The 72,089-nt window shown below is 36.3% G+C and overlaps 1 protein-coding gene and 2 long non-coding RNA genes across 8 annotated transcripts; 1 reads left to right on the forward strand and 2 right to left on the reverse strand.

The window, feature by feature from the left end:
• Positions 1-11,387: 11,387 nt before the first annotated feature.
• Positions 11,388-23,000, reverse strand: LOC114304211 (uncharacterized). Of its 5 annotated transcripts, XM_082880282.1 has the most exons (6): positions 20,907-23,000; positions 19,150-19,203; positions 18,896-19,066; positions 12,995-13,171; positions 12,434-12,535; positions 11,388-12,179 (listed from the first exon to the last, which is right to left on the reverse strand). In XM_082880282.1, the coding sequence occupies exon 1, from the start codon at positions 22,839-22,841 to the stop codon at positions 20,961-20,963; it is 1,881 nt and encodes a 626-aa protein (XP_082736408.1). In that variant the 5' UTR covers positions 22,842-23,000; the 3' UTR covers positions 11,388-12,179; positions 12,434-12,535; positions 12,995-13,171; positions 18,896-19,066; positions 19,150-19,203; positions 20,907-20,960. The 5 variants fall into 5 exon arrangements, 4 of the variants coding, with proteins under 4 accessions (XP_082736408.1, XP_082736406.1, XP_082736407.1 ...); XR_014336651.1 differs by lacking the exon at positions 11,388-12,179 and having other exon boundaries at positions 12,245-12,535; positions 19,150-19,437; positions 22,763-22,973; XM_082880280.1 differs by lacking the exon at positions 11,388-12,179 and having other exon boundaries at positions 12,245-12,535.
• Positions 23,001-30,886: 7,886 nt separating this feature from the next.
• On the forward strand, positions 30,887-32,082 carry LOC145794886 (uncharacterized). The gene is made up of 2 exons (XR_014334852.1): positions 30,887-31,526; positions 31,678-32,082. It is a non-coding gene; the product is annotated as an uncharacterized LOC145794886 (long non-coding RNA).
• Positions 32,083-49,067: 16,985 nt separating this feature from the next.
• On the reverse strand, positions 49,068-52,990 carry LOC114304212 (uncharacterized). Of its 2 annotated transcripts, XR_014336652.1 has the most exons (3): positions 52,774-52,990; positions 50,405-50,566; positions 49,068-49,775 (listed from the first exon to the last, which is right to left on the reverse strand). It is a non-coding gene; the product is annotated as an uncharacterized LOC114304212 (long non-coding RNA). The 2 variants fall into 2 exon arrangements; XR_003643989.2 differs by lacking the exon at positions 52,774-52,990 and having other exon boundaries at positions 50,405-51,035.
• Positions 52,991-72,089: the final 19,099 nt, after the last annotated feature.

Genomic DNA, 72,089 nt, shown 5'->3' on the forward strand with positions numbered 1-72,089 from the left:
TATATTACTCTTACTCTGCCACGCGTCGAACTGTAACTAGTCTTTTACAAAATATGTAGCCAACAGATCTACTCTCTTGGAAGCATCTTATTGCCTTACTCCTTTGAGAAAGATTGTAGATCTCATCAAGAACTTCCTTTTGATCCAAGTAGAAGTTGGTTTCGACAACTTTGGGGTTTCAACCTTTTTGCTCATCTTCTCTTCCAAGCCTGAGGTAGGAACATTCTTGAGTTATATATACAAGTTTTGCTACCTTTATGTTGGTTTTAAGAGTTTGTATATAGTTCCTTGTTGATTTTAATCTTGTGTTTTGAAAATGTAGAGATGTTTTAAATGTGGGTTGTATCCCAACACTTTTATAAATCCCAGAAGGTTTTCCTTTGAGTTTTATATATATATATATATATATGAAGTTTTTAGTTGATCTTGTAACTCTCCTTGAGAAATTTCGAAAATGGGTTTGGTGGCTCAAAGGATTGATTGTTTTTGTAAAACAAACTCTACCTTGTGTACATTTAGAGATTTTCTTGAAATTTTAGACAACTTGAGTCGAGATTGAAGTGTGTGGTGAGATTTTATAAAAGAGATGAACAATGTTAGGTTTTTGTAACAATCTAGAAATTGGGGGTTTTTTTTGAAAATATGAGGAAAACTATGAAATTCTCTTTTCTTGCGTTAAACAAGTAAATGAATGAGGACTTCACATTTTGATATAAAGAAATGATAATTTTCATGATATAACAGAATGGAGGACTTATTGTTAAACTACTGTTGAATGTATGGAAATATTTAAGTGGAAGATGATAATTGTTGTGCATTATGGATTGTGAAAATTAATGCTTGAAAAACATTACATGTTGTATTGATGAGACTATATTGCTAAGAATTGTGAAAGGTGAAATTGTGGCTAAGTGTAGATAACATGTGGTTACCTTGAGAAAGAGTAATGAAAAGAGGTAATGGAAAAATGTGATTGTTGATGTTATTGTGGAGACTTGGAAAATGAGAAGTATTTATGAAGTTATTATATAATACATGAGTATGCATGATTGAGGAATGAGAAATTGGTATGTACCATTGTTGGCTTTTTGGCTTTTCGAAGGGTATTTTTGTGAATGTGAGCGTGCCAGCAAGGATCAATCAGTCCTTACAGAAATTGTGATTGCCAACCAATTATCAGACGATTGTGCTTTAGTTCTTTTCAGCCTCAATGAAGAGGACTTTTACTGGTGGCTTGACTTAGGAGAAGTTAATAGAAATAACAGTAATATGAAGAACAATTGAAGTATTTCATAAAAATGAACACTTACAATGGTCCGAACTCAGCCTCGGAGAGGTTTACAACAGCAATCTACTAAAGCTACTCCTATAAATCGAAGTGCAGTGCGGGTATTTAAAGTGCAGGTATTTAAAGAACAGGTATTTAAAGACTGGAAATGTAAAAGACTGGAAAAGAAAATATATGAAGTAAATGACTGATTTGTATGATCTGAGTCCGTCTTCTTTTTCTGGGGGCTGCCCTGCTATTTATACTCGTCAGTGATGACCTTCGAACTGCACTTCGAACCGTCGAACTGCTCCTCCATGATCGCTGATCATGCTTCCTTACAAGTAGCTCCATTACGCCATTACTGGCAGTTGAGCTTCCCTCTTGTACTTGAATTTGAATATGAGTAACCGTTGAAAATATGTCATCTTGCATCCCGTTATTGATCTAGTGTTACTCAGATCATGTGAGGACCAATACTTATTGCCACGTGTACGATCAGGATTAAAGGCTTGAATAACCTTCCTTTATTACCCTTACTCTGCCACGTGTCGAACTGTAACTGGCTTTTACAAAATATGTAGCCCAACCATGGATTGCGGGAATCGCTATGAGTTGCAGGTATATATATTATTTTGTGAAATAATATTGAAGAAAGAAAATGAGAAATGTATTTATTCAATATTGTTGTCATGTACTTGAATGGAGAAATGTTTTGAGTTGTGGGAAAATCATTGCATTGCATATGCATTAAATTATTATTTTTGTATTGTAAATTTTGATTGAAGATATCTATTTCATGAAAGAAAATAAAGTTGTGATATGAATTATGGAAATGTTAAAAGGGGTAAATACGGTGGTAAGTCCGGTTAGGGGGTGTAGATGAATTTTGTTAAGTTGGCCTGAGTGTCCTTGGTGAAAGACCAGAAAGCCGCGTAGATAGGTGTCGAGCCTTCCGGTGAATCCCGGTAAAAATGACAGTTTGGTAGTACTCACAAAGTCTACTTGCAAACATCAGCCTAGGGATTACCAGTGTCGTATTTACCACCCCTCTGTTGATTAAAATTAGAAGTTTGACATGTGTTGAGATTGCAAAATTTTATTTGAAAAACTGAAATCTTCAAAGAACATGAAATGATATTTCCTTAAAAGAGCATGGCATGGCATTGACATTTGCATTTTTATTGAGAATTTCATAACTGTATATACTTTGTTAGAATTCTCTACTGGGCTTTATACTCACCCCTATGGGATTTTGGTGCAGGCAAAGACGTGGTGATCCCACTAAATTGAGGACACGGATAATTGTAAAGAGTACATAGCTCTTACTTTGTTGTGATCTTTTTGTAAAGCCAAGGGCTAATGTGTATGGGTCCGAACGACCATTTTGTGTAACCGGGCTATCACCTTGGAAGATGTAAGCCCATAAGGGCATTTTAATTGTTTTTGAGATTAGATGCTTCACATGTTATAGATTTATGTATTCGTTATGTTGTGAATGTGAATTGCAAGCGAACCTTTTGTATTTAATCCTTTTATTATATATGTGATGTTGGAGGGATTATTGTCATTGATTAGTGAATGTTCATTAGTGTGGGTAGTTCATGTTGAAATATTTCAGGGCGTTACATTATTAATGAACCTTTTTCAAATTTTAAAATCACAAAACCCAGGTAAGATAAGAAACAAGAATTGAAACTGACAAAGAATTCAAAGAAACTCACCTGCACAAATCTAAACTCGTGGAGATCGCAAAACCCACAAAAGCGAAATTTTGAATAAACAACAAAAAAACCTATATTTATTTTCTCAGGTCATGAACAAATATATGGAGATGAAGTAGTAATCGCTTTCATGAGTTTTGGTAGGGTTTTCAGGAGAGAGACTTTTTGGGGTGTGGGGTGTGTATTCAATTGAATTGATGAAATATTTTCACAAGGATAATTTTAATATTATTTGGGGGGAGAATAAATTTTAAAGATTTTAGAATTTATAAATGGAAGTCCAAAGAAATGAGGGTCCAAAATAATTAATGCCAATAGTAGCACTCATAGTTAAAATGCTAGTAAAAGTTACAGAGGTAAATTACACTAACACGCCCTGAGGTTTCTCTTTAATACAAATCCTCCCTTAAAGTTTGAAAAATTACATTCTCATTCCTAAAGTTTGTAATCTCATTACAATTGCCCCTTGAATTGCTAATGTCATGCCCTAAAATTTTCTAAATGACCATTTTGCAATTTTTCCGACCATTTCTTCTTCCTATCAGCATGACTACATTCTACAACTTTTCATCATTAAATTCTACCTGAACATATTTTTAGTGAGTGATGATATATAAACATAAATTTTATATAAAATTTTCAAACACAATGATATAACTTAACGGTGACTTTTCACTTTAAAACAAAACAATCATAAGTATGATTTACAACATCACTATCACAACATTTTTATGATATTTTTTTGTAAAAAATTTTATTTATGAATAGAATTTTTCATTTTTATTTTCACAATTATTTTTCTTTCTCATCTATTCACCGATATTTATTACAATATTACCAAATACCGTCATTCATATTTATTAGAGTATTGCTGAATTTTTGTGTTTAGTGAATTTTTAAAAAAAATATACAAAATATTATACTTCTTAAGGATATCTAAATTAGGTGTATCTAAAAAATAAAAATGTGTTTAAAATATTAAAACAATTCAATAAAAATAAAAATAAAAAACACAACAAATAAAAAAAATTCATTTTTTTTTGTGTGAATTAAACCAAAGAAGATGATTGCTATTTCTCTTGAAATAACATGAACAAAATATCAATATTATTTTATTATTTTATATGTACAAAGACTAAAGGATAAATATGTCATTTTAATCTGATAAGGAAGTAAGTGTAATTTTTTTAACGTGAAGAAAAAATTGTATTAAGTAAAAACTTCAGGGGGTGTCAATATAATTTACCCAAGTTACAATTAAAACTTTTTTTTTTATATGTATTTAAGACTTTTAGTTATGAGTCCAGATTCTCTAAAGTAATTTTAAAAAAAATTTATATGACTAGTATTTAATTGTATAAAAATTGAAGATATAGTAGTCAAAATTTGGAAGTGTAACAAGTATACAAATAATCACTCTAACATCATTTTCAAAAAATGAATAAACTCAAAACAATCTCCCGTTTTGAACTACTAGGCTAATGACAATGAACCAAAATTTCTTGCATAATTTCCAAAAGCTCACCACCCCAATTATTTCACCAACCAAGCTAAAGGGCAATATAGAAAATTTAAAAACAAGCTAAGGGCAAAATAGGCAATCCAAGACAAGCCTTCTCAACCAAAGCAACCAAAATTTCTTACATAATTTCCAAAAGGCAAGTTGTTTCACCAACCAAGCTAAAGGGCAAAATAACAAATTTCAAAACAAGATAAGGGCATTAATTGGAAGAAAAAAAAATAAACCACAAGCAGGAAAGAGATTCTCATAGATATACTAGTTGCGAGGTGTCGTGCTATGCACGATAGCCTATGTATGCCCATGGTTCAAGCAACATCAAATTGCTTCATTTGAAATTTACATACATTCAAATCCTTAATCTTTGATCACTAATTACTAATGTTACCTTATTGTGCATTACTTGTAGTTTGTTGTTTTGTACATTCCGCAATAACTGTGAGCACTATGGATGGAACTTTAGGGTCCCTACACAACAAATAGAAAGAAAATAAACAAGCAAAAGAATAAAAATAATTCAACTACAAAGACAGGTTAAAAGAGAGAGAACAAGGTATAGAAGTATTTTTGGGGTCTTAGATTAACATAAAATAATTGATTAGATGAACTATAGAACTGGTTCTGAAAAGTTCATCTCCAGATATTCAGCCATACTTAAACTTTGGCTTTTACAAATTTCATCCAAAGCTGTAAGTAAAAACATAATTGTTAAAACTATTTTATCATTCATTTTCCTCCCAAAATATGAATTTTTTGAATCATCTAAATCATTTTATCTCATTGAATTATTATTAGAAATCTATCCACAATACCAAAGAAGCAACAATGTTAATGTCCAACAAATAGAACAATAAAATATATAATCAAAGTTTTGAAGGCTATTAATAGTGTTATGTATCTATCATGTGTTACCTACCATTCTACAAGCATTGAAAATGCAAGCAACCGGCAATTTTTATTTTTTATTTTTATTATAAAAAATAAATAAATAAATAAATAAAAAGAAGTGTATTCGTGTGATAGTTATCTTTTTATTAATTTCTTTACAAACACAACTAAGATGCTACCATATGATTGTAGCTATTATGTCCCAGAATTCAGAAACACTTATATGGTTCTAGTATTCCAACAGAAAAGTACCGATCACTCAATAGAAAAAGGTTAGCCTATCCCAATATCGCACTCTAGTCCAAACCATTTTATCTTCAAAACAACTTATGAAAGAAATGGCTTTAAAACTTGTTCAACTGCCTTATTTTTCTCATGTTCCTCCCACACTAATAGATCTCCACAATAGTAAGTACTAGTTATATCATTTAGATTTTAAATTTCAAAGGTTTAACATCAATCCAGGAATCCGGTTACGAAATTGAGCTGATATTGAAATTTGAGATGAATAGGCTTTAAAAGACATTCAAAAAATAGTGTATAATTAAAGCAAAAAGAAGCTTATCTTTGGTATCATTTTAATATAATTAATTTGTATAATTTTCCACACTTATAAATCAAGTCTTAGGTCATAACAAATTAAGAATAAAGAAATAAACAAAGATTTATATGTTGCTGTAGAAGCAAACAATCAATAGTTGTATTACTCTACACAGAACAATGTGCCTGAATATATACTGGGAAATAGATAACACCACAAGTAGATCTATGTTTAGCTTTAACTAGGTAAGGCACATAGCAGGCCAAATAAGCAAGAAGGAAGACAAACATGAAAGTGCCAAATTATCAACTGCAAACAAAATCAATGAAGAAGAATGGCACCATTGCCTGTGAAATTTGTTGAAGACAAACCAACTGCTATGAAATGCCAATAATTTCATTCACAAATAGATGTATACATACGTACAAATAGATAGGCAGAAATCTATAAAATCAATGAAAAAACTATAAATATATTTCTTTTTCATACAATTATAATTATTTTCAATAACTACCATATCTATAAATTATATTTTCTTTGAATATGTTTTTCATTCACAAAATTTTATCACTGGGGTTATAGACAAACCTCACTATTACAAAGAAAACAATGCATACCATAAAAAATTTAACAAGGAGGAAATATTAAAAGACACAAGACCACGCATAACAACAATAAATATTAAAACCTAAAGCAAGAGAGCCAAATAAGACGGAAACAAGGAGGTGAAGAAGACAAGATATAGAGAGCAAGAAGTTTCATACCTTATAAAGTGGCAAATAACACCCTATAACTGAGATCTATCTTTGCTCCTCTCGTGTAAATCTCCTCATGCTCTATAATTTTCATTTTCCAAGTGAGACAAATGAATCAAAGCAATGATAAAAAGAAAGCATGAAAATGGACATAAAAAGGTAAGTAAGTACCCTAAAAATTAGCAAATACAAAAAGAGTTTGCGCTATCAATGCAAAAATTAATAAGATCAACATTTACAAACATAAGCATGTCAAAGTGTTGTCCAAGAGTAGAGTGAAGCAAGAAAAAGCTAGGCATCTGCAATGGAGGGTGATGTTTGGGTCAAGGAGAAGAGGAGAAGGAAGGAGGTTCAGAGAGGTGAAGAGGTTCAGAGGCTCAGAGGAGAAGGAAGCAAAGGGGTTTAATTTTAGAGTGTTAACAAAATGTTCAGAGGCTGTCGATGTTCAGAGATGAAGCAAAGGAGGTTCGGTCACGGGTGGTCCTCGACGGCAATGGAGGAGTCTGTGTGTCCGGCAAGTATGGAGGTTGAGTATTTCAAGTGTGTATCAGTGCATCAAGTGTGTACCAGGCGTGGGGCTCAAGAGTGTATCAAGAGTTTGAGTCAGGTGTGGGTGTTCCAAGAGTGAGTAGCTGTGGTTTAGGTGGGTTGTTTTAGTGTGTAGCTGTGGTTTAGAGGGCTAAGTGTATGTTTTTTTTTTATTATTATTATTTAAAATCGTAAGGTTAAAGGGTTGGTTGTAAGAACGCAAGTAACAGTAGTAGGAGTGTGAGTATTTACTCTTCAAATATCTCTCAATACGGTTTTTTTTCTTTGTACCTGTAAATTTTATTTTTTTAATGAAATTTTTCTTTATCGATAAAAAAAAAAAAAAAAAATGCAAGCTTTAATATTCTGATATGATCTTGAGCAGACTTTCAAAGGCTAGAACTTAGAAAATACCAATCACTAAGATGCATAGACAGCGTAAATGTTTATGAGCACAAGGGGCAACCAAATACTATCAATCAACTAGCATACAGAAGTTCTATTGTTTCAGATGAATGCACTATAAATTATAAAAAAAAGAACACCTCTTAGCCTCCGTTTGGGAAGTGGGTTGGCTTTTTGGCTTTTTAGTTTTTTTGGCTATTTTAGCCTGGGCTTAAAAGCTGGTTTGGGAAGGACTTTTTGACTTTTTTGAGTTTTTTTGTAAGAGAAGAATGTAATGATTATGGGTTGGATGTGATGTTTTGTTTGTTATGGCTAAAATAGCCTATTTTGTTTTTTGTGGCTAAAATAGCCAAAAAAGCCTGTAAACCCACTTGCCAAACACAGGCTTAATATAGTCTAAAAAAATAGATTTAGAATTTTAAACAAATAGATGAAATACAAACCAAATCAAATCAAATCAAATCTTAAGTCCTATCAAATGGGATCAGCTAAACAAATAGATGAAATATATATATATACTAGTTAAAAAAGGCCCGTATTATTCGGTATATTTAAGTTTTATATTTTGATAATTTAAAAAAAATATATATTATTCTATAAAATTAAATAGAATAAATCATTAGATATATGATATATAAATTGTATTATAAATAATAGAAATTAGAAAAAAAATATAATAACTCTTACAATTTTGACATAATTATACTTTTTTCCTTTTTTAGTAAGACTAAAATGACTGAAATTATTGCAGATTATGTGAAGACATAAATATAAACAAAATAAAATATACATGTTAGTATAAAATAGATAATAAAAAAATTATTTTACATCTATATGACTAACGAAATACCGATGAAAATTGAGTTAAGTGTTATGTAAATTAAAATTTTAGGATAGTCCAATATAATTATATCAAATTTATATAAGTTAATACATTTTTAAAACTCAAGTGTTTGTTCATGACCACCTGTGCTATTGTCTAAATACATATCAACTTCAAATAGTCACCAAACTAATTATTCAATAATTTTATATTTTATATAAGTGTCTTTTGGGTTACTTCATTTTGTTATTCAATACTTATTCAATGTGGTGAGTTTCATCAGTAGTGTTCAGTTCACTGAAATAAAAGTGAAATGGAATGATCTATTAAAATGTTAATTCTCACATATGATGAAAATGTATTGAAAATGGATTCTTATTCACTATTATAAGAAAATTGTCATTCTATTGGTAGACTATTGAATGATCATTCGACTTTCATTAATTGCGACTTATGATTTTGAAACTTATATATCACCCTTTGAAATTTTTAATTGTATAACAAATGACCTATTTCATTAATTAACTAATGAGGTCATAAATATATTTTTAATTAATAGGTCCGGTTATTTTATTGTTATATAGGAGAGTAATTAGGATTTTTTTTTTTTTGGGTTAAGTTCGGTAATTTGTTACACACCTAATGATATAGAACCAACTCCCTTGTCACATTGTTGGAAAATGTTTGAGACTTTCAAAAGCTCACACAATTTGATCTACAATTATGTGGTATGATATATATAATTTTTTGATTTGTTATACACCCAATAATGTATACCCCAATTCTATTACCATATCATTGTGGGTGACTTTAGGAGTCTTTAGCATTTATTCCGAATTTTGTAAAAAAAAAAAAGAAAAAATTGAAAAATACTTAATCCACCCCTAATAATGTGGAATAGGCCTCACTCCTCACTTCTCATCCTTCCTCACTTTATCTCTCTATATTCTGTCTCTCTTCTACCTCATTAGAGGTCAAAATATGGATGATATATTAACACCACTAAAAAAAATTCATGGTATGTAACTTTTCTTAATAGATAAATATAAAACAAATACAAGATAATTCACTGAGCTAATAAAGAAACAAAAGCAATGTGAACAAAAGTCAAATATGAAACAAATAGAAACAAATAAAACATTCAAAGCAAAAGGATTTTAGTATGACCAAAAAATAAGACTTCGCTAGTTTAAAATTTTTAAATGACAATTTGAAAATAAAAAATTTTAAATTTGAACTTATATTCAATGCGTAATTTTTTAACAACAAACTTTTCAATTTAATAAATGTATCATTTAGTTTTTAGTCTTTAATTTTAAGCATTCTGCATTCAATTTTCAATTTTATATAACATTTAATCATGTTTGTGTGTTTTTTTTATTTTGTCAAAAATTCAACCATACTAAAGTTAAAAAAGAAATTATTTGAAATATAATAAAATCAATTTTAAAAATAAAATGTCACATTCAACAATTAAAACAAGTTAAATGAACAAAATTTGAATAAATTTTGAAATGCGTAAAAGTTTTCAAACTAAACTTGAATAGTTAAATAAACAAAGTTTGAATAAATTTTGAAATTCACAAAAGTTTTCAAACCAAATTTGAATAGTTAAAATGCTAGTAAATGTTACAAGGGTAAATTACACTGACGCCCCTGAGGTTTCTATTTAATACAGATTCTCCCTTCATGTTTGAAAAATTACATTCCCCTCCCTGAGGTTTGTAATCTCATTACAAATTGCCCTTGGATTGCTAATGTCATACTCTGAAATTTTCTAAATGACCATTTTGCCATTTTTCCGACCATTTCTTCTTCCTATCATCATGACTACATTCTATAACTTTCCATCATTAAATTCTACCTGAACATATTCTTATTGAGTGATGATATATAAACATAAATTTTATATAAAATTTTAAAACACAATGATATAACTTAATGGTAACCTTTTACTTTAAAACAAAACACTCATAAACATTATTTATATTTACAACATTACTATCACAACATTTTTATGATATTTTTTTTTGTATAAATTTTTATATATGAATAGAATTTTTCATTTTTATATCCACAATTAATTTTCTTTCTTGTCTATTCACCCATATTTATTACAGTATTACCAAATACCATCATTCATACCATAAAAAATTTAACAAGGAGGAAATATTATAAGACACAAACAAGGAGGTGAAGAAGAGAAGATATAGAGAGCAAGAAGTTTCATACCTTATAAAGTGGCAATTAACACCCTACAACCAAGGTTGTTAAGATCGCAATTCGGATCGTAAGATCGTACGATCTTATGACCCAATATACAGCATTCGATCCAACTCACACTTTGGATCGACTCCATGTCAGGATCGTGGTGGGATCGTAATAGGGTCGTTGGGATCGGTGGGATCGTTTCTGGATCGCGACTCTGTGCGATCCAAATTTGAAGCTATTTTTCGCAACTTAAAAGCAAAATCGGGAGTAAATAGACAGCGAAACAGAGAAGCAAAGCAAGTAGAGAAGCATACCTTGCGATTAGGGCAAATTTCAACGGCAAATTTTTTAATTTGAAGCCACAATCAACCAGGTACGCTTCTTCCTTCTTCTTCGAATCTTCTCTCTCTCTTCGTTGCTTTCTTTGCTGTTTCTTCCTCTCTTCACTACTCTTTTTGCTGTTCTTCTGCCTCTCTCTTCGAATCTTCTCTTCCTCTCTTTCTTCGTTGCTCAGTTCTCTTTCTTTCTCTTCACTGAGCTGCTTCCCTTCTTTTTTTGAGCTGCTCTCATTTTGTGGTTCAAATCAAACTCTTTTTTTCTTTTTTTCTTTTTTTTCTGTAAAATATATATTAGTGTATATTATATATATTTATTGTTCCTTTTTCTTTTTTTTTCTCATTTTGTTCTCGTTATATATATGTTTATGTTTATGTTTATGTTTTTTGTTTTCTTTTTTTTTCTGTCTTTTTTTTTTTTGTTCTCTTTTTTCTGTAAAAATAATCGAACTCTTTGCTGTTTTTTGTTCTCTTTTTTTTTTTTTTTTTGTTCTCTATATATTAATTGTTCTCATTTTTTTCTGTAAAATATATATTTTGTTCTCTTTAAAATATATATCAGGACACCAACTTATACACTTGTGTATTCAACTCTCTTCCTTTATGCTCCTCCAGTCTCCTATTTATGCACTTGTGTATTCAACTCTCTTCCTTCATGCACTGCTGTTCTTCTTTATTTATTGTTCCTTAATCTTTTAATTTTCACAATTTGCATTGTTGCACACAATGGCAGCCTCTAGTTCAAAAAGATGAAGGAAGAGGAAAAATGCTGCTGGTCACAGATAATTTCGGCGACCATTATGACTTTATTTAGTCTTTTATTTGTTCTTCCTTTATTTAGTTTGACTTGTTTTCATTAAAAAACAATGACAATGGTGTGTAAGTGTTGGTATTTGTTTTTATTACGTTTTTCACTTCTTTTTTTGGAAAAATATGTTTGAATGGTACCTTGAATTGCTATATTTCTTTTTTTGGGACTTATTCTATATATATATATATATTGATAGTATTACTTAATCATATAAAAATTATTGCATTTTTTTATCATTTTAGTAGGATCTTACGATCCTACGATCCGATCCGACAGATCTCCAAAAACGATCCTATATAGGATCTCGATCTTAACAACCTTGCCTGTAACTGAGATCTCTCTTTGTTCCTCTCATGTAAATCTGCTCATGCTCTGTAATTTTCATTTTCCATGTGAGACAAATGAATCAAAGCAATGATAAAAAGAAAGCATGAAAATGGACATAAAAAGGTGAGTAAGTACCCTAAAAATTAGCAAATACAAAAAGTGTTTGAGCTATCAATACAAAAATTAATAAGATCAACATTTACAAACATAACATTTACAAACATAAGCATGTCAACGGGCAATAAAGATACACAATATGCGTGCACACAAACACATATGAGAATGAAACATAAACTGACTTCTTGGTAGGTTTGCAGATGGCTTTGGTGGCAATGGAGTTGTGGACTTTCTGGTCCTCTTCCTCTTCGATGGAGTCGACAGTTAATCTGACGCATCAATATCTGGAAGAAATAAAAGGAGAACAAAGTTTAAGATGTATGATAACAGAATGTATCTTAGAGAATTTCCACATGAATTGTCTGCAACTATAAGGGATTAATTTCAACATTTTTTACAATGTGCACTTTTGCATATTTATTGCACCGTTACAAAGCGAATAAAGCACATAAATACATTGCCTTGGGAATAAATTTTTTAAAATGGATTAGCCAAGCTTGATAAACTCAATTTAAATTTTGTCAAAATAATTTCAAATGTCAGCATGTATATAGCCTTACAGATTAAAAATTCAGTGAAAACTTTAAATTCATATGAATATTTGTCAATGAATAGGACAAAATAAAGATGATATAATAATCTTAATACTTCCACAAACTTAAATAAACTACTGTAAATGGCCTTAGCCAAAAAAAGACGGAAAGAAACGTAGTCATATAGCTCAAATCCTAGAACAGAACTACCTGAAAGAAAGAACACAAGTTGTCTTGCACTCGCTTCCACTTGACTGAGCTTCAGCAAAATAGAGTAACAAGAACACCAACACAAACAACTACCTTGAGGCTTTTTTAAAGTACCAAAAAAAAGCAGCCAGATGAATAAGCTATACTACAACCATAGCCATAGGCTCCAAACTCCACCTGCTTCCACCATATAACCAAAGAATCATAATAAGTTATACATCCAACTTTCTTAAATAGTCTAAGAGAATGTAAAAAAAGACCAACAAATTTCACTAATTGAATTCACATTTAAGGACATCTGACTACCAGTTTCGCAATCACACGTGGCTATAATTTTCTGATACATCTCATGATGCAACTTTGAAGGGTGGTAAAATTAAACACAAAGAAAATTACCATAACCTTAATAAACTAACTGTTGTGGTCCAAATTTGAACATTTCAAACCTTCAGATGGAAAGGATTATTGAAAATTATTAGTTGCATGTGCTGAATTCCAGCAATAGAAACGAAAATCATAAATAAATTAATTAATTAAAAAAAAAAACACACACACACACACACACACACAATTGAAAAATAAGACAGGGTACATGTTAAATCCACAAACTAAACCCTTAAAGCATAAAAAATAATTAATTAATTAATTACCTCAATGCAAAGAAAACTGGCTTTGGTGGTAACGAATTCTGGGACTTTCTTTTCCTCTCCCTCATAGTCGAGAAGCTCTTCATTTTTGTTTCGCGTAATAGACGGATCAAAAAAAGTAAATTTAAGTGTTTCATTAGGGTTTCAAATTCAAACAAAGCATGAAGCCCAAAGTTTTGAGAAAAAGGTTGTTCGCCTTTGAATTTGTAAGAAGATTGGGTGGAATTAGGGTTAAGCTTTGAAGGGTCTGGTTATCCCATTCCTTCTCGCTTCCATGCTTTGTTTGACAATACATCTACCTGTGATGTGAGATGGGAAGAGATAGATGAAATAGCTGAGAGATTTGGGATGAGCTCGCCTAGCAAGAAAGGCCCAGCGAGATTTGGGATTTGATCGATTAGCATGAGAAATGGAAGAGATTATGAGAGGAAGATGAGAACAAAGAATGGGTTTGAAAGAGAAGCATGGGAACAGAGTCAGCCGACATTGGAAGTTTCTTGGAAGTAGACGTGTGATAGACGTAGGATTTGTCAATGAATACATCCTAACCATCCAAATAAATTACTTGTATCTCATAGACAATTGTGATATTTGACTTTTAAATTCTTCCACAATTTACATGGACAACTCATGTCCACACAATAATCAAAGAACAATGCTTTCACTACGGATATGAATTTACCAAACAATCCAACACCTCATAAAACAAAGTGGAGTGTTATAGAGAAAACTCAGGGGGCAAAACCGGGAAAAAAAATGAGAGCCATGGTTTACTGTAGCACTATCAACTCCCTCTTATTATATAAGTGTATAGAGATATATTTTTTGAGTTTTATTATTGGTTAGATAAGAAAATAAATGGATAAAATATTGCACATCCAGTAAGAAGAATTGGTGTAAATTACAAGGATGCAGATGTATAAAAAACTCACAGGCACCAATCAGCTTCTTAACAGATAGATGGTTTCCCACTTCATTGAAATCAACCATGCAACAACTTAGTTGATGGGAATACTACATACATAGAATGTCAATAAATATCAACAGAATGATATGGAAATACTACAGTATATGAATTGTTTAGAAGAAAAGGAACATTCGTAAATTCATTAGATTATATGAATTGAAATTTATTCTCTGTTCTTACCTGCAGAGAGAGAAATCAAATTTCTAAATACATAGACTTGATTCTTATTATGTTACTTGTTTTCATTTTTCTTTATCTTTTTCTAATATTTTTCCTTGTAATGTTGAAGTTGTTCAAAGATGCAGTTTGTATAGCCTTGCAACTCCAGATCACCATAATGGCTATAGATAATCTACTTGGGTTAATTCAAAGCATTTTTCAAGCTCCAATATTTCGATCTGATCTTGAAGAGACTCCCAGGAATAGAACTTAGAAACTACCAATCATAAAGATGTATGAACAAATGCTAACAATAGACTAGCATACAAGAGTCTTATTGTTCCAGATGAATGCACAGTAAGGACAAGGAGAAAGCCAAAATGAACATAGAACAAATTCACAAGATATCCATTAAACAATAATAAAACAAGACTCGTACTATAGTTTTGTTAAAAAAACCTACCAAAACCAACCACTACACCTACTCCACCCACTTCACCTACTACCAAAACCTACCACTACACCTACTCCACCCACTTCACCTACTCCACCTACTACTCCACCTTCTACATACCTACCTCCTCTAATCTTCTATATATAGGACTCATTGTAAACATAAATATATAATCAATTAATAATACAATTCTCTATTTCTCTTTATACATTAAATTTCTTCATGGTATCAGAGCCATAAGATTTAGGCCCGTATTTTGTTTTCTCACCGGCGGGCAGCCGGCCGGCAACCTTGCCTTCGCTGCCCGCTGGAATTTTGTACACATACCTTCACTTTCCTGCATCTTCCAACTTTCTTACAACTGTTGTCCCATAGCTGGGCTTCATATCTACCAGTCCATCTATGCCTTGTGACACCTCTATACTGTGAAGTCCTCTGTCCAAATGTATCAATGGACTTCCTATGGCCAACCTACTTCTGATCAAGCTTCTCAGCCCTCTTTTCTTCCCCTCCTTGAATGGTGTTTGGTACACCTCATGGCCTCTAAATGCATAGTAATCTGAGTATTGCTGGGCTTGAATCTGCTGTTGTTGACTATTGTTGGTCTCATGATCTGGGTTGTGGTGGTAGTACATGCTCTCTTCTTACATGAGAAGGTGCGTCACTGTCGGAATACGGGCTGCCGCCTCTGGCCCCTTAAGCTTCCGCTGCTTCTGCCCTACTCTTGCTGGCGGCGCCGCACCTGCGCTGAAGGTTGCCCAATTTAGGCGGAAAGTTTGCTCGGTATTTGGCATTGTAGTACCATTGAAGCTCTGCAGAACTTTCTCAGCTGCTGCGTGAGAAAGGAACTCAATAAACCCATATCCCTCTGACTGACCAGTCTGCTTACTGCGAATAACCTTGACAGAGTTAACCTCGCCAGTGTGAGCAAAGCAGGTGTTGATGTAACCTTCGTCCATCCATTGTTGAAGATCCCCAATCCAGATCGTCCTATTCTCATCACTCGAACCTTGAATCTGCTGTTGTTGCTGTTGATGATGTATCTGTTGTTGCTGTTGAATCTGCTGCTGCTGCATCCACAGCTGCTGTTGCTGCTGTTGATTCAGATCAGCACCGTTGGTTGTCGATGGCATCATCTTCACAGCCTCAATCTCTCTCCTCGAAATCACAGTGAATTGAAATTCGGCAACAAATGGTAGAGAGAGAGTGTGGTTGGGGAGAGAGAGTGGTAGTGGTACTGTTTTTGTGCGAAGGGACAGAAATCATCACATTTCTCACTTTTTTCTTTTATTTTGTCCTCCACTTTACACCTCACATGCCTTCTCTCTGTCTAAACAATAATTTTCCACCACCCAACTTTCTTTTAATTTTATTTTCTTTTCTTTTATTTTATCACCCACTCACTTCTTATGATGAAAACACAATGGACCCAACTTCATGCCAGCCACATGGGCCTGTCCCTCCACCAATGCTCTCATCCTTTTCCTTTTTCATATATATATTTATTTCGCCAACCAATACCACTTTTTTTTTAATTCCTTAATTTATTTTAATAACATGAGTGGCCTTCCTTTTTCCACCCTCTCCCTCTACACAATATTTTTGTACCACCGCCCACTCCATGATACCCATATTAATATCATTATTATTATTATTATTATTTTCACAAAAAAAAAAATAATAATAATAATAATAAAAATAAAAATAAAAATAAAAATAAAAATTCATTCCAGTTGATTTTTCTGCATTACCACACCTACCATTCGAGTTTGCCAAACACACTTATTTTATTCATGTCAGGATCAACCCCGATCACAATTTTACACAAAACAAAAAAAAAAAAAAAAAACAAACCACCACAACACACCCAACACCCACAGTGGGATTTTTCTTCTCTACTCTGCTGCAGGTCTCTTCTTCTTACCTCCGTCCTGGACGGCCCTTACCGGTGTTGCCTCCGTGTTTCCCACGCCACCGAGCACATTCACTCCCCCCTGCTCCTCCACTGCAGCATATGGCGGACCTTCAAATCGAAACATAACGGTGGCCTTCCGCTTCAGCTCCTTATTTTCCGCCTTTAGCACACTTATCTCTGCTCGCACATCCTTATACATGCGTTGGAGCAGAGCCAGTTGGGCGTTTAACTGCTGCACCTCATTTGTCCTACTCTGAAGCCGGTGCGACAAGTTTGTGACCGCCGTCATGGTCTCCACGCATGACTTCAATGTATACTGATTGGCTTCAATATCCGTTTGCACTGCCATTTTTTGCTCCACAGACCGCATCGGAAAGTTCAACGAAGCAAAGCCCGAGGTGTTTGGTTGAGGTTCACTGGCCACCGCACCAGTTATCTCTCTTGTTGACTCGTTGAGGTCGGGAAAGAGAGTGAGCAGACCACGGGAAGACGAAGCCATTTTCTGGGCAACAAAGTGTTACAGAGTATCTCTCTCAGCAAAGGAAGAGTTTTTCAGAGGATTTTCAGAAGTTTTTTGTCTGCCTCAGCCTCAGCCTCCGTCTTGGTTAAATAGCCAAGGCAGACACGCGCATCATGCGCCGCTCGGCGTTCGACGACAACATGGGCGCGCCTTTTGATGGCACGCCTTTTTATGGATTGGGCACGCCTTTTGATGGCACGCCTTTTGAAAGATTGGGCACACCTTTTGAGGGTGCGACTTTTTAGGGGTCCGACAAGACTCTGTAAACTGTCCCGACATTGATTCCGATTAGCTTGTACATCGGTCCGGTGTGACCTCGTCACCTGTTCAGACTTTATCTGCTACAACGGTATGACACCACCATACAGTGTCCTCTACAACGTTATGACACCACCATACAGTGTCCTCTACCACGTTATGACACCACCATATAGTGTCTTCACCAACGGTCTGACACGACCATACAGTGTCTCCTATCCTCCTTTATTTTATGTATTTTCTTGTTTTGTTACTCTCTCCAAACTCAAGTTGGTTAGTTCCTATCCCCCTTGAGTTTGCGGGGGGCTGTTAAAAAAACCTACCAAAACCAACCACTACACCTACTCCACCCACTTCACCTACTACCAAAACCTACCACTACACCTACTCCACCCACTTCACCTACTCCAGCTACTACTCCACCTACTACATACCTACCTCCTCTAATCTTCTATATATAGGACTCATTGTAAACATAAATATATAATCAATTAATAATACAATTCTCTATTTCTCTTTATACATTAAACAATAATAAAACAAGACTCGTACTATAGTTTCAAATATATATCTATGTACACATGCATATAGATTTAGGAATTCAAACAAATAGATGAAACAAAGCTTTTCCGAGTTTGTGATGGATGGCTTCGGCTGATAAATTGAGTGAGACATTCAGGGCATATTTGTCTTCTCAAAATTTATTGAATTTGATGATAAAAATAAATTTTATATAACATTATGACTACAAGCAAAATAGTTATAAAAAAAAAAAAAAAAATGCTTTCTGTTAACACAGCAGTGTCTTAAGTCATTTCAAAAATCACAAGGGCTGAATTTGAAATTGTCAGAAACCTCAAGGGAGGTTAGTGTATGTGTAAATTTACTCAAATAAAAATAAGAATAATTTGATGCTTGTGGTGCTGAAAAAGGCTGCTACCCTTGGGATGTAATGATGAGGAATTAAGCTTAGACACTTGCCTTGTATGAGGAAACAAACAGCAAAGATTAAGCTCCTGCAGTTGCAGGGAATTCAAAAATTCTTTGATTGCACAACGAATTCTTCCCAGTCCAAGATGATACAGCCTTTAAAACTCCATCGAAGATTTGAATAATCTCCATAATCAGCACCTGGGTCCTTTAACAAAGTCTCTGCACCATTATTAGAATGAGGGTGCAAATTAAAACTAGATCGATGAGTCCAAACCTGATCCTTAAGGACCCGTTCACTTTACCTTTTTAGAGCATGCTGATACTCTAGTTGATGAAATCAATTACCGGTACATGACCTTCAATTGGAGCAAAAACATGAATGACCTTCTGATAGTCATCACAATCAACACAAGAATATATAGCGTGCTAATAAATACCAATAGAATAATATAAAAATAATATCGTATTCAAAATAGCTTAGAAGAAAAGGAACAATTGTCAATTCAACAGGAATTTTCAGGTGCCATTGAATTATGTCAGCACCGAGGTATGTAAGTGGGGTTGCTTAGCGCGGCAGCTGCGATATGAACCTTCAAAAGAGGGGAATCAAAAATTTTGACAAGGTGAGAGAATTATGAGGCATTATGCACAAGATACATAAACGAAAATTATAAATCAACAATAGGCATTCGAACAAGGGGAGAATTGCCTAACCCACTACGGGGAAGAGTATCAACTTCTGAATGGTTTATTCATTGATCTTTTTATTTTTATTTTTATTTTCTTCCATTTAACAATGACAATCTTATCTATGATGTAAAGCCTCTCAAGCTTTGTAGAAATATCATAGAGCACAAAGACCAACCATTATTGTAATTTGCAACCAATTTAGCATACAACAACAGTTATGCCTCTTCCAACACCACATTAAGAGATATTTAATCTTCTACACTACTAAGAAAGAAATCTCCAAAAAAACCACTGGCTGTCATTTGTCCTTGTAGACACAAATTTTAAAACATGAAGTGTTTCAACACATTTCAAAATTTTATGTTACAAATGTCCACTGTTTAGTTTTTTGACTAAACAGTGTTGATTATTTGAATAGCAGGTTCTTATTTCCGATCTGTATTTCAGATCGTTAATTACACATTTTATACAAATGAAACCTCCGATTAATGAAGAACAAAATAAACAACAAAAGACAATTTAAAAAAATATATATATATATTTTATTGAGATTGTTATGGGTTTTGAACCCTCGAATACAAAATACAGTTTGGGTTTGGAACCCTTTACCAATTCATCGCCATTAGCGTAGGCTCTTGGGTTCTCTAGGCTTTTCTTCTTCTTTTTTGTAACGATTTGTTCAGCTCTCAATTTTTTTCTCTCTCTGATCTTTTCACTTTTGATTTTCTTCATCCCCCGTCTTGTGTGATAGTCCTCATATTTATGGAGGGCCATCGAGTGACAAGAATGCTTCATCTTCAATTTGAATTTCAAATTGAATGATAGCGCCATTTGAATTTTGAATAATAGCGCTATCTGATTAATCGTTTATCTGATTAACCGGATTGATCTTTGGAGTTTCATCTTGTGTGGTGTCCTTGCTGTAGGCTCTACAGGTGTCATCTTTCGTAAGCTCCACGTGTCACTTGAGCATCTTGAATAACGTCGTTGAGATACAACGTCGTTTTATTTATGTACTTCAACGGATCATGTTGATCTTTTTCAGGACCTGATTACCTATAACCCTTCTATCATAGGCTCTATACGTGTCATAAATTTAGTCGAAATTTATGTGCCAACAGTCCTAAATTCCTAAAAAATGACCACTTGTACATAATTCAGTGGGGACTGAAAAAGAATCTACTTGAATCTGTAACATGTGAATTAAAATACTGCAAAGAGAGAGAGGTAACAATTAGTCTACAAGAATCTACAACATGTGAAAATAATGTTGCAAAGTCATGTAGCCACAAGTCCAAAATAGTTGATGGAGAAGTATAAGCCCATGTCAATATATAACAAAAAAAAGAAAAAAAAAAAGGAGCTTCACCTAATAATATATATTATAATATGTGTGTAGCTTTGTCTTCACAGCTTAAGCACTTTACTCAATCTCTTGCATTCCATGACTATCCTTGGGCATGAACTTCTTTATCACTTCTTGGAGAGCAGGATCTTGTCCTTTAGTTGAGAGTATATCTATGATCAAGGAAGAATTGGATGCATCTACCGAAAAACCCCTTTGAACCATTTCCTCAACGAGTATTAATGCCTCATAGCACTTGTGTTGTCCAATAAATCCTCGGATAATAGTGTTGTAAGTGACATCATCTGCCAAGCAACAATTTTTTTCCATTTTAACAAACAACTCTTTAGCTTCATGTAGTAGGCCTTCTTCACAAAGACCTTGTATCATCATATTGTATGTCTTAACATTAGGATCTAATCCCTTGGAAGAAAGGTTACTAAAAAGAGCCCTTGAAGTATCAAGCTTTTTATCCTTGAAAAATGCATCAATGAGAATACTGTACATAACAATATTAAGATCTAAACCATTCCTTTCCATCATGTGGAATAATGACAATGCTTCAAAAATATGCCCATTTTTGCACAACCCATCCAATAAGATACCATAAGTTTGAGAATCTGGAATTATGCCTACAACTTGCATATCATTAAAAAGTTTTTGAGCAGCTCCACATCTACCTGTTTGAAACAAACCCCGTAACACAACACTGAAAGTTCCATTGTCAGGTTTCAACCCCCTTCGATGCAATTCTCGAAAGAGATGCAAGGCCTCATCTATTTTCATTTTCTTGCAATATCCATTGATTAGAATGGTATAGCTAAAAACATTAGGGTGAAGGCCCCTCTCCACCATGGTATTCAACACTCTGATTGCTTCATCCATTTGGCATTGCAAACAATATCCATCCATTAGACTAGTATATGTGACTACATCAGGATCCACACCTCTATGTATCATGACTTCAAGTACCCCCTCTGCCTCTTTCATCTTCCCTTCCTTGGTACATGCATCTAGCAACACACTATACGTATGAACATCCGGAGCAATACCACTATCCAACATTTCTATAAACATTCCGGTAGCCTCCTTCCACCGGCCAAAATTACATAGGCCATGAATCAAAGAGGTATAAGTGACAACATCTTGATGAATGCCTTGTTCATTCATCTCAGAAAAGAGTTTCATAGCATCATCCACCATTCTATCCTTGCAAAGACTGTCAATGACCGTGTTATACACTACCGTGTTAGGTTTGCAACTTCCCTCTTCCATTATCCTAAGCAAACTAACAGCCCTGATAGTGTTCCCCGTTCTGCAGAGCCCATTAACAATGGTTCCATACATAACCACGTTGGGTTCAATTTCTCTCATTCTCATTAATTTCTTAAATAACTCTACAGCTTCAGGGGTTTTATCATCCAAAATAAGTCCATTTAACAGAGTCGTGAAGGTAACTACATTGGGTGTATGACCGCGTTTGAAGAGGGTACCCAAAAGAGAGAACCCAAAATGGACTAGCTTCAGGCGGCAACAACAGTTAATAGCAATGTTGAAGGTGAAGATATCGACCTGAATGCCTCGAAAATGCAATTTCCCAATAAGAGGAAGAGCGATGTCGTAATGACCCAATTTCAAAAGAGGACCTAAAGCTTTGTTGAAATGAGAAATGGGGGGCAAAGGTCGCATTTGGATCATGCGATTGAACGAATTTACAGCGTCTTGGAGATCATTGCATCGCAGTGTGGGTAAAGTTTTAGGTTGATTCGTTATTAAAGCAGCAGCAGGAGGAGAACTAGGGCTTGGGGTAGTAGAGAGAGAACGAAACAAAACAAACAGGAATGAAGAGGGATGATAAATTAGAGAGGGAAATATTCTACCTTTTTGACAATTATGATCAGCAATTCTTCTTCTTCTTCGTCCAATAATGGAAGAAACAGAAACTCTTCTTCTTGACATCTTCTTCAAGCTCTGTGCGTGAGTGGAGAGAAAGAGAGAAATACAATTACAGACTGGATTTGGGACTCACTGAAGAAGACTCCTCTGGAAATAGATTGGGTATCAATTGATGATCAATTTTAAAATAGCTTTACGATGAGTAGTAATTATTTTGTCATCTTAAGCCTCGCCAATCCTTCCATCAATTTTTTTTATTAAATTTGAATAAAAATTTAATAAAAAATTTAGATTAGTTTGTCAGAATTATGATTTGAAAAACAAAAATTTTCAAATTACTCTTCAAAATTAATAACCAAACACACAATTTAAAATTATTTAAAATTCAATTTAAAAATTAATTTTAAAATTTATAATTAAACACATAATTTAAAACTCTTTTAATGATATAATATTAAAAATAGTTAGGGGTAGGATTGTAAAATTATTGTTATAAAAAAATATTTAAAAAAATAAGGGTGAATTACACTAAGGTCAAAATTGGCATCCTTAAAATAATGAGCTGTGATTGGGAGCCCGAATGTGGGAGCCCCGAATGCCCCTAATATACAAAACGTCGTCGTTTTTGTATTTTTTTTTTTTTTTTTTCAACAGAAGAAGGAAGAAGGCGAAGAAGAGAAGGAGGGGAGAGAGGAAGAGAAGGAGGGGAGGGGGCCATCAAATTCTGGGCTGAGGCAGGGGGCGGAGGAGGAGGCGAGGGCGGCGAGGTAGAGGCGGAGCTGCGACGGCGGGGCTGCTGCGACGAGCTGGAGCTGTTGCGACGAGCGATGGCGGGCGACGTTCGAGCGGCTGCGACGGCGGGCAATAAGGCGACGAGCTGCGGTCCTCTCTTCTCTCTCTTTCTCTCCCTCTCTTTCTCTTTCTCTCCCTCTCCCTCTCCCTCTCCCTCTCCCTCAGTCTCAGCCTCACCTGTTTCAGACTGGAGGAAGAAAAAAAAAAGATTGAATTGGTGAAACGACGTCGTTTCACCAATTCGGGGCATTCGGGGGAGCCTCATTCGGGGCATAAATCTTTTCTCTAAAATAATCTATCTTTTTATCTTTTTTCCATCACATCACCTCTCTACTTTTTTGCACATCTTTTCGTAAAAAGATAAAAAGTGCACTTATTTAGCTCATCCCAAACAACCCCTAACAATCCCTATAGTTTGGAGCTTGTCTCATTTTGGTCCCTGACTTTTCAATTGTGACACATTTGACCCTAAATTTTGAATCTTGTTCCAAATAATGACAATTGAATATACTATTAGATTTTTCAAAGGCAAAATTATCGATTTGATAAAATATAAATTAATTTGACAAAAATAAATATTAAAAAATTATTTATGAATTTTTTTAAATTATTTTTACCTACTAAAGATAAAATTATATAAAATTGATAAATCTTTAGAAATTTTTTTTTTTTTACCAAATTAATTTTTATTATGTATTTGGATGATGATCATGTAAAATTAATTTTTAAAAATTAATCATGTAATTTTTATTAATTTTTATCAATTTTACATAATTTTATTTTTGGTGGCTAGAAATAATTTTTAAAAATTTTAAAATATTTTTTGGATATTTATTTTTGTCAAATTAGTTTATATTTTATCAAATTGGCGATTTTACCCTTAAAATTAAGCAATGTTACGTTAATTGTCCTTATTTGGAACAAGATTCAAAATTTATGGTCAAATGTGTCACAAATGAAAAGTCTGGGACTAAAGTGACACAAGCCCTAAAGTATAGGGACTATTAGTGTAATTTGTTCAAAAAATAATTTTTATATTAAAAAAGACAAATTACACTAACCATCTTTATAGTTTGGGACTTGTGTCATTTTGGTCCCTCACTTTTCAATTATAATACATTTGACCCTAAATTTTAAATCTTATTCTAAATAAGGATCATTGAAGATACCATTACTCAATTTTAAGAGTAAAGTCATCGATTTAATAAAATATAAACTAATTTGACAAAAATAAATGTCAAAAAAATATTTTTAGATTTTTTAAAATTATTTTTACTCACCAAAGATAAAAATATGTAAAATTGATAAATTTTTTACACATTTATTTATTTATTTATTTTACCAAATTAATTTTTATTATGTGTTTAGATGATGATCATATAATGGATGGTTGTTTTTATTATCATTAAATTAGTTTATATTTTTCTAAAATTCAAATATGACAACAATTTTGATATCATTATTAAGCCAATCTATTAAATCAAAAAATCTAAAACTAAAAATATTTTATATATTAAATATATCGATTACACATTAAGGCCATGTTTGGTGAAGGTATTAATAATCCAATCAAATTAGTGTGGTATTCACTATCCAATTGAATTAGTAGGACAAATTATCCCCTTATCCATTTTTTTATTTTCATTGAATAAGAAAGCAAATGAACATAGGATTATTAATAATCTTACAAATTTGTTGAATTAATTATCTATTGGATTAATAATCCTGAAACAAAATTTCAAAACAAACATAAGATTATTGGATCTACAGATTAATAATCTCAATCTCATCATATCAATCAAGCATGCCCTAAAAGCCTAGGAACCACCCATTACACGATCATTGTTCAAACACATAATAAAAATTAATTTGATAAAATAAATAAATGCGTAAGAGATTTATTAATTTTACATAATTTTTTCTTTTGTGGGTAAAAATAATTTTTAAAAATTTAAAAATATTTTTTTGACATTTATTTTTGTCAAATTAATTTATATTTTATCAAATTGACAACTCTGCCCTTTAAATTGAGCAATGGCATCTTCAATTGTCCTTATTTGAAATGAGATTCAAAATTCATGATCAAATGTGTCACAATTAAAAAGTCATAAACCAAAGTGACACGTGCCCCAAACGATAGGGATTGTTAGTGTAATTCATCCTTAAAAAAATATCTAAAACAAATATATATATATATATATATATATACACATATTTCAAATCATAGGTTGCAATTGCAAAAAAAAAATAAAAAATTTGCGTTGTTCCGGTCAACCGCCAGATGTCCGGGAGGACAACTGAGAGGATGTCCGTGTGAACGATCCAGTAGACCCAATCTGCTCTTTTCAAAATTTAAAATTTAAAAATTCCTTTCAAAACTCATAACCAAACAAATTTTCTCTTTTCAAAATTAAACTCGCAATTCTACACTCACATCACAATTTCAAAAAGAGAATCACAATTCCAAAACTAAACCAAATGCAACCTTAATTCAATATGATGTACGTTAATAGTAAATTTAAAATTTTTATCAAATCTTGTTATAAGGTTGGTTGTTTGGCAAGACGTTCAAGTGGACTTCTGGCTATGAGTAAAATTTGACGTTCAGATAAAAAAACCCAATTGTTCGGACGATGCCTAGGAGGACGTTTGGCCTAACAACCACCTACAAAATCTGATGAAGGTCTAAAGTTTCCTTAATTTGATGAAAAAATTAACTCTCCTTTCATTTGATATCGATTTGATGAAATGGTTAGAGTACTGTTTTAACTAATTGTTCATCAAATTTATGTTTGATAAAACATTTGATGAAGGATTGGAGATAACCTTATATCTTAAAATTGTGTGTGTTTAATTATAGTGGTTTTGATAATAGTGTTTCTTTTTTTTAGGATAAATTACATTCACTATCCGAAGATTTTTGATAATTACATTGATTTTTTTTAGAAAAAATTATTTTGATCTTCTTGTGACTAACGCCACTAATAGAAGGGTTAGGCCTCGTTTGGGAACAGGCTAATTTACTAATTTTTTGCTATTTAGCTAAAATATGAGCTAAAAAAAAATTAGTATGTTTGGGATGACTTTTTGATTTTTTACGAAAAGATGTGCAAAAAGTAGAGAGAACAGAGAATCTTTGACTTTTTAGTTTGGGTTGTTGGCTTTTTGGTTTTTTTAGTGACTTTTTAGCTTTTGGCTAAAAAAGTCACTTGCCAAACGAGGCCTTAGCTTAGTATTTTTAATATTAGAGATATTTTTGTTGTAAACCATTAAGTATGTGATTATTATTTTAATTATAACTTATGTGAAGTTTAGTTATGATTCACTTTTTTTAATTGTAACTAAAAAAATTTAGCAATAACATTTGTGGTTTAGTTATGACATTTCTAATATTTAAGACCACAAACGTTATAACTTATATATAGTACACATAAAATGGTATGTATTCTAAAATAACCTATTGTTGTGGCAAAAATGATGATGAAACAAATTAAAAAATTAATTACATAATAAAAGAAGTTATTTAGTAGTTTTTAAATTATACTTGACATCAGTTCAGTTATCCTTAAAAAAAGAAAAAAAAGAAAAAGAAAAAAAAAGGGAAAGAAGAACAAATTGATAAGTCTCAGTATCTAAATTAATAAAAATCAAATTGGGATACTACATATATTCATTACAATAGTATTAAATAATATTTTTAAATACTGTTAACACCATAAATCTGCAATTTTTATTATTATTTATTATTTATATAATTGCAGGACACGTGGCATCCTCTTATTCATTTGGAAGTTAAAGGAAGTTATAAAGATAATGGAGAATATGAAGGACAAAGTGGATGAGTGGGAGGACAAAGTGGATGAGTGGAATGACACATGGCAAGACAAGAATGAAGATGGAAGAAATGGTAGTTACTAAGTAGTTATTGCTGTATTTTTTCTTCTATAAATAGCCATTAATGGCTACATTGTAAAGGATCCAGAATTCAAAATCAAAGACACTTGATTTCAATATTTCTTGTCATTTTCCTTATCTTAGGAGTAGTTTAACATAGATTTATATTTCGAAGCATTTATTTTCAGCATTTCCATTTCGAAGCATTTTATGCACTTTCTTTTCGAAGCATAGGAGTAGAGGTAAGTAATTATTACTTCGATTGTTCACTCAATCATCTTTCTCCGTCCCTTTTTCTTCTTTTACTTTTTCTTTTCGCTACACTTGGCAAATTTGAAGTCCTCTTCGTTGAGGCAAAAGAACCGTCAACACAATCGCTTGATAATTGGCTTGAATTTAATCTGTAAGGATTTTTCAATCCTTGCTGGCACGCTCGCATTTATGATATTTTCCTTCGTAGGAAAAATAAGCCAACATTTTTTGGCACGCCCGGTGGGACGTCAAGTGTAATAAATGGAAAATGAATTGGATTTGTCCATTTCGAATAGTCTAGATGAAATTTATTGGCGTAAACAAGAAATTTTGGATCTTCAAGAAGAGATCCATTTTCTTGATGAAATAAATTTTCATCCCTTACAATATTATTTGGTGGAAGAAAAAAGACACCATTTAATTGGAGAAATTCATCAACTTGATATGGAAATTCGCCAATGGAATGATGAGTTATCAACTCTCACTACCAAGTCTTTAACTGAGGCCTTAATGGCCGGAATTGATGAATTTTTTCAGAATTTTTGCATGGTTAAAAATAGCAAAAGCAAAGAGTTGATTTCATCAATGGCTCGGGGGGTTCAAGAATCCGTTTTTAAAGAGCCAAATTATGAAATTAACACAACGAAAGAGCATGTTCTTGAGCCAAATTTGGCTAAGAATGATGTTCCATGTATGACTCGGGGGGTCCAAAAACCAAATTTTAGAGAGTCAAGTCATGAAAATAACATATCTATGGGTGATTTTCATAAGCCATTAATGGCTAACATGGAAAAGCAACCCACTTTGCCAAATAATTATGAAAACCTATTCGGCAAAAGTCATGTTTTTAAAACAAACATGGTCAAGAATAATGAACAAGCCACTGTTCATGAATTCAAAATTTTTGATATTTTTCAAAATGTCAAAAAGTATAAATTTTCATGGTCACACTATACCATGACTTTTGGTGTTCAAAATCCTTTTTGGATTTGTGGTTCACATCAAAATATAATTATGATGATGTGGCTAATAAAATTAACAAATTGTTCTTATGAGTTCGAAGCACTAAGAACAAGGGATGACCATTTAAAATGCATGAACTTGGCTAGAAAAAGCCTGTGCATTTAAATAAATGGTTGAGAATGGCTTATCTTTCCAAATTGATGGCCAGTTGTTTGTATGTACACAATCAAAGCATCGAAGATACATTTGAAGCATCAAGAGTTGTTTCGAAGGTTGATTACTTCACATTCGAAGCTGTATAAAGCTTTGAAGATACATTCGAAACATCAAGAGTTGTTTCGAAGGTTGATTACTTCACCTTCGAAACTGTATAAAACTTTAAAAACTTTCGAAATGTGTACATCTCTTCAAATATATGTAAAATGACAATTAATTAGTTGTCGAATAATGCCTGTTTTTGGCATGATATGTTGGTTCGAAGAACAACAGTTTTGGTATCTTCGAAGAGTTAATAATTGGTTCGAAGCACAAAATTAATATTTTCATTAATTATGTGTGAACCAGAACATATAAGTTTTGAATAACCACAATGTTGGCCAAAAACAGCTTCGAAAGCCGTTTTGCTATAAGTTGCTTCGAAAGCCGTTTTGCCATAATTTTGTAAGCTTCGAAGCACTCTATCTTGCATCAACAACAGCTTCGAAGAAATAATAATGGTGGTTGTGAACCTTCGAAGCTTTGCCGAGTATTTTTGAGGATGTAATTCGTCTTTTGTCGGCTCCATCGACCTTCGAAGAATGATTTTGGTCCTTTATATCACTTTCGAAGCTTGTTACTAGTCATAATTCGAGTCATCTAGTCATAATTTCATACTCATTCGAAGCACTTTATTGGTGTTGTTACATCATTCGAAGCACTTTACTGCTTAGGTTAGTCATGTGCTTGGTTCGGCCCTTCAAAAATTCAAGTAAACATCATTTTTAAGGGCCGCGGGGGGTAATGTTAACACCATAAATCTGCAATTTTTATTATTATTTATTATTTATATAATTGCAGGACACGTGGCATCCTTTTATTCATTTGGAAGTTAAAGGAAGTTATAGAGATAATGGAGAATATGAAGGACAAAGTGGATGAGTGGGAGGACAAAGTGGATGAGTGGAATGACACATGGCAAGACAAGAATGAAGATGGAAGAAATGGGTAGTTACTAAGTAGTTATTGCTGTATTTTTTCTTCTATAAATAGCCATTAATGGCTACATTGTAAAGGATCCAGAATTCAAAATCAAAGACACTTGATTTCAATATTTCTTGTCATTTTCCTTATCTTAGGAGTAGTTTAACATAGATTTATATTTCGAAGCATTTATTTTCAGCATTTCCATTTCGAAGCATTTTATGCACTTTCTTTTCGAAGCATAGGAGTAGAGGTAAGTAATTATTACTTCGATTGTTCACTCAATCATCTTTCTCCGTCCCTTTTTCTTCTTTTACTTTTTCTTTTTGCTACACTTGGCAAATTTGAAGTCCTCTTCGTTGAGGCAAAAGAACCGTCAACACAATCGCTTGATAATTGGCTTGAATTTAATCTGTAAGGATTTTTCAATCCTTGCTGGCACGCTCGCATTTATGATATTTTCCTTCGTAGGAAAAATAAGCCAACAAATACTCACATAGTTTAACTATATATGTAATTTATTACATTAAATACATACAAATTCTTATATTTCTCATTTAATTTCAATAATTCATACTAACTTGTTTGCCTAAAAAACGATTAATTAATTCTTTTTATTCTTAATTTACAAATAATCATCTCCAATTTTATGCAAATCAAATTAAAATCCCCTATGTGTAGATTGAACAACTAATTACTAACTTTTTTCAAAAAGAAAAAAAAAATAGAACTTTTAGTCAAACTAATGGTCAACTAACAAAAAGGGACAACAAGTGCAAATCAAAAGTAAAACTTAAAGGAGGTTAATGTAATTTCTAAAAAAAAATGGAAGATCGGTGTAATCGGCAGAAACTTTAAGGGCTATGAGTGTAATTTAACCCTTTTTTAATAATTAAAAAAAATTGATATATTTAATGGTTGTTTTTTTTTTTTTTTGTTTTATTGGATATTTGGGGACAAATCCAATTTAAATTTTTTTTCTTCTTAAGATTTAGACGTTAAAACTCGACCAAACAATTTATTTATATATGTAAGTTTCCAAACCAAACCATTCTCTCTCCAACATCTCTCTCTCCCTCTCCATCTCCGCAGCTCAGCTCACCCTCCGCCACTCCACCACTACCATCGTCGTCTCTGCCATCTCTTTCCACGGCCTCTGCTACGTTGTCAACAACAACCAAACTATCTAAACCCTAACCCAAACTGCCTCTCTCTCTTTTCTATTCTCTCTACCTTCATCGTCACTGACACCACCACTTTGGTCGCTATCGCTGACCTCGATCTAGTCATCGACCTCTCTCTTTCACACACACACACACACACACACACACACACACACACACATACACACACACACACATACCAAACCCTTTCTCTCTTTAAACCCTCTCTCTCTCTCTCTCTCTCTCTCTCTCTCTCTCTTGTAGTCGTCGGAGTCGCCATTGACCTCGCGCTGCTACTTAATACCTCGATACTATACATCGCCGGATCTGCAGATCTGAGCTTTTCCGCTTCAAATCCTGTAAATCTATACGATCCCTATTACGATCTAGACGTGAAGGAAGCTTTGAATCACCATCCTCGAGAGATCGTGGACGCGAGGAACCAATGTCTCAAGTAAGCCATGGACCTCTTCATGAAGCACGACTACCTCCCAATGGTTTGCAGGCATGTCTCTATTTGATTCCCTTGTTTTGATGCTCGAAAAATGTAGGAATTTATTGTAAGAAAATTTTCGATCTTATGTTTTATAATACTTTGGTCTCTGTATTGTTTTTTGTTTTATTATCTTTGCCATTGATGATAACATTTATTACAGTCCCTTCCCCAACCAATATTGACGACAAAGAGCCAAGATCGGCGACAGAGAGCCAAGATCATCTTCGATTTGAAGATCTATTTCCCAAGGATTTCTATTTGTTGATCTTCCTACATCGATCCAGATCTCAATGCTCATGATCATCCTCGATGCTTTTCTCTCCAAGCCTAGAACAGAAAGGGAATTGATTGTTAGATAAAGAGATTGTTGTTGATAATGATGATCAAATAGATAATTTTTTGTTTTTGTTTTGTATTGAACAGATAAGGATGAAAGAGAGAGCAGATAGAAAAAAATTATGACAGTTAGGGTTTGGTTTGGCTTGCTATTGCAACAGATATGGGTTGGTTTGGTTCTATATTTCAACAGAGAGAAAAAATAAAAATAAAATTAAAGGATTTTGACATATGGAATTTAGGAGAAAAAATTGAATAGATAATAAAATTTGGACAGATATTTGAATAGATAAGGGGTAAAAATTAAACAAATAGTTAAAAAAATTAAACAGATAAAAACATATTTAAACAAGTAGTTGAAAAATTGAATAGATAGCCAAAAAAAATTGAACAGATAAATATAAATTTGAACAAATAGAAAATAATTTGAAAAGAGAGATATAAATTTAAACAAATAGTTAAAAAAAAAATCAACATATAAATTAAGAAGTAAAATTGAAAATAAAATGTCTTCCAAAATCAACAAAAGGTCTTCTCACCAAATTATTTCACAAGAGTAGATCTCTCACTAACAAAAAAATATCCACCTAATACCTTATATCCTCCTTAGATTTGATTTATCACCAATTTTCTCATTTTTTTTTTAATTTGTAGTTTTTATATTTAGAGAGAGTTTTGGGAATGTTTTGAAACTTTTACTTTTAGTGAAAATTTACTATATAATTATAATAACGTTATGAAAACCCTATTAACATAACTAAATAGACACGGTGGAATTTTTCAAAGTATGAAAAGTAAATTGTCTTTTAATAACTTTGTAATATTCCTATTTTTTTTTTTAATTTTATGGAGAAGGATTTTTAGAAAAATCAGATAGTTACAAAATAACCCAATGTGGCTATGAATAATGAAAACAATTTATTTATTTAGACTCTATAACTAAAAGCAAGTACAATTGGTATGCAAATTATTTTATTTTATCTTATTTTTGTGTATGTGTGTGTATGCACATTTTCACCCCCACAAAAAAAAAAAAAATGCAAAAAAGAAGTGTTGGAATTCATGAAAGATGAGATTTTACAATTTTTAAGGAATTTTACAACAATGCCAAATTAGTTGGAGGTTTAAATTCTTCATTTATTGCTCTCATTCCTAAAAATGACAATCTTGGTATAAATCAATTGGTCTGATTGGGTCTATCTACAAAATTCTAGCTAAGGTCTTATCCTCAAGCCTCTTCCTTCTATTATAAGCGAAGCATAATCGGCATTTTTGGGCAAGCATAACATTCTTGATGGCATCTTGATTGCTAATAAAGTAGTGCACAGCAGTGTCAATGGGGATTTCTTATTTGATCTAATGAGGAAATTCGGGTTCAGACTTGTGTGTCTACTACAAGGATTTCTTTGTCAGTAAGTGGGAGCCCAAAGTCATAATTTAATTCAGAGAAGGGATTGAGGCAAAGTGATCCATTATCTCCTTTTCTTTTCAACATATTTGTTAAGGGTTTAAATATTCTCATCATGCGGGCAAGGGGATTAGGGCTGTTAAAGGGTACGATTGTCGGTAAAGAAGAAATGAGGGGGTCTCATTTTCAATTTGCCGATGACACTATTCTATTTTGTGAAGCTAGTTGGGAAGAAATTCTTTGTATCAAAAGATTTCTTAGGTGTTTCAAGATCATTTTAGGATTCAAGATTAATTATGTTAAAAGTATGGTGACTGGTACAGGAGAGGAGGATGGCATTATTGATGAATTTGCTACTGCATTGAACTGTTAGTCAACAGGTTCCATTGAAATTCCTTGGGTCACCAAGTACCAACCCTAGATTGATTTTTGCCTGGAGCTCGGTTGTGAAGAAATTTAAAGGAAGGCTTGCAAATTGGAAAATGAAGATGCTATCATTTGATGGAAGACTTGCTCTCATTAAATCTGTGTTGTCAAGCTTACCCGTGTACTTTTTGTCCATTTTTAAAATGCCAGTGGGAATGCTTAATAGAATTCAAGCTTCCTTTATATGGGGGGGATTTTGATTTAAAGAAAAAAATCCATATGGTTAGGTGGGATGAAATGTCTAAAGACATCAAATTGGGTGGTCTGAGAGTGAGAAGGTTGACAGACATTAATTCATGTGCATTAGCAAAATGGTGGCGGTAATTTGGGATGGAAGAAAAAGGCATTAAGGAAATTGATCTTGTGCAGTAAGTACCATTGCAAGGGGGGAAATGGTTGCCTAATTTCAACAATGAGATGAGAACCTTAAGATTATGGTCAAACATCATTCAAGAAGCCCCTATTAATCCAAGTCTATTTAATTTCTTTATTTCCAATGCTCAAATTCAGCTTGGAAATGGTAGAAAAGTGTGCTTCTGGATTGATGAGTGGCATGGCAACATTAGTTTGAAGGAGGAATTCCCTAGGTTGTTCTATTTGTCTGCTGAAAAAGAAGGTTCAGTGCTAGATTTTTATGAGAATAGAAATTTTGATGGGAAATGGAACTTCAACTTCAAAAGAAATTTATTTTCATAGGAAATTAATGAAGTTAGTAGCCTTGGCAATTATTTGCAGGATGCACCAGCAGTCAGATTCTATTATCATGATCATCACACTCGATCAGTTTTTTGTTAATTATGTGTATAAATGGTGTGAATCTCGTTTGGGGGTAAAAATTAATGCGTCAAAACTGCTATGGAATAATGTCTCTCCTCTTAAGGTTCAATTCTTTGGATGGCTTACTTGGAAGAGTAGAGTCAAATTAGCTATGTTCCTTCAAAATATTGGCATGATTGGGCCTACGCAAGTATGGTTTGCCAATTTCGTCATTCTTGTGATAAGTCTATGGATCATCTTCTTCTTCATTGTTCCTTTGTTTGGAAAATTTGGTCCAGTCTGTTATATTGATGGGGTGTGCAGTGGGTTGGGCCAGCCTCTGTTTGTGATCTACTTCATGTTGGAAAAAATAATTTTTGGTGACTTTAATTTAATATTAAAGTGTGGTGACTTTAATTAAATATTAAAGTGGATCCCAACCTTTTATTGTGTTAGATCCAAATGAGCCAAAAACCATTGGGTTTTGAATAAGAAATTGCCACGTGATGTTAGATTCATGAATATGATTTTAAAGAGTATTTAAATCCTTTTTCTTGGCTAAAGGGTGTGAATCCTTTGGGCATCCAAACTTTCATATTTTTGGAAAGGGGCTATGGATGCTTGGTGTTTTAATGACCAGCCTTAAAGATTGGAGGCTCTTCCTCTCTCCCCTTTACATGTATAAATTGAGACCCTCCTATCAAGTTTCAATATATAAATTTTTTGCTTCCATTTTACAAGTCAATTTGCCAGAAAGTTCCTATATTGAGAGAGTGTTGCCACTGTTCTTGTTCGCTAAGCTAGACAGAAAGTGCTTCTACCGTAGCTGGTTTTGACCGTCGTATCCCGGGAGACAGACGTCGAGATTCCTCAAGCACTCGACCCGTGAGGCGGCGAAATCTGTTTTAAGGAAACTACTTCCGTGCAGGCTTCGGTTTCGTCTCTTTACCCTTTTATTGTTTTGTGTATTTCTGTTGAAATTTAATTATAATTATCAGCATATGTTCTTGGTATATAATTTGATTTCTTCATAAATCTATTTATTTAATTTCACAATTTGAACAACAAGCTTAAAACAGATTTTATATATATTTTCTATGAAATTGATCGAATAAATTTATATAGACTATTAGGCTAGCTTTGTATAATGTTACTAGGAATTGTTGCGGAATTGCTCACTATTTCAATGATTGTAAATTATGCAATGGTACTCTCTAATTGCTTAGTTTAGTCAGAATTCTCTATCATAATTTGCATGAATTTTAAGGTTATAAAATATAATTTATGGATGTTGCAATTTTGACATGCTAATTCTATTTTAGTTTTAATTGTTACATGCTTATTATTTTCTAGACTAGATTACATAATTTAATGTATTTTGGAGTTATAGAGTTTTTTTTTTTTATGAATTGTGTATATGATTAATGTGAATTATTTAATTAGGTGCATTAATCTAAATTATCTAATTGGGAGCATTAATATGAATTATCTAATTGGGTGGATTAATGTGAATTATTTAATTAGGTGCATTAATCTAAATTATCTAATTGGGAGCATCAATCTAAATTATCTAATTGGATGCATTCATGTGAATTATTTAATTAGGTGCATTAATCTAAATTATCTAATTGGGAGCATTAATCTGAATTATTTAATTGGGTGCATTAACTTTGAATTTAACTTATTTATTTGGAGTTAATAGTTTAAATGTTTATTATGAATTAATTTCATTCATAACCCATGAGTATAGAACTTTATTTTAAAATTTTAATTTAATTGGCATTTTAATGCATTGGTTACTTATATAATTAAAAGTTGGCTAGATGGTTTCATTTAATTTATTAAAATTTTTAGATTATTTGTTTGTATTTTGTTGTGATATGTTACTAACTTCCTTTGTAGGGATACCAATGCGAAAAACAAATATAAAACCAAATGAATAGTATTTGGGATGTAAAAACAAAAATGTTTGGACTACTAACTTTTGTGTTGAATAGGAATACCTAAGCGTAGAAAGGTTTTTGGACTAAATAGAATCCTTATGGATTGGCTATTTTATTTAAATGTTTGAAGCATATTTGCTTGAGATGTAGTTGGTTTGTTTACCAATTTGTAGTCGCAAGTTTTATTTGCTTATATTGTTGTAGCAATCATTTTACATTGCTTGTAAAAATTTTGGACCTTGGTTTATTTTAACCTAGTTCATCCCTAAGAAAATTTAATTCTTAAAATTGTTTATCACGGACTAGGAGTCAACATACTCATAAAAGTTTTGTCAAAAGGTTAACTGGGTTTTAAGTGGGACCGACGTGACTCCTTCAGTCTTCCTAGAAACTTTCTTGACTATATTCGATTCTAGGTTTTGTAGTGAGACTAATTTTTGAATTAATTTTTCTTCTAAGGCATTTTCTAAGGGTTAAGTTTAATTTCTGGAAACACAGAAATGATATTCTGGTGTAATTTTTAGAAAATGGTAACTATCACTGATGCTGCTGCTACTGCTAATGTTGGTAGGGATTTGAACCCTGGGGCAACTGGATTACCAACCTCTACTGCTGTGACCTCTGTGGTCAACCCTGGTGTTACTCCGGCTGTTCCGGGAGGACCTCTTAGTCACCATGAGCGCCCAGAAAAATTTGCTGGGAAAAATTTTAAGAGATGGCAGCAAAAGATGCTGTTTTACTTGACCACGCTTAACCTTGCCAAGGTTCTGAGCAAGGATCCTCTAGCCGTGGCAGAGAATGAGCCTGACAGGTAGAAAGTCATGGCGCTTGACACATAGAAGCAAACAGACTATCTTTGCCGGAACTATGTGTTCAACAGCTTGGCAGACTCACTCTATAGTGTGTTTTGTTCCAATAGCTCAACAAAAGAATTATGAGAATCTCTGGACAAAAAGTACAGGACTGAGGATGCCGGGGCAAAGAAATTTGTGGTTGGCCGGTTCCTTGATTTTAAAATGGTAGATTCTAAAACTGTGATAAGTCAAGTCCAAGAGTTCCAAGTGATCTTGCATGATATTCATGCTGAGGGGATGCCTTTGAACTGTTGGAAAAAATAGTTTTTTGGTGACTTTAATTAAAGATTAAAGTGGGTCCCAACCATCTATTGTGTTGGGTCCAAGTGTGTCTAGATACTTTGCATTGAGATCTTTACACCACAGATAGAATGGCCAAAAACCATTAAGATTTGAATGAAAAATTACCTCATGAAGTTAGCTTCATGGAAAAAAGGTAATGAAGTTTGTAACTCCTGCATTAATGAAGTTTGTAACTCCTGCATTAATGGGGTTTGTAACTCCTGCATTAATGGGGTTTGTTACTCCTGCCTTTATTACACAGGTTAATGGTGCATTATGAACAGCCATAAAGGCTGGAGGCTATTCCTCTCTCCCCTATACATGTATAAATTGAGACCCTCCTGTCAAGTCTCATACACAGAAATTTTTACTTCCATTTCACAAGTCAGTTTGCCTGAAAGTTCCTACAGTGAGAGAGTGCTGCCACTGTTTTGTTCGCTAAGCTAGACAGAGAGTGCTTCTGCCGTAGCTGGTTTTGACCGTCGTATCCTGGGAGACAGACGCCGGGATTCCTCAAGCACTCGACCCGTGAGGCGGCGAAATCTGTTTTAAGGAAACTGCTTCCGTGCAGGCTTCGGTTTCGTCTCTTTACCCTTTTATTGTTTTGTGTATTTCTGTTGAAATTTAATTGTAATTATCAGCATATGTTCTTGGTATATAATTTGATTTCTTCATAAATCTATTTATTTAATTTCACAATTTTGAACAACAAGCTTAAAACAGATTTCTCATATATGTTTTTCCTATGAAATTGATCGAATAGATTTATATAGACATTTGTATAATGTTACTAGGAACTATTGCGGAGTTGCTCACTGTTTCAATGATACAAAATATAAATTTGCATGTTTAGAGATTTAAGTAATTTACATGAATAGGCCATTGTTTCGTTTTCTGTCAGTTAATTGCCAGTTCATGATTTTGCTTCTTTGCATGCACATAAAACTATTTTCATGCCTTCTTGCACTGATTCATCCTTCTAAGTAAATTAATATATTTGTGTTTGCTAGTGAATAGATCCATGTGTGTTTTAAACGTATTACATGCTATTGCTTCTGTTATTTAAGTAGACTACATGTACTAAAGAGAAAGTCCATTATTTGTTTTTCCTTTGAAAATTCAATGATTGTAAATTATTTGCATATGTTAATTGCTAAATGGTTATTGGATTGTAACTCTTGCCTATTAATTTTAGTTTAATGTATTTGGAGTTATAGAATTGTGTACATGATTAATCTGAATTATTTAATTAGGTGCATTAATCTAAATTATTTATTTGGGTGCATTAATCTGAATTATTTAATTGGGTGCATTAACTTTGAATTTAATTTATTTATTTGGAGTTATTAGTTTAAAATGGTTTCAATTATTTATTATATTTATTTTTTGTTTAGATTATTTGTTTGTATTTTGTTGTGGTTTGCTACTAACTTTCTTTGTAGGAATACCTAAGCGTAGAAAGGAATTGTTTGGACTACTTATAATCCTCAATTGGATTGGTTATTTTTCTTTATGTTTGAAGAAATTTTTTTTTTCTTGAGATTTAGTTGGTTTGTTTACCAATTTGTAGTAGCAAGTTTTATTTGCTTATTAGACGCATTTTATATGCATGTATTTGGTTGTAGCAATTTTAAATTGTTTGCAAGTTTAAGTTGCTTGTAAGTTTGGATTTTGGTTTGGTTTTCTGGAATAGAAGCCAAAGTGTTTAGCCTTGGCTAAAAAGGAGGTTTTATTTGTTCAGAAATGGCAACTATCACTGATGCTGCTGCTATTGCTAATGTTGGTGGGGATCTGAACCCCGGGGCAACTGGGTTGCCAACCCCTACTGTTGTGACCTCTGTGGTCAACCATGGCGTTACTCCGGCTGTTCCAGGAGGACCGCTCAGTCATCATGAGCGCCCAGAGAAATTTGCTGGGGTGAACTTCAAGAGATGGCAGCAAAAGATGCTGTTCTACTTGACCACGCTAAACCTTGCAAAGGTTCTGAGCGAGGATCCTCCAGCCGTGGCAGAGAATGAGCCTGATAGGCAGAAAGTCATGGCGCTTGACACATGGAAGCAGACAGACTATCTTTGCCGGAACTATGTGTTCAACAGTTTGGCAGACTCACTCTATAGTGTGTTTTGTTCCAAGAGCTCAGCAAAAGAGTTATGGAAATCTCTGGACAAAAAGTATAAGACTGAGGATGCCGGGGCAAAGAAATTTGTGGTTGGTCGGTTCCTTGATTTTAAAATGGTAGACTCTAAAACTGTGATAAGCCAAGTCCAGGAGTTTCAAGTGATTTTGCATGAAATTCATGCTGAAGGAATGCCTTTGAACGAGTCATTCCAAGTTGCTGTGATCATTGAGAAACTTCCCAATGGTTGGAAGGATTTCAAGAACTACTTGAAGCACAAGTGCAAGGAAATGTCAGTTGAAGAGCTGGTGGTCCGACTTCGGATTGAGGAGGATAATAGAGAGAAATGAGGGAGTACCTCCTCAGTAAAAGCCAATGTCATTGAACATGGCAAATCTTCTGGAATAAGAAAGAAGCCCTCTAAATTGGGGCCTAATCGGTTCTTTGGGAAGTGCTATAACTGTGGTAGCAATGGGCATCAGGCTAGTGACTGCCACAAGCAGAAGAAGTCATACAAGACTAAACCTCGTGCGCATATGGCAGATTTACAAGAGCACTCCCATGAGGAGGATGATATGCACTTGTCTGCCGTTGTCTCTGAGGTGAATCTGGCAGGTTCAAACCCAAGAGAATGGTGGATTGATACTGGGGCTACACGCCACATCTGCTCCGAGAAAAAACTGTTTACAACTTTCGAACTGGTTACAAACGGTGAGAAGTTGTTTATGGGAAACTCTGCTACCTCGATTGTTGAGGGGAAATGAAAGGTGGCCCTGAAGTTGACGTCAGGAAAAGAGCTGACCTTGAACGAAGTCCTGTATGTTCCGGACATTCGTAAAAATCTTGTCTCAGGGTCTCTTCTTAGTAAACATGGTTTTCGCATTGTTTTTTAGTCCGACAAGGTCGTTTTGACCAAGAGCGGAATGTATGTGGGTAAGGGTTATATGTTGGGGAGTATGTTTAAACTCAATGTAATGACTATTATCCCAAAGACGAATAAAGATGCATCTTCTTCTGTTTACATACTTGAGTCTTCCAATTTGTGGCATGGTAGACTAGGGCATGTGAACTTTGAATCTTTACGTAGATTAATCAAGTTAGATCACATACCATCTTTTAAGATTAATCCGAAACACAAGTGTGAAACTTGTGTTGAAGCGAAGTTGACAAGATCTTCGTTTCATTCTATTGAAAGAAGTTCAGAACCGTTGGATTTAGTGCATAGTGATGTGTGTGACTTAAAATTTATACAATCACGTGGTGGCAATAAGTACTTCATTACTTTTGTTGATGATTTCACTAAGTATTGTTATGTCTATTTGCTCAAAAGCAAAGATGAGGCAATTGACAAGTTTGTTCTTTATAAGAATGAAGTTGAGAATCAAGTAGGCCGCAAGATTAAGGCTTTAAGAAGTGATCGTGGTGGTGAGTATGAATCACCTTTTATTGAGATTTGTGCTCAATCCGGGATTATCCACCAAACCACGGCGCCTTATTCTCCTCAATCAAATGGGTTTAGAATCAACGAATGTGACAAGTGTGTTTATGTCAAAGACACTGACAGAGGTTATGTCATTTTGTGTCTATATGTTGATGATATGCTCATTATAGGTAGTAACGATGAAATGATCAAGACTACCAAGAAGTTGTTAAACTCTAAGTTTGACATGAAGGATATGGGCATTGCAGATGTTATTCTGGGAATTAAGATTACCAGAATCTCTGACGGAATTGTACTATCTCAGTCTCATTATGTTGATAAGATACTTGAGAAGTTTAGTGGATCAGATACAAGTGTGTCATCGATACCTGTAGACTTAAGTCTACATTTTACCAAGAATAATAATGAAAGTGTCTCACAGTTAGAATATTCTCGAGTAATTGGAAGTTTAATGTATCTGATGAGTTGTACTAGGCCGGCTATAGCTAACTCGGTTAGCAGGCTTAGTAGATACACAAGTAATCCCGATGCTTCTCATTGGAAGGGTATTGTGCGGGTGTTAAGGTATTTACGCTACACTCGGGATTATGGGCTGCATTATACTCGATATCCAGCGATGCTTGAAGGCTATAGTGACGCAAATTTGATATCAGATATAAAGGACTCAAAGTCCACTAGTGGATATGTGTTCACTCTTGGTGGAGCAGCGGTGTCTTGGAAATCTTCCAAACAAACGTGTATATCTAGATCAACGATGGAATCAGAGTTTATTGCTTTGGATAAAGCGATGGAAGAAGCTGAATGGCTTTGCCATTTCCTTGAAGATATTCCAAGTTGGTCCAAACCTGTGCCTGCTATTTGTATTCATTGTGATAGTCAATCTGCAATTGGTAGGGCACAGAGTAATATGTATAATGGAAAGTCTAGACATATCCGTCGTAGACATAATTCCATACGACAACTACTCTCAAATGGAGTTGTCTCTATAGACTATGTAAAGTCTAAGGTCAATATTGCGGATCCGCTAACCAAAGGGTTAAATCGAGTGTTAGTCGAAACGTCGTCAAAAGGAATGGGATTGAGGCCTTTGGAAGTTACCGGAATGGAAACCCAACCTAGTTGACTGGAGATCCCAAGATCTAGGTTCAATGGGACAACCTAATTGCGTGTAACGGTGGTATGTCACTAAGGAGGTTAAACCTCCAGCCATTCCTTCTATCAGTGATACCTGCAAGTGTAAAGGTTAAGCTGAGCTTTTAATGACTCTAGTGTGTTAAGCTATTGAGCTGAGTATAGCAGGATACTCAAGTAGAGTCACCTATGTGAGTGTGAAGTGGGGCCGCTTCTAGAAGAATTGGGAGGCCAAGATTCTTTGAAACCACTCGCTGAACCAGGCTAATGTCCAGGGCCACACAGGGCACACCAGTGAGAACAGAATGGTGGTAGACGTAATTCCCGTGTGAGATCTATTGTCTCAGTTTACATAAACGGCAGAGCAGTTCAAGATGTCTTATTCACTGATCAGCCAGTAAACTCGATAGGTTTTCACTGGGAGAGGTTCAAAGCCAAAAGCTACCTTCTCTGATGTCGGGGTTAGTCCGTTGTACTCTCTCTCAGAGTCATTATTGTTGAACGGTGTTCGTTTGTTACGTCATTCGGTCAATTTTTATTCATGTGGGGGATTATTGGAAAAAATAATTTTTTGGTGACTTTAATTAAAGATTAAAGTGGTTCCCAACCATCTATTGTGTTGGGTCCAAGTGGGTCTAGATACTTTGCATTGAGATCTTTACACCACAGATAGAATGGCCAAAAACCATTAAGATTTGAATGAAAAATTACCTCATGAAGTTAGCTTCATGGAAAAAAGGTAATGAAGTTTGTAACTCCTGCATTAATGAAGTTTGTAACTCCTGCATTAATGGGGTTTGTAACTCCTGCATTAATGGGGTTTGTAACTCCTGCCTTTATTGCAGAGGTTAATGGTGCATTATGAACAGCCATAAAGGCTGGAGGCTCTTCCTCTCTCCCCTATACATGTATAAATTGAGACCCTCCTGTCAAGTCTCATACACAGAAATTTTTACTTCCATTTCACAAGTCAGTTTGCCTGAAAGTTCCTACAGTGAGAGAGTGTTGCCACTGTTTTGTTCGCTAAGCTAGACAGAGAGTGCTTCTGCCGTAGCTGGTTTTGACCGTCGTATCCTGGGAGACAGACGCCGGGATTCCTCAAGCACTTGACTCGTGAGGCGGCGAAATCTGTTTTAAGGAAACTGCTTCCGTGCAGGCTTCGGTTTCGTCTCTTTACCCTTTTATTGTTTTGTGTATTTCTGTTGAAATTTAATTGTAATTATCAGCATATGTTCTTGGTATATAATTTGATTTCTTCATAAATCTATTTATTTAATTTCACAATTTTGAACAACATGAACAAGTCATTCCAAATTGCTGTGATCATTGAGAAACTTCCCAATGGTTGGAAGAATTTCAAGAATTACTTGAAGCACAAGCGCAAGGAAATGTCAGTTGAAGAGCTGGTTGTCCGACTCCGGATTGAGGAGGATAATAAAAAGAAAGGAGGGAGTACCTCCTCAGTAAAGGCCAATGTCGTTGAGCATGGAAAATCTTCTGGGATAAGGAAGAAGCCCCCTGTGAACAAAAGCTCTATGCTGGGGCCAAGGGGTGGTGTTGCAAAAAAGTTGGCTTACAAGCCGCAAGAACCAGGTTATCGGTTCTTTGGGAAGTGTTATAACTGTGGTAACGGGGAGCATCGGGCTAGTGACTGCCGCAAGCAGAAGAAGCCATACAAGACCAAACCTCTTGCTCATATAGCAGACTTACAAGAGCACTCCCATGAGGAGGATGATATGCACTTGTCTGCTGTTGTCTCTGAGGTGAATCTGGTGGGTTCAAACCCAAGAGAATGGTGGATTGATACTGGGGCTACACGCCACATTTGCTCTGAGTAGAAGCTGTTTACAACTTTCAAACCAGTTACAAACGGTGAGAAGTTGTTTATGGAAAACTCTGCTACCTCGATTGTTGAGGGGAAAGGAAAGGTGGTCCTGAAGTTGACGTCAGGAAAGGAGCTAACCTTGAACGAAGTCCTGTATGTCCCGGACATTCGTAAGAATCTTGTCTCAGGGTCTCTTCTCAGTAAACATGGTTTTCGCATGGTTTTTGAGTCTGACAAGGTCGTTCTTACCAAAAGCGTAATGTATGTGGGTAAGGGTTATATGTTGGGGGGTATGTTTAAACTCAATATAATGACTGTTATTCTAAAGATGAATAAAGGTGCATCTTCTTCTGTTTACATGCTTGAGTCTTCCAATTTGTGGCATGGTAGACTAGGACATATGAACTTTGAATCTTTACGTAGATTAATCAAGTTAGATCACATACCATCTTTTAAGATTAATCCAAAACACAAGTGTGAAACTTGTGTTGAAGCAAAGTTGACAAGATCTTCATTTCATTCTATTAAAAGAAGTTTAGAACCGTTGGATTTAGTGCATAGTGATGAATGTGATTTAAAATTTATACAATCACGTGGTGGCAATAAGTACTTCATCACTTTTGTTGATGATTGCACTAAGTTTTGTTATGTCTTTTTGCTCAAAAGCAAAGATGAGGCGATTGACAAGTTTGTTCTTTATAAGAATGAAGTTGAGAATCAAGTAGGCCGCAAGATTAAGGCTTTAAGAAGTGATCGTGGTGGTGAGTATGAATCTCCGTTTGATTGAGATTTGTGCTCAATCTGGGATTATCCACCAAACCACGGCGCCTTATTCTCCTCAGTCTAATGGGATTGCTGAGCGGAAGAATAGGATGCTAAAGGAAATGATGAATGCAATGTTGATAAGTTCTGGATTGCCACAGAACTTGTGGGGGGAAGCAATTCTCTCTGCAAATTTCATTCTGAATAAAGTACCCCGGAAGAAGGTGGACAAGACGCCGTATGAGTTATGGAAAGGCGTTAAGGCTTCGTATAAATTCTTACGAATGTGGAGGTGTCTTGCAAAAGTGGCGATTCCTACACCCAAACGGGTTAGGATAGGCCCGAAATCCGTGGATTGTATATTCATTGGTTATGCACATAATAGTAGTGCATATCGATTTCTTGTGCATAAGTCTGAAATCCCAGACATACACAGGAATACTATCATGGAGTCAAGGAATGCATGTTTCTTTGAAGACATTTTTCCTTGCCGAACCCATGAAGGGGTTCCAAGGTTTTTGGAGCAATTTGATGAGCTTGCTAGTGAGGATGATCATGTTGATGATTCAGGTGATGATCAAATTGAGATTTTAGATGAGCCCAGAAGGAGTAAAAGGGCTAGGATATCCAAATCTTTTGGTCCAGACTTCTTGACTTATATGGTTGAGAACGAACCTCAAACTTTCCACGAAGCTGTGACTTCTCCTGAGAGTCCTTTATGGAAAGAAGTGATCAAAAGTGAGATTGACTCCATCTTACAGAACCACACCTGGGAGTTGGTAGATTTACCTCCAGGTTGCAAGCCTTTAGGCTGCAAATGGATTTTTAAAAGAAAGATGAAGGCCGATGGGTCAATTGACAAGTACAAGGCGAGGCTCGTTATCAAAGGGTACATGCAACGAGAAGGCCTGGATTACTTTGATACGTACTCACCTGTAACTAGGATGACATCCATTCACATGGTGATTGCGATAGCAGCTTTGCGCAATCTTGAGATACACCAGATGGATGTAAAGACAGCTTTCTTAAATGGGGATTTGAATGAAGAAATCTACATGGAGCAACCTGAAGGGTTTTCAGCTCCAGGACAAAGCAAGAAAGTCTGTAAACTTGTCAAATCTTTGTATGGTTTGAAACAAGTGCCTAAACAATGGCATGAGAAGTTTGACAATGTAATGTTGTCAAATGGGTTTAGAATCAACGAATGTGACAAGTGTATTTATGTCAAAGACACTGACAGAGGTTATGCCATTTTGTGTCTATATGTTGATGATATGCTCATTATAGGTAGTAACAATGAAATGATCAAGACTACCAAGAAGTTGTTAAACTCTAAGTTTGACATGATGGATATGGGCATTGCAGATGTTATTCTGGGAATTAAGATTACCAGAATCTCTAGCGGAATTGTACTTTCTCAGTCTCATTATGTTGATAAGATACTTGAGAAGTTTAGTGGATCAGATACGAGTGTGTCATCGACACCTGTAGACTTAAGTCTACATTTTACCAAGAATAATAATGAAAGTGTCTCACAGTTAGAATATTCTCGGGTAATTGGAAGTTTAATGTATCTGATGAGTTATACTAGGCCGGATATAGCTTACTCGGTTAGTAGGCTTAGTAGATACACAAATAATCCCGATACTTCTCATTGGAAGGGCATTGTGCGGGTGTTAAGGAATTTATGCTACACTCAGGATTATGGGCTGCATTATACTCGATATCCAGCGGTGCTTGAAGGATATAGCGACGCGAATTGGATATCAGATATAAAGGACTCAAAGTCCACTAGTGGATATGTGTTCACTCTTGGTGGGGCAGCCGTGTCTTGGAAATCTTCCAAGCAAACGTGTATATCTAGATCAACGATGAAATCAGAGTTTATTTCTTTGGATAAGCAACAGAAGAAGCAAAATGGCTTCGCCATTTCATTGAAGATATTCCACGTTGGTCTAAACTTGTGCCAGCTATTTGTATTCATTGTGATTGTCAATCTGCAATTGGTAGGGCACAGAGTAATATGTATAATAGAAAGTCTAGACATATCCATCGTAGACATAATTCCATACGACAACTACTCTCGAATGGAGTTGTCTCTTTAAACTATGTAAAGTCTAAGGACAACATTGCGGATCCGCTAACCAAAAGGTTAAGTCGAGTGTTAGTTGAAACGTCGTCAAAAGGAATGGGGTTGAGGCCTTTGGAAGTTACCGGAATGGAAACCCAACCTAGTTGACTGGAGATCCTAAGATCTAGGTTCAATGGGACAACCTAATTGCGTGTAACGGTGGTATGTCACTGAGGAGGTTAAACCTCCAGCCATTTCTTCTATCAGTGATACCTGCAAGTGTAGAGGTTAAGTTGAGCTTTTAATACTCTAGTGTGTTAAGTTGTTGAGCTGAGTATTGCAGGATACTCAAGTAGAGTCACTTATGTGAGTGTGAAGTGGGGCTACTTCTAGAAGAATTGGGCAGGCCAAGATTCTTTGAAACCACTCGCTGAACCAGGCTAGTGTCCAGGGCCACACAGGGCACACTAGTGAGAACAAAATGGTGGTAGGAGTAATTCCCGTGTGAGATCTATTGTCTCAGTTTACATAAACGGCAGAGCAGTTCAAGATGTCTTATTCACTGATCAGCCAGTAAACTCGATAGGTTTTCACTGGGAGAGGTTCAAAGCCAAAAGCTACCTTCTCTGATGTCGGGGTTAGTTCGTTGTACTCTCTCTTCGAGTCATTATTGTTGAACGATGTCCGTTTGTTGAGTCTTTCGGTCAATTTTTATTCATGTGGGGGATTGTTGAAAAAAATGATTTTTGGTGACTTTAATTTAATATTAAAGTGTGGTAACTTTAATTAAATATTAAAGTAGGTCCCAACCTTTTATTGTGTTAGGTCCAAGTGAGCCAAAAACCATTGGGTTTTGAATAAGAAATTGCCAAGAAATTGCCTCATGATGTTAGATTCATGAATAGGATTTTAAAGAGTATTTAAATCCTTTTTTCTTGGCTAAAGGGTGTGAATCCTTTAGGCATCCAAACTTTCATATTTTTGGAAAGGGGCTACGGATGCTTGGTGTTTTAATGACTAGCCTTAAAGGCTAGAGGCTCTTTTTCTCTCCCCTTTACATGTATAAATTGAGACCCTCCTATCAAGTTTCAATATAGAAATTTTTTGCTTCCATTTTACAAGTCAGTTTGCCAGAAAGTTCCTACATTGACAGAGTACTGCCACTGTTCTTGTTCGCTAAGCTAGACAGAAAGTGCTTCTTCTGTAGCTAGTTTTGACCGTCGTATCCTGGGAGACAGACACCAGGATTCCTCAAGCACTCGACCCGTGAGACGGCGAAATCTATTTTAAGAAAACTGCTTCCGTGCAGGCTTCGGTTTCGTTTCTTTACCCTTTTATTGTTTTGTGTATTTCTGTTAAAATTTAATTGTAATTATCAGCATATGTTCTTGGTATATAATTTGATTTCTTCATAAATCTATTTATTTAATTTCACAATTTGAACAACACTTCAATGGTAGGCTGACTTCAAATTTAAAAAGCTAGAGAAAAGGACTTGGGAGGCTCTCATTTTTGCAGTGTTGTGGTTGGTTTGGAAAGCTAGAAGTGAATGTAAGTTTATCGGGGCCAAGTTTCGTTGGGTTGTGTTATGTAATCTAATAATACGTAAGATTGGCCTTTTTTGGGAAGTATAATGCTAAAGGGGTGGTATTTTCAATTGAAGATATTGTCTATAGACTTGATTCCATAAGGGGCAACATGTGACAATCGCAATTGGGATTGCTTGAGGGTTTATTTCATGGGTGATTTGGCTCATCTGTCGGAGATTGATTTTTGTTATCAGGATGGTGCCTTGCTATTCCTCTGTTTTCTTTTTATTGCCGGTGCACTTGCGGTGCTTTAGGGGTGCTTCGTAGGCATGTTGTTGTCATGCATTGTAGCAGCTTCCTTCTTTCTTTTGTTGATGTATGTGCCTTTGACTTCATCAATAAAAAGTTGCTTTTTTGCTGATTAAAAAAAAAAAATCTACATTCAGCCATTTAAATTTAAAAAAAAATAAAAATTACTATGAAGTATTGATTATAATCATGTTGGGTCATGACCAATATTACTTTGGATTTATCCAAGTTTCCCTTGGTCATGTCTAAAGCTCCCACAAATAAATCATAACTAATACCACTTTAACATATACCAAATACTACACAAGTTCCAACCAATTTTGATTTGACGATTTGCTAGCTCCATCACCACAGTGGCCCATAACCAAAAACTAACACCGCAATAATTTATAACCAACACCAATTTTGATCACAACAAGGCCTTGTTTAAGAGCAATGAAGAACTGATGAACAACGTATAGTGGACTGAAAATTAATTGGAAAAAGACTGGCCTAACAGTCAGTTTCAAGTATAGACTCGAACATAAAGTTTCAAATATAGGTTCAATCACATTATAGTGTAGACAACAACTAGCCACTATATTAACAAGCACTAGAAACTTAAATAGCCACGTCAACGAGCCATGTCGGATTTAAATTTACTTGAAAAATTATGTGCAGCTTTATGATATTCTGTTTGTGGTGTAGAGGAAGCATCACACAGGGCAAGGTGGAGGTTGCATGTTGAGGGTGGGCGGCAAGACAAGCCAAGCTTCCACGGTGTGGAACTCTGTTTAGTACTGTTTCTCAACTGCAAGTTAAACTGATCTTTCCAATTAAAGCAACTCCTAAACTTCATCTGCATTAAGCATTAATTCTTGCCCAACTTTGTTCCTGAAAATGCTTCTAGCTTTCTTGGTAGATATGCCTCAAAATTTTGCTTTCTCACCATGTGTATCAGAGGTTAAGGGCTAAACAATATAAAACAGAATTGACAATCTCTTAAAAAAACCAATGATTTGTTGAGATGGGAGAATCCTTCAAATAAAGACAACCACCTTTGCTTTTCTTGAAATTTCCTCTCTGTGCTCTTGCCACACACATACACATACACAGAGAGAGAGAGAGAGATCAATTTTCTAGATACATGGATTTTATTCTTATTGTTTTACTTTTTGCCCTTTTTCTTTTTTCTTTTTCCTTTTCTCCTTGTATTCAGGGAGTCGTAAATAGAAATTCAGAGCATGTATTCATATGCAAATATGCAGTTATATAGCCTTGTAAGTCCAGACAACATCACCATAAATGCCTATAGATAATCTACTTGGGGCAATGCAAAGAATTGTCCAAGCTCTAATATTCTGATCAGATATTGAGAAGATTTTCAAAGCTAGAACTTAGAAACTACCAATCAATAAGATGTATGGACAGTATAAATGTTTATGAGCACAAGGGGCAACCAGATACTATCAATCAACTAGCATACAGAAGTTCTACTGTTCCAGATGAATGCACTATAAATTACTAAAAAAGAAGACCTCTTAATATAGTCTAAAAAAAATAGATTTAGAATTTTAAACAAATAGATGAAATATATATATATATATATATATTGAGTTTTATTATTGGTTAGATAAGAAGATAAATGGATAAAATTTTGCACATCCAGTAAGAAGAATTGGTGTAAATTACAAGGATGCAGATGTATAAAAAACTCACCGGCACCAATCAGCTTCTTAGCAGACAGATGGTTTCCCACTTCATTGAAATCAACCATGCAACAACTTAGTTGATGGGTTACACTATTTGGATATACCACTGGTGCAGCTGGTCCAAGACATCAATACCTACATTCTGAATGCTTGCTCTCCTTTTCTGTTCCTGCGTGACAAGAGATCAGTATCTTTCTATAATTTCCGCATACATGAACCACAAAAGTCAATGTTAAGAACCATGTGTCCCTTGTAATAAAGAGATCTAGACAACTGTTATCACTAGCACACAACATTGAAATATTTACAAGTAGAATTATTCTCAAGTACTCAGTTGAACAGCTGGGTATCAGCTCAACATCCATCAATAAAGGACTGTGAAACTGAAGGTACAGAAATCAGCATCATAGATCGCATTTGCCTCAAATTTAATGAATATTCACAATCATGGTTGTATAGCTCCTTTACATCTTTCATCACAAACAAGAGGGAAATGTGTTTTTTAATTGATAATAAGTAGTCAGCAACATCATAACGGAAGTTATGAATTATTAAGCAACATCTAGCTATTTATAAAACTTCAGTGGAAATTCTCAAAAACTAAAAATAAAAAACAAAATAGAAAAAAAAAAAAAAAAAATAGATGATGTGCTGAAAAAGGGTGCGAAACATGTACCCACTAGAGATAGCAAAAGGGCAAATTGCACCAGCTACCAAGTAACAGACCTCAATGCCCCCTACTCTTGGTCTCATAGGATGGACTTAGCTGGAGCAGTGGTTAGTCATCAAGTTAACCAGCCAAAGGCATTCCATCCCAAGGGCATCAGTCAGTTGACAAATCTATCCAGAAAGATTGTCAGACCTGCACTTTGCGACAAATAGCCTCTAGAGCCTTGTGTTTTGCTATTACAACCCACAATTTGAGAAATTGTCAACAGGTTGGGCTCTTGCAGTTGCATAGCCACTTCAATAATAATTGAGTCTTGATAATTCACTGTGATAATTCAACTTCATGCTGAGTTTGTCGCCAAGTATATTTCACAAGCTCTTCAAAGCTCGCTTTATATGATGTGTGTTCAAAAGGATAGGATACTTTCACACACCCTTTGATTGATGGTCAATTAAGTTTGTATCCAACCTTATTCTTGTATTTCTTTACAAACCGGAGCAGTTGAAAGATGTTGCCATAAAGCTTTTATCAACATCAACCCAAAAACATCAACTTCACCTGTCCTTACCAGCAAAAAATAGATATATATATATATTTCCAAGCGGTAGCTACATCAATATTTCAAGCAGCACCAAGTGAGCATTCGCATTGAAAACATGCCAATCTCCTAGAGAAGAATGAAAAAGAAGACTGATATTTGCAATAATAAATAAACATACAGGAGCCTACATTTTTCTTTGACTAGACATTCAAACGATATCTGAAGGGTTATTTATTTATTTATTTTCCATCTCTAGAACATACTGGAAATGAGATCTGGTGTTCTACACCTACAACTAGTAACATAGTTCAAATTGAAAGCAATGCAAAAGGGGAATGCCAAAAAGAACCAGGATTGCAGAGATCATAAGGTGCATATCGTTTATAATCCAACATAGCGCCACAACTAGCCCACAGGTTGGCCTCCTATAGTTGAGCAGCCACTAGCCACTTTGTTAGTACTTGTGCCTTGATAATTCACTTCCACTCTAGCTATGTCACAGTTCCATATCAATATCTTCTAGACTCAACAACCCCAATATCAAAAGGATACATATCAGAAAACTTCTAAAATCACCCCAAGGGTCATATGAGAACTACTGAATCTGTAGTTAGCTTAATAAATGCAAGCTATATATAACCGAATCTTATCATAGTAGCACATAGCACTACTAGAACCCCTTAGTTGTACCCCTTAGTTGTGAAGGTAGTTACATCAGGTGTATAAACGCATCTGAAGAGGCTACCCAAAAGAGACAACCCAAAATCGGCTCAATTTAGGTGGTAGTAACAGTTAATAGCAATGTTGAAGGTGTAGAAATTGACTTGAATGCCTTGGAACTGTTGTAACTTGTTCTGAATAAGAGAAAGAGCAGTGGTGTAATGACCCATGTTCAAAATAGACCCTAAAGCTTTGTTGAATTGAGAAATTGGGGGCAAAGGTAGCATTCGGAACATGCGATTGAACGAAATTAAAGCAGAATGAAGATGATTGGGACCCAAATTGCATGGCTGTTTGGGTAAAGCTTTAGGTTTAGGTTTAGGTTAAACTCCTTGAGGAGTAGGAGTAGGGTTTTTGGTGGTGTTAGAGAGAAAACGAAACAGAACAAATAAGAAACAAGAGGGACGATTAACAACTCGAGATGGAGGTTTCGATTTCGAAGTACCTTTTAATAGCCAATTATTGTAAGCTATTCTTGGTCCAATAATGGAAGAAACATAAATTCTTCTTCTCCTCGACATCTTCTTCAAGCTCAGCTCTATGTCCGCGAGGAGAGAGAGTGAGAGTAGATAATGTGTAGCAATTGAATACCTGTTTCTTTTGGTTTTGGTTTTGGTTTGATTTTTAAAAAATTATTTCTACCTTCAAAAAATGTAATATCATTTGAAATTATTATCCTTCTCTATCCATTTCAATTTGACCAAGTTTTTCAAAAGCCCAATGTGCCTTCAGTGTGTTCATCCTAGTGTAATACTAAACCTTGATGGTGAATTTGCAGCTAAATGTGCAAGTTTTCTTCCTAGTATAGTGCAATATTTCTGCAGTTGATAAACCACCAATGCATTGCATGCCCTCCAATTACAGTAGTAACACCACATGAACTAATAATCATCACAGTCATCAGTACAAGAAAATATACATAGAATGTCAATAAATATCAACGGAATGATATGGAAATACTACAGTTTATGAATTGTTTAGAAGAAAAGGAACAATCGTAAATTCGTCAGATTTGTGCTCTTTCCATTGAGTAATGCTAGCACTGAGTAATGTTAATGAGTTTCTAGAACTTGTAGTGAACTGAACCTTTAAAGGGGGAGAATCCAAAATTTTAAATGGCAATTATGTAAGCAAACAACAGGCATCCTAACAAGGCAATAATTGTCTCACCCACTCTAGGCAAGACTATCATCTATTAAATTGCTTCATCTATTCATGAATCTTTTTTTTTCTTCCATCTGGGACTAACAATGACAACCTCATCTATCGATCTAGTGCTAGTATAGAGGTATATGCTACTTAATGTAAAACCTATCAAGCTTTGTGCAAGGATGACAAAAGCCTCAAGACCAACCACTATTGTAATCAATCCAACTTACTAGTTCAACAATTGTGTCTCCTCCAACACATCATGCTAATATTCCAGAGACAATTAAGGACCAATGAATCTAGTCTGGAGAGCTATTTGATGCACACTGAACTAATAAAGCAATGTCTACAGACATTACTGGTGGTCATTTGTCCAAATTCCCAAGGAAATGCCTACTAATACAAAACTTCAGTCCCCTGCACAAGAATCTACTAGAATCTGCAACAAGTGAATTACAATTCTGCAAAGAGGTAGAAATGAGCCCACAAGAATCCAAAACATGTAAGTAACATTTTGCTAAGAGTGTTACCAACAAGTCTCGAATAAATGAAAGAGAAGCATAAGCCCATGTGTATATAAAGGCTTAAGCCTCTCCCCTTTAGATTCATAGGATCTGACAATGTCCTAAAAACTCCTAAAATATCTTATTCCTAAATATAGTGATCATGAGAATTGAGAAGAAATGCATATAACCCTTTCAAATGCCCACGTGTTAAAGGTGGCAAAAACTAGGCTTTATGCCTCTTCGAGTCATTTACTAAAACAAGGCAATGGCTCTGTCTTCTATTTCTTGCAAAGAGCAACTAATATTACAGCACTCGAGGATTTACACAAGGAATAATTCCATGAGCATTCTGGTGGTTAATATTTTAGCTTTGGTTTTTCATGTAAACATGATGATCATTCTCTAACCATTTAATTTTTACCAATTTATTAAGTTCATCCTAGTATAAGAGAAAAGGTATAATAAAACCCAACCAATGTGGTTGATATCATACACCACCAGTTAGTTTACCTTTTTTGTATTAGTATTGTATGTATCAGTAAAACATATTAAAGTTAGTTTTCCTGTTGACAAGTAATTTGTGCATCATTCCAACTAAAACAAATTAAAGTTAGTTTTCTGGACCGCACACTTGGCTGCAGAGTTGGCTTAACATGCCAAGGTCTCACTTCAACAACAAATTCATCAAGAATCAACATCAGTTTAGGCAAATATTATAGACTAGAACTTGGTTACAATTTCTACAGGAAAAAAAAAAATCAGGTAGTTTTTGTATGGAGAGCAAATATTCCGCAGAGCCCGTACTCCTTTCTACCAAGCTCCTTGTCTGTCCGATCGCCCTGCGAACACAACGGCGGTGAGCTGCCCGGCGGTGAGTGGCCAAAAAACCCCTCCGACGGTCAAGTTAGCACACACTCAGGGATCTAGAAGGAGAGGAGAGAGTTTTATGTTTAGGGTGTTCTCACCAAATGATGTTCTATCCCTAGCATGGGGGGCGCAGTCATGCTTATACACTTTTCTGTGCTCACCTCTGCATCCATTCGCTCATTGACACGTGGAGCTACTCTCCCATCTGTCAGCACAAATTCAGCCAAACATCACCTAATCAAACCACTAATTGATATCGGTGGGAATGGGCAGTCCGGCGTAATTATCTCGGCCTCCTTCGACCGAGCTACTTATTGAGCCTAACAATGCCACTCGCTGAGCTCCATCACAACCGAGCTCCGGACAGGTTAGGCCGGTCCAAGGGAGATCTTCCCGCCGAGCTACATGCGCGACCATAAGACCCGGATCGGCAGATGATCATCTCGGCCTCCTTCGACCGAGCTACTTATCGAGCTCAACAGTGCCACTCACCGAGCTCCATCACAACCGAGCTCAGCAACACTCCGGTGCGACAGTGCTCCAGACAAGTTAGACCGGTCTGCGACAGATCACGATCACCGAGCTAAAAAGAGCGAACAAGAGAAGACAAGCTGGCAGAGGATCATCTCGGCCAACTCTGGTTTGGACTTCGACCGAGCAAGCTTCACCTCGGCTCGACCCAAATACGCTTGGACCACATTCAGCCCGGCTGGAACCGCGGCCCAAGCCGAGATTACGAAAATTCCCCTCTCAATTGCCCATTAATTCCGTCTGCGCTAGCGTGACTGGGATTACATTACAAGGCCGGGCTATACTTTTTGCTCGATGATCCACTTTGCTCGGTTTAGGAACTCTAAGGTGAGCAAGGTCCGCACCGCGACTTGTTTCTTGGCGAGCAAGATCAGCTCGGAAAGGAACTCCAAAGAAGATAAGCAAGGTTCGCTTCGCGACTTCCTTCTTGGCGAGCAAGATCAGCTCGGCAAGGAACTCCAAAGAAAGCGAACAAGGTTCGCTCCGTAACTTTCTTCTTAGCGAGCAAGATCAGCTCAGCAAGGAACTCCAAGGTCGGCGAGCAAGGTCCGCTTGGCGACTTGCTTCTTGGCAAGCAAGATCAGCTCGGCAAGGAACTCCAAAGAAGGCGAGCAAGGTCCGCTCTGTAACTTCCTCTTTGCGAGCAAGATCAGCTTGGCAAGGAACTCCAAGGTAGGCGAGCAATGCACGCTCCGTGACTTGTCTCTTGGCGAGCAAGATCAACTCGGCAAGGAACTCTAAGGTCGGCGAGCAAGGTCAGCTCGGCGACTTTTTTCTTGGCGAGCAAGGTCAGCTCGGCAAGGAACTCCAAGGTCGACGAGCAAGGTCAGCTCGGCAATGAACTCCAAGAGCGGGAGCAAGGTCCGCTTCGCGACTTGTTTCTTGGCAAGCAAGATCAGCTCGGCAAGGAACTCCAAGGTCGGCGAGCAAGGTCAGCTCAACGACTTTCTTCTTGGCGAGCAAGGTCATCTCGGCAAGGAACTCCAAGGTCGGCGAGCAAGGTCAGCTCGGCGACTTTCTTCTTAGCCAGCAAGATCAGCACGGCAAGGAACTCCAAGGTCAGCGAGCAAAGTCCGCTCCGCGACTCCCTTCTGGGCGAGCAAGGTCAGCTCGGCAAGGAACACCAAGGCGAGCTAGGTCCACTCCGCGACTTACTTCTTGGCGAGCAAGATCAGCTCGGCAATGAACTCCAAGAGCAGAAGCAAGGTCCGCTCCGCAACTTGTCTCTTGGCGAGCAAGATCAGCTCGGCAAGGAACTCCAAGGTCGGCGTGCAAGGTCAGCTCGGCGACTTTCTTCTTGGCGAGCAAGGTTAGCTCCGTAAGGAACTCTAAGGTCGGCGAGCAAAGTCAGCTCGGCAAAGAACTCCAAGAGCGGAAGCAAGGTCCGCTCCGCGACTTACTTATTGGCGAGCAAGATCAGCTCGGCAAGGAACTCCAAGGTAGGCGAGCAAGGTTCGCTCTGCGACTTGTCTCTTGGCGAGCAAGATCAGCTCAGCAAGGAACTCCAAGGTCGGCGAGCAAGGTCAGCTCGGCAAAGAACTCTAAAGTCGGCAAGCAAGGTCTGCTCCGCGACTTCCTTCTTGGCGAGCAAGATCAGCTCGGCAAGAAACTCCAAGGTCGGCGAGCAAGGTCAGCTCGGTGACTTTCTTCTTGGCCAGCAAAATCAGCTCGGCAAGGAACTCCAAGTTCGGCGAGCAAGATCAGCTCGGCAAGGAACTCCAAGGTCGGCTAGCAAGATCAGCTCGGCAGGGAACTCCAAGAGCGGGAGCAAGGTTCGCTCCGCGACTTGCTTCTTGGTGAGCAAGATCAGCTCGGCAAGGAACTCCAAGGTCGGCGAGCGAGGTCCGTTCCGCGACTTCCTTCTTGGAAAACAAGATTAGCTCGGCAAAGAACTCCAAGGTCGGCGAGCAAGGTCAACTCGACTACTTTCTTCTTGGCCAACAAGATCAACTCGGCAAGGAACTCCAAGGTCGGCGAGCAAGGTCCGCTCCGCGACTCTCTTCTTGGTGAGCAAGGTCAGCTCAGCAAGGAACTCCAAGGTCAGGGAGCAAAGTCCGCTCGTTTACTTTCTTCTTGGCCAGCAAAATCAGCTCGGCAAGGAACTTCAAGGTCGGCGAGCAAGGTCCGCTCCGAGACTCCCTTCTTGGCGAGCAAGGTCAGCTCTGCAAGGAACTCCAAGGTTGGCGAGCACGGTACGCTCCACGACTTCCTTCTTGGGGAGTAGGATTATCTTGGCAAGGAACTCCAAGGTCGGCGAGCAAGGTCAGCTCGACTACTTTTTTCTTGGCCAGCAAGATCAGCTCAACAAGGAACTCCAAGGTCAACGAGCAAGGTCCGCTCCGCGACTCCCTTCTGGGTGAGTAAGGTTAGCTCGGCAAGGAACTCCAAGGCGAGCTAGGTACGCTCCGCGACTTGCTTCTTGACGAGCAAGATCAGCTCAGCAAGGAACTCCAAGAGCGAGAGCAAGGTTTGCTCCGCGACTCCCTTCTCGGCGAACAAAGTCAGCTCGGCAAGGAACTCCAAGGCGAGCTAGGTCCGCTCCGAGACTTGCTTCTTGGCGAGCAAGATCAGCTCGGCAAGGAACTCCAAGAGTGGGAGCCAGGTCCGCTCCTCGACTTCCTTCGTAGCGAGCAAGGGAAACTCGGCAAGGAACTCCAAGGCGAGTTAGGTCCGCTCCACGACTTGCTTCTTGACTAGCAAGATCAGCTCGGCAAGGAACTCCAAGGTCGGCGAGCAATGTCAGCTCGGCGACTTTCTTCTGGGCCAGCATGATTAGCTCGGTAAGGAACTCCAAGGTCAGCGAGCAAGGTCCGCTCCGCGACTCTCTTCTCAGCGAGCAAGGTCAGCTCGGCAATGAACTCCAAGGCAGGCGAGCAAGGTCTGCTCCGCGACTTGTCTCTTGGCGAGCAAGATCAGCTCGGCAAGGAACTCCAAGGTCAGCGAGCAAGGTCAGCTCGGCGACTTTCTTCTTGGCGAGCAAGATCAGCTCGACAAGGAACTCCAAGGTCGGTGAACAAGATCAGCTCGACAAGGAACTCCAAGAGCGGGAGCAAGGTCCGCTTCGCGACTTGCTTTTTGGCAAGCAAGATCAGCTTGGCAAGGAACTCCAAGGTCGGCAAGCAAGGTCCGCTCTGCGACTCCCTTCTGGGTGAGCAAGGTCAGCTCGGTAAGGAATTCCAAGGCGAGCTAGGTCCGCTCCGCGACTTGCTTCTAAGCGAGCAAGATTAGCTCGGCAAGGAACTCCAAGGACGAGAGCAAGGTCCGCTCCGTGACTCCCTTCTCGGCGAACAAAGTCAGCTCGGCAAGGAACTCCAAGGCGAGCTAGGTCCGCTCCGCGACTTGCTTCTTGGTGAGCAAGATCAGCTCGGTAAGGAACTCCAAGAGCGGGAGCCAGGTCCGCTCCTCGACTTCCTTCATAGCGAGCAAGGTCAACTCGGCAAGGAACTCCAAGGCAAGCTAGGTCCACTCCGCGACTTGCTTCTTGGCGAGCAAGATCAGCTCGGCAAGGAACTACAAGGTCGGCGAGCAAGGTCAGCTCGGCGACTTTCTTCTGGGCCAGCATGATCAGCTCGGTAAGGAACTCCAAGGTCGGCGAGCAAGGTCTGCTCCGCGACTCCCTTCTCGGCGAGCAAGGTCAGCTCAGCAAGGAACTCCAAGGCGGGCGAGCAAAGTCCGCTCCGCGACTTGTCTCTTGGCGAGCAAGGTCAGCTTGGCAAGGAACTCCAAGGTCGGCGAGCAAGGTCAGCTCAGCGACTTTCTTCTTGGCGAGCAAGATCAGCTCGGCATGGAACTCCAAGGTCGGCGAGCAAGATCAGCTCGCCAAGGAACTCCAAGAGCGGGAGCAAAGTTCGCTCCGCGACTTGCTTTTTGGCGAGCAAAATCAGTTCAGCAAGAAACTCCAAGGTCGGCGAGCAAGGTCCGCTCCGCGACTTCCTTCTTGGCCGGCAAGATCAGCTCGGCAAGGAACTCCAAGGTCGGCAAGCAAGGTCAGCTTGGCTACTTTCTTCTTGGCCAGCAGGATCAGCTCGGCAAGGAACTCCAAGGTCGGCGAGCAAGGTCCACTCTACGACTCCCTTCTTGGCAAGCAAGGTCAGCTCTGTAAGGAACTCCAAGGTCGGCGAGCAAGGTCCGCTCCGCGACTTCCTTCTTGGTGAGCAAGGTTAGCTCGGCAAGGAACTCCAAGGTCAGCGAGCAAGGTCCGCTCCGTGACTTCCTTCTTGGCGAGCAGGATTAGCTCGGCAAGGAACTCCAAGGTCGGCGAGCAAGGTCAGCTCGGCGAGTTTCTTCTTGGCCAGCGAGATCAGTTTGGCAAGGAACTCTAAGGTCGATGAGCAAGGTCCATTCCTCGACTCCTTTCTGGGCGAGCAAGGTCAACTCAGCAAGGAACTCCAAAGCGAGCTTGGTCCGCTCCGCGACTTGCTTCTTGGTGAGCAAGATCAGCTCGGCAAGGTACTCCAAGAGCGGGAGCAAGGTCCGCTTTGCGACTCCCTTCTCGGCGAGCAAAGTCAGCTCGGCAAGGTACTCCAAGGCGAGCTAGGTCCGCGCCGCGACTTGCTTCTTGGCGAGCAAGATCTGCTCGGCTAGGAACCCCAAGAGTGGGAGCAAGGTCCGCTCCTCGACTTCCTTCGTGGTGAGCAAGGTCAGCTCGGCAAGGAACTCCAAGGCGAGCTAGGTCCGCTCCGCGACTTACTTCTTGGCGAGCAAGATCAACTCGGTAAAGAACTCCAAGGTCGGCGTGCAAGGTCAGCTCGGCGACTTTCTTCTTGGCCAGCAAGATCAGCTCGGCAAGGAACTCCAAGGTCGGCGAGCAAGGTCCGCTCCGCAACTCCATTCTTGGCGAGCAAGGTTAGCTCGGCAAGGAACTCCAAGGTTGGCGAGCAAGGTTAGCTCGGTGAGTTTCTTCTTGGCCAGCAAGATCAGCTTGGCAAGGAACTCCAAGGTCAACGAGCAAGGTCCGCACCGCGACTCCCTTCTGGGCGAGCAAGGTCAGCTCGGCAAGGAACTCTAAGGCGAGCTAGGTCCACTCCGCGACTTGCTTCTTGGCGAGTAAGATCAGCTCGGCAAGGAACTCCAAGAGCGAGAGCAAGGTCCGCTCCGCGACTCCCTTCTCGATGAGCAAAGTTAGCTCGACAAGGAACTCCAAGGCGAGCTAGGTCCGCTCCGCGACTTGCTTCTTGGCGAGTAAGATCAGCTTGGCAAGGAACTCCAAGAGCGGGAGCAAGGTCTGCTCATCGACTTCCTTCATGGCGAGTAAGGTCAGCTCGGCAAGGAACTCCAAGGCGAGCTAGGTCCGCTTTGCGACTTGCTTCTTGGCGAGCAAGATCAGCTCGGCAAGGAACTCCAAGGTCGACGAGCAAGGTCAGCTCGGCGACTTTCTTCTTGGCCAACAAGATCAGCTCGGCAAGGAACTCCAAGGTTGGCGAGCAAGGTCTGCTCCGCGACTCCCTTCTCGACGAGCAAGGTCAGCTCGGCAAGGAACTCCAAGGCGAGCTAAGTCTGCTCCGCGACTTGCTTCTTGGCGAGCAAGATCAGCTCGGTAAGGAATTCTAAAGTTGATTAAAACCATCAACAAACCTCTTGCCGAGTAAAATTCATCCGACAAGGAATTTCAGAGTTGATAAAATTATCAACAAACCTCTTGTCGAGCAAAATTCGACCGGCAAGGAATTCCAAAGTTGATCAAAACCATCAACAAATCTCTTGCCGAGCAAAATCCACCCTGCAAGGAATTTTGATCTTTCCGTCAAAATGATTGTTAGTTGCCCCTTGGACCGCACTAAATTCGCTTGGCGAGGCAAAAATACAACAATCCGTCGGAGGAGTTTTCCGGCCACACACCGCTAGGCAGCTCACCGCCGTTGTGTTCGCTGGGCGATCGGACGGACAAGGAGCTTGGTAGAAAGGAGTACGGGCTCTGTGGAATATTTGCTCCCCATACAATTGGTGCCGTCAGTGGGAATAGGTAGTCCGGCGTAATTATCTCGGCCTCCTTCGACCGAGCTACTTATCGAGCCTAACAATGCCACTCGCTGAGCTCTATCGCAACCGAGCTCCGTAGCACCCCAGTACGGCCGAGCTCCAGATAGGTTAGGCTGGTCCAAGGGAGACCTTCCTGCCGAGCTACATGTGCAACCATAAGACCTGGATCGTCAGACGATCATCTCGACCTCCTTTGACCGAGCTACTTATCGAGCTCAACAATGCCACTCACCGAGCTCTATCACAACCGAGCTCAGCAGCACTCCGGTGCGACTATGCTCCAGACAAGTTAGGCCGGTCTGCGGCAGATCACGATCACTGAGCTAAAAAGAGCGAACAAGAGAAGACAAGCTGGCAGAGGATCATCTCGGCCAACTCTGGTCTGGACTTTGACCGAGCAAGCTTCACCTCAGCTCGGCCCAAATACGCTTGGACCACATTCAGCCCGGCCAGAACCGCGGCCCAAGCCGAGATTACAAAAATCCCCCTCTCAGTTTTATTATTAGATATGCCTCTAGTATGTCTATAATCAAAATGTCATTACTTTATATATATATTTGTTTTGTTCTTTTACAAGTAGTAAATATTATTTGTCATGCTACAGGACCACAAAAAGAAAACAAATACCTAAACCTACCCTCTTTCTCTAGTGCAACATATAATGTAGGATATTTTGAGGGCGTTGCAATTATCTCTTCAAGAATTAAGTGGAAGAAGTGGTTTTTAGAGCTTGTCTTTGGTTGATTAACTAGGTCAGCCTGTACTTTATCTTCTTCCCATATATTGCATTTGCTTCATTTTAATGAATTAAAGCTCATAATCAAAATTGTACGGCTCCTTTACAGCTTTTGTGAAAAACGAGAAGTAAAATACCAAATCTGTACTTAGCTTAATAAATTCAAGCTATATATAACCGAATCTTATCATAGTCCCATATAACATTACTAGAACCCCTTAGTTGCAAATCAATCTTTCCTTCCAAAGAGTCCTTTATTGGTAACATCAAAATATGGGCTAATTCACCAAGCAAGCTACAAATTGTTTTAAAAATACACTTGCAAAAGGGGTTCAATTTCTCTAGTTCTCATTAATTTCTTAAATAACTCGACAACTTGAGGAGTTTTATCTTGCAAAATAAGTCCATTTATCAATCAGAGTTGTGAAGGTAGTTTAATCAGGTGTATAACCGCATTTGAAGAGGGTACCCAAAAGAGACAACCCAAATCAACTCGATTAAGCGGCAGTAACAGTTAATAGCAATGTTGAAGGTGTAGAAATTGACCTGAATGCCTTGGAACTGTTGCAACTTAGTTCTGAATAAGAGATAGAGAGCAGTGGCGTAATGACCCATTTTTAAAATAGACGCTGATGCTGTGTTTGGTTGGGGAACTTGAGGAGAGATTTGGAAAGAAAAATAAAAAATGTAGGTAAAATATGAATAAATATGCATAATTTTTATTTAATTTTACATACTTTTTTCTTTTTCTTTTTCAAATTTCTCCCTAAATCTCTCATCAAACACAGTATAAAGCTTTGTTGAATTGAGGCAAAGGTCGCATTCGGAGCATGTGATTGAATGAAATTAAAGCAGAATGAAGATGATTGTGACCGAAATTGCATGGTTGTTTGGGTAAGGCTTTAGGTTAGCGTCCAATTGTTGTAGTAAGCTATTCTTGGTCCAATCTATGTCTATATGGGTAGAGGTTTCTAATCACAAGTTTTGTGAGAATTTTAATATTTTAATTTTAATTTTTAAATTTTTTTAATTTAAAAAATAAAAAAAAAGGGTTCTGCCCACCATTTAATTTGACTCATCATATTATTTTATTGTCAATTTATCATTTCATTTGACTCATCATATTATTCTACTGCCAACCTACTAACCTAAACTCTACTGTCAACTTTCTTTACTTGAAAACCTAAATCCTATTGTCAACCTTTCATTTCTGCAGCCTTCTTCACTTCATACCTATTGTCCTAACCTTCTTTATATAAAGAGAAAGTTTGGGAAAGAGAGAGTTAGACAGAATCAGGAGAAAATGGTTGACACTTTTATAGTTACAATTTTCATTCCAACAGAATCTTCAAAGTCTGTAATTAATTTTTTATTTATTTTTCAATACAGTGATTGTATTTTTAAACTAATTGGGAATGATTGTATTCATAAGGTTCATATAAAGTACCCACTATTGATGATAATTAGATTTTATTTTGTGATTATGATTGGACTTAATTTATTTTTCAATACGGTAATTGTATCTTCAATCTACGTTTTTTGAAGAAAAAAAAAATGGATTGTATTCATGATGATGATTAGATTGTATTTTGTCTAGCAAAAAAAAAATATATATATAATTGGATCTTTTAATTCACTGTATATTTTGAAAAAAAAAAATTTGATTGTGCATTTTAACTATCAATTAACTTAGTTTGTGATTGGGTTTTCAACTCACTATCTTTTTTGAAAAAAAAAATTATATTTTTTAATTATCAATTGACTTCATTGCTTTTTTTATTATTATTATTATGAGTAAAAATGTGATTGTATTTTTTTACACTCCGTTTTGAAGACATGGTGATTTTATTTTTTAAAATTATTGTATTTTTTTACACTCCGTTAATTTAATCTGTGTTTTTTGAAGAAAAAAAATGAATTGTATTCATTAGGTTCAATTAAAGTACCCAATATTGATGATGATTGGATTGTATTTTGTCTAGCAAAAAAAAAATTGTAATTGGGTTTTTTTTAACTCACTGTATGTTTTGAAAAAAAATTATTGTGCTTTTTAACTATTACTTTACTTCATTTGTGATTGGATTTTTAACGCACTATGTTCTTGAAAAAAAATAGAATAATTGTGTTTTTTAATTACCAATTGACTTCATTACTTTTTATTTATTTATTATGAGCAAAAATATGATGGTGTTTTTTTACACTCCGTTTTAATTACACGGTGATTTTATTTTTAAATGATTGTATTTTTCACAATCCATTTCGATCAGATGATGAGAAAAAAAAATTGTTTGGGTTGTGACAAGCTCTATATTTTTTGATGATTAAAAATTGTAATTGGGTCTTTAATTCTCAAGACCCGAACCCGCTCTTAAAAGTTTGGGTCATAACCGGTCAGCAATCCATAGGTCACCGAAGACCTCAAACGAACATATAGAATATTTATGCTAATGGGGCCATAAACGGAAGCATATAATAATGAAAAGTTTATTGAGATGTGCCAACCTCATAACACATTCAAACATTTACATGCTCATGCAAAAATATAAGTACTATAGGAATTTGTACATGTCGTTTACAAACCCATGACCATAATAGCAAAAACGAAATAGAGGTATGGTGTGAGTCAAAGACAAAACTCCATCTCGGAGGCATGATTCAATTGGGTCACAAAAATAGCTCCCGAGGCTGACTATAAGGATGTGCTCCATGCTGCGGATCACCTACATATGCATACATAATATTGGATGAGCGAAACTCAATAAGTAACAATACAGTAAAGCAATATAAATAGATAATCATAAGATTCTCACAATATCCATAATCACATAGACAGAACGGCATTAGGCCCATCATATAAACAGAACGGCCTTGGACCCAATCATATATCAAAACAACCTCGGACCCAATCATGTATCAAAACGGCCTCGGCCCAACATATATCAAAACGGCCTTGGGCCCACATTGCACATGTCTTATAATATAAGTAAAGTTTCTTCATTTCGATCAAATCACAATGTCGGCACCTTTCACCATTAATGGTTCGAGGTACACAATAAAGAACTTATATGTTCAATATTATTACTCACAGTGTATTCGATCTCGCGGCGTCTCCTCTATCACATGACCTACACAACATTTCATACACACATTCTATAAATCATTTGCTTCAGTTCATATACTTATCTTTCATAATTCACAACCTTCTTTAACGAGTTTCTAATGTGTTCCGGAGGTCAGGAGTATCAATACAAAAAAAAATAGATTTTTCCCTCCTACCTGATCGTATGTGCGGCCGGTCCAACCGCTCGAGCGATCTGGCTCCGCACATACTGAAATTTGAGCCGCTCGAGCGCACAGAGCCAATTTCCTCAAACTTGTTCATGCCTCACTCGTGCGGAGCCTGTGGCAGCACAAGCGATCTAGGCACACATAAACAGTCCGAAAATGGCACAAAAATGCAAACTCTCTAACCTCATTTCCAAGCCCAAATTCACACAAAATTGCCTCAAAAGCATGTATACAAGCATGATATAAGTGTAATTCCTTATTAAACCTATCAATCTTGCTTCAACATTAAATTCATGGTCTCATCTTTTCACAAATTCACAATTTACATAGACAAGTTCAGAATACACATATCCATGAATGATCTTCCCTCAAATCTTTTTTGTATTAACTATCAAGGGTTTATTTCATGGATCAATCACAAGAATAAACTCAAATCAAACAAAGATGAAGAGATTAGGGTTCAATTCCATGCATTTTTCTCTAGTCATTACATAACTCAAAACCCTATCTCAAAGTTCACAATTCCTCTTGATTCTAAGACCAAGATGAGCTAAAGACAAAGATTGTAAATAAATTAACATACCTTAATTCAAATCTAAGGTTTGCCCTTTTATTCTCTTCAAAATCCCTAGCTTTCTTCCTCTTCCACTCTCTCTAACTCACTCTCTAAAGCTCTCAACCAATAATGAAAAACATAACGCTAAACACATATATAACCCAACTCACAAAACATGATTTAATCATTACGAATTGTAAAATTTCAAAATTTCAACGTAAGCTCTATAAATCATGCTAATCACAGATATGAAGTTGGTTTTTATTTATCGTGCCTCTAAGGCTTTCAATTTCAATTCAAAATTGTAATTGCAACATATATTCCTACGTTCAACAAATATTATTCCAAATTCACATATTCAAACTTGCAAATTCATATCAAATATATAATCACACGCATAATTAAGTAGAGTACGGATTGGGTTATCACATTAACTCATTATGTTTTTTGAACAAAAAATGATTATATTTTTTAACTATTAATTGACTTAATTTGTGATTGAGTTTTTGTACATTTTGTTTCGATCATATAATGAGAAATTTTTTTTGTGTAGTTTGTGACAATCTTTGTGTTTTTTAAAAACTTATTCATCCAAGTAATAGATTATTTAACCTTCTCTTTCACAATATAACATATCACCCATATTATGCATGGGATTATTTGTGTCTTTTTATTTTTCTGTTAAAAAATAAATGGGTACCAACAGAAAAATATTTGTGTTTTTTTTTTCTGTTTTTTTTTACTTTATAATTTATTAAATATTCATTCCAGATTTATTACAATAACTTTTTTTACAGGATGAAAGGTTGACACCTTCACAGTTACAATCTTTATTCCAACACAATCTTCAAAGTCTGTAAGTAATTTTTTCATTTATTTTTCAATACAATAATTGTATTTTTAAATTGGGTTTTTTTTAACTAACTTCAATTTTTGAAAAAAAAAATGATTGTGTTTTTTAAATATCAATTAAAAAAATTTGTAATTAGAGGGTACAGAATTTCCAATGCACCATCGTTATGGATTTGAGGTAGTTGATCGTACTTTCAGAGATATACTAAAAGGTACAGAATTTTGTTCAAGTGATTGTGTATTTGGTAGAAAACTATTCATACTTGGTGGTGACTTTAGACAAATTTTACCTGTAGTACCAAAAGGTAGACGGGAAACCACAATTGTAGTTTCGTTGAAGGAATTGACTGTTTGGAATCATTGTCATTGTAACACCTCGAAATAAATTCAATATACCATCCAAGACAATAAGTAAATAACTATATAAATCAGAGTATGATGTCCTTCTATTACATGAGATTTGATTGTACAAAAGGGTGACATATGCGATATACATTCATAGATAGTACCTCCTGAATCTACGACATGTGTTGCAAATCAGTAAAAAGAAACAAATGCTAAACAACTAATCATATGCCTTAAAGGCTTACATCTTTCTAAGTCAAGGCTTAGGTACATAAAAAATGAGTCTTAAGCTCAATACAAATAAAATCCTAGACTTGTACAAAAGTGAATACAAAATAATAAAACTGAGCCTTCAGCTCCACAGTCCTCCCAAGCTAAGTCCTTGGTGGAGGCATAACACCAGCACCTGAAAATGGTTTTTCCCAAATAGGGTGAACCAAAGCCCAGTAGAAATAATCTAACACAATATATGAATCTTAATAAAGATATAAGGATGAAATGCATATGTAATACTTATGTCAAAACGGCTTACATTTCTTTCTCAAAATCATGTCATGCTCAATTTATATCACAATTCTCAAATCATGTCCTCTACCATAGGAAACAAGGGAGAATTCTCAAACCAGTACGACCTTTCACAAATATTTCGTCTGCAAAAAACCGTTAAACGACACCCATGTAAACGTAGTTTATACAAGCACTACTATTGCCATTTTACGAATATTTCGTCACCGGGAATCGACACCCATGTATACGCTCGTTTCTCGGGACTTTCATCTTGGATACATAGGACAACTTAATTTGGTGATACACACCTCTTTCCAACGTCCACCCCTTTTTCTCAAATTCATATACATATGCAATGTATTAAATGAGCAACAATGTTCAATGTACATGGATGAAAAATTAGTTTCAATTCACCTAATCCTCATGCAATTTCTGCAACAATCATAGCTATCTTCCACCGACAACCCAAAACAGATATTTCTAAATAGATATAAAATTCCCAATATAGATAAACTTTTCAAATTTCAAGGTGAGTGATAATACGTATCCTACACCACCATTCATATCAATACCCATCAAATTTCACATTTGCAACAGTAATTTCATTTATTTATACAAAATAAATATTTAAAACATTTAGGGAAAAACTAGACAAATACATCAGATGATAAAATAAAATATTAAAAATATATGACCATTATAGATTTACTTTTAATTTTTATTTTTATTTTTATGTATAATACCTAAATAACTAAATTTGTACCATAGTTGGCCCAACTAGTATTTGCCTGTTGGGATGTGATTTGACTTGGGCTTATGTAGCATACCTTTGTTTGGAAACCAACTTCTACTAGCATCACGTATTTTTCCTGGACTCTCAAAGTTTTCCATTTGACCCAATTTCGTTTGGGCCAAGAAGGAGAATAAATAAGCTTATTGTTGTTAGATTCATCCTCATGATCTAAGCTAACATCAAAGCCAAGACCATATTTAATTATTGCAAATAATATTATAGTTATTATCATATTTTCACTTAGTATTAATGAATTTTATTACACTAATAATTATGAATGTGTTATATTAAAAGTAAACAAAACACGGTAAAAAAATGAAAGTAACTATTTAATACTTTTAAATTATCAATTAATTAAATTTGAGTAAAAGTTCTTTTTAATATTAATTGCTTCAACGGATGGTTTTGTGACTTCATCAGATCACCGGTCAACCAGACAGATGACCAGCCAGTTGAATTTTTTCACAAACTTTTGTTTTGAGGTGGTCATCTAAGGGACATCCAGTGATAAAAATCCAACGATAATGAACAGTGATTTGATGAACCGTTCGAGGAGTAAAAAGTAATTTTTTTATCAAATTTAAATTTAATGATAGATTTAATAAATTATTGGAGATGATAGTATATCAAGTTTTACTCTATTAGGTAGAAAACGTGATACTTTTCATTTGTATATATGTCAAAAAAAATCTAAAAATACTAAATAATTTTTTTACTTATGAAAGTATTTATGTTTGTTATTTATATAATTTTTTTCCCCTAATTGGCCAATTTTTTTATGTATAATAAAATATTTGTATATTTGGTTTAAAGGAGAGACATAGTTTATTTATGGTTTAGGGTCTTTTAATTTAAATTATTTTTTAATATTCCATTACTCATAATTAAAAATTAAATAAATATATTAAATCTTGTATTTGTTGGAAAAAAATGAATTTTTGGTGACTTTAATTAAATATTAAAGTGGGTCCCAACCATCTATTGTGTTGGATTCAAATGGGTCTAGATACTTTGCAATGAGATCTTTACCCCACAAATAGAATAACCAAAAACCATTGAGAATTGAATAAGAAATTGCCCCATGAAGTTAGCTTCATGAAAGCATTAATGGGGTTTGTAACTTCCGTCTTTATTGCAGAGTTTAATAGTGCATTAATGGGATTTGTAACTCCTGCCTTTATTGCAGAGGTTAATGGTGCATTAGTGACCAACTATAAAGGCTGGAGGCTTCTCATCTCTCCCCTATACATGTATAAATTGAGACCCTCCTGTCAAGTCTCAAACACAGAAATTGTTTCTTCCATTCTTTAGTCAGTTTGCTAGAAATTTCTTACTGTGAGAGAGTGCTGCCATTGTCGCACTACAACATTTTTTTAGTTTAGTGACATTTAAAAGTGCCGTTTTCAAATGACATTGGTTTAATGACATTTTTTTAGTCTTGTGGCATTTTGAACAAGTGCCATTTGTATCCGTGCCACGGTAGATACTTGCAAGTGCTACTACACCATCATGGCTAAAAACTTTTAATGATATTTTAATGTCATGGTAGATATTATTTGTGGCACTATCAAGCGCCATTAAAAAAAGAGTTAGTGACACTTATAAGTGTCATTACACCATCAAAACTAAAACCTTTCAGTGACACTTTAATGCTATGGTAGGCACTATTTGTGACGATAATTCGTTGTAGAACAATTTGATCCGCTCTTGCGGAGACTCGAATCCCCAACCTCCCGCACCATAAACCTTATGCACCATACTCTTCCCACTACACCTCTATAGCACCACATGATTATATATGCAACATATATTATTTATATAATACATACATCCATATTAATATAAAAATATACGTATAAACATAATTATTTTATTGAACATAATTTATGTAAAATAAACTATTTACTAGCAAAATAAAAAAAAGACCACTTTTGGCGACTAAAAATATTTTTTAGTCGCCAACTCTATACTTTTGGCTACTAATTATTTTTTAGTTGCTAAAAAACTTAACTTTTGCCGACCAAAATCGGATTTGGTCGCCAAAGATGCATTTTCAGCTATCAAAATTTTGGTTGCCAAAAAATTTAATTTCTGCCTTAGGATTTTAGTTTTCCTGCGCTAAAAATGACCACTTTTGGCAACTAAACTTATTTTTTAGTCGCCAATTGCAGACTTTTGGCTACTAAAATTTTTTTTGGCCAAAAAACTTTACTTTTGGCTACTAAAATTTTTTTAGTCAGTAAAACCGATATAATCAGTGACCAAACTTATTTTTAGTCGCCAATTGTAGACTTTTGGCTACTAAATTTTTTTAGTCGCCAAAAAGTTTTACTTTGGGCTACTAAAGAATTTTTAGTTACTAAAACCCATATAATCAGCGACCAAACTTAGTTTTAGTCGCCAATTGTAGACTTTTGGCTACTAAAATTGTTTAGTTGCCAAAAAGCTTTACTTTTGGCAACTACTACTGTTTCGGTCGCTGAAAAAAAAATTTTGGTCAGAAAATTTAGTTGCCGAATGTGCTTTTTTCTGTAGTGTATATTGAGTTTTATTTATTTATAATCATTTACTGCATCTTAAAATTTTAGAAAATATATTGGCATTTTTTGTTTTTTCAAAAATGCCATTATAAGCTTGGAAAGTTTTTGGCTTAGTGGTATTTCTCAAAATGCTATAAAATATTTGTTTATGACACTTTTCACCTAAGTGCCATAAAAAGTAATTTGCACCTACCTAGTGCCACGGACTTAGACTTCGCAAGCCTACCGTGCGGCCTTAGATGCTTTTCAACCCTCTTGGTTGCACCTAAGTCAGCCTTACCCACTCAACCACACTAACACACACAGTTTAGGTGGAAGAATGCCACTCAACCATACTAGCACACACAGTTTAGGTGGAAGAATGCCTTCACTATACAAGTTAATTTTACAAGTATAGTCGTGTACAAAGCTTACAAGGCTCTCACACTCACACTCACACTCACAAGTGCTTCACTCTTAGAGCTCTCTTGGATCTCCAGGTCTCTAGGTGCCTAGCAAATGAGACCCTTCACCCTTATATAGCCTTCCCCCTCCGCAATGGACGGCTAGGATCACTTTGATCCAAGGGCTACAAACTCTCATCTAGAACACTCCATAGAACTATCTAGGACAACTACCCTATCTACTACAATCTAGAACTCTCCACACTAGTGTAATACATGGTAGGGTTCTCCAGGATAATCTAGAACGTTCCAGACCCATCCAGACTCTGCTGGACACTCCAAGGTTCTTCCACATTTCGGAATCTTCCAGGCCACTCCGGACCCTTCTACCATGTTCTAGAGGCTTCCAGCATACTCTAGGTTGGTCTCCCTCCTTCCGGAACCTTCCAGCGCCTTCAGCATACTGCCCACGCTGCTCCTTGTGTCACATAAATTGTCGGGGCGTGACACTCTCCCCCACCCAATCCCGTGACGTCCTCGTCACGCAGAAGCATACCGAGCCACCATGTCTCGATATGATCTGTGTTCGCTGCTGCCGGTGCTTGCCTCTTCGCCCTTGCCATGCGGCCCACTCTGTTGCATCCCTACAAGTGCTTTCTCTTTGCCCTTGCCATGCAACCTACTCTGCTGCATCCCTGCAAGTGCCTTCCTCTCCGGGCAGTCCCTCAC

The sequence above is a fragment of the Camellia sinensis genome, chromosome 7 (genome assembly GCF_055761805.1).
Source record: "Camellia sinensis isolate YWXY chromosome 7, ASM5576180v1, whole genome shotgun sequence".
NCBI classification, from domain to species: Eukaryota; Viridiplantae; Streptophyta; class Magnoliopsida; order Ericales; family Theaceae; genus Camellia; species Camellia sinensis.

What these genes read in the sequence shown, in the direction of transcription:
- LOC114304211 (XM_082880282.1), bottom strand. Translation starts at nt 22,841, where the DNA reads ATGTCAAGAAGAAGAGTTTCTGTTTCTTCCATTATTGGACGAAGAAGA.